Genomic DNA, 71160 nt, shown 5'->3' with positions numbered 1-71160 from the left:
AGTAGATGGAGTATATTTGAGCCACTTGAAATTTGCAGACAACATTCTTGTAAAATCAGTCTGGAAAACACCTGCAAAGAATGCAAGAAGTACTCAGAAAACATCGTCGTAGGGTTTCAGTTAAATATGAAGAAATCAACCCCACTGCGGTGGCTCAGTGGCTAAGACATTGGGCTGCTGAGCACGAGGACGCGGATTCAATTCCCGGCCACGGCGGCCGCTTTTCTGATGGCGGTGAAAAGCAAAAGCGCCCGTGTGTACGAGATTTCGGCGCACGTTAAAGATCACCAGGTGGTCAAAATTAATCCGGAGCCCTCCACTGCGGTGCACCTTATCGCCCGCGGTTGCTTCGGCGCGTTAAACCCTACAATCAATCAATCAGTGAAGAAATCGAAATCAATGTTCAAACAGACATGCAGAAAGCCTCACATTCAAGCGTACGTTTGGAGTCGTGGATCGATGAACATAACTAAACTCAAATTTTGAAGGCTTTACGCACTGAAGGCTTTACCTGGGCTATGAGGTGGATTAATTTAGACCACTTGGGGATCTTTATTGTGTGCCAGGAGAAACTACTACCTTGGGCAAGCTGTCAGTGCTGATCTTTATTCTATGTGAGATGCATGGACAGCAGGCATAGAATATTCTATGCCTGCTGTTCATGCTTTTCCCCCAGCCCATTAATATTAATGGGCTGTGGGACATTCGGCAAGCATTTCGAAAAAAAAAAGGGTACTCCCGGTGATGACTTACGGGGAAAAGCTTGGTGCTTTACAAAGCACCTCGAAAAACAACTTCAGTCAGCCCAAGGAGCCATGAAAAAATTGCAGAAACTCCCTAATGTATACCAAGCTATAGTTGGTTTGAACTGAACATACTAGTAGAAAGCAGCGCGAAGACGGGTACGTAGAAATGACAAACACGTACTCATGTTTCTCTTTTCTGCGTCCCCGTCTTCGCGCTGTTTTCTAGTATTTTCTGCAGTCTCACAAGTGGGGATTGCAAGTTAAATGCGTGAGCCACCTAAAGTCGGCTTTACCACTATACACGCCTGCACTGCTGGGAGGACATTTTGCACGGGCAATGTAATTAGTCTTCTACCAAAGTAGAAAAGACCTACCCCCCAGTAAAGTTTGGTTCGTTGAAGAAGGTGAGTGGTGTCGCCGTGGAGTCATGTGAGGACCCGATGACGAGACGAGGCAAGTAGATGCGTGAAGAAAAGTCTATTTACACACGATATTTACAGATGCATATAAGACAAAACGAAAACTGAGTGCGATAAACGCTGCCGCAGCGCACAAGGGGGGGTATCACGGCACGATCTTTGGTAGCGGTAGGGGCCTGGAGGCCAAAAAGGTGCCAAACCGCCGCACGGTTGGCTGGAAAGGTGCGTGGGGTTCTGGTGGTTCTGGCGCCCAGAAACCGCCACGGGAGCGAGTCTTCGTGCGACCGCTCGCAGTCGCAGAAGCAGCGCCCGATTAAGTCGAGGGTTACGGGCGGAAAGGAGGAAGAACTGCGGCACAGAACAGGGAGGATTTTACTGCGATGAACTGATTGAACGCACGTGCGCGGTTCATTCCGCTGCTGTTTTTTTTTTTTCCTGTGCTTGGGACGGGGAGTTGCCGAGCACTGCGATACCACATCGCACACAATCAACTGGTCTGCTGCACGCGTCCTCGCATAAGAATGGAATGCTACATCGCGCCTGTTACTGGAATCACTTCACATACAGACGACGGAACACACGCTGAATCGCAACTCCGTAAACCTGCCGCCAATCTACGCAAGTTGCCTGTGCATCGTTGGGAAACGTATATAAGGCGATTATTTTCCCTTCGAGATTTCATTGTGACCAAGGCTTCCGTGCGGGAGCCGAAACGTTAATTTCCTTTCAATTCAACCAATTTGTGGACGGCGTCCTTTCTTTCTTCATCAAAATGTATCCCGACCAGGCGGGCTTCCGTCACACCCTTGACTTCAAGATTTGGATGGATACCCTCGCATTCTAACACTGTGCCGCATAGTTTCTGTTTCTTTTCCGCAGACCACGCATACCCCATCATTTTGTGCATACTTCCCTACAAAGCTCTCAGTTCGCAAGCAAGCAACCTAGATGCTCTAGCCTCAAAAAGCAAAGCACTGCCTTTGGAATTATCGTAGAGGTTTTCCTTTCTGATGTCTAATTTCTCAGCCCTGTACATCTCTAACGAAGTTTTGGTTTCCATTTTTTCTCTCCATTTATTCGTTTCTATCTGCCTCGCCTCTTTTTTGGTTACCTTACATGGCTGTCTTGGATTCTCCACTGTTCTTGCCGTATTTAACGGTTAGCCTTCTAGTCTTCCTTACCCATGAAACGCAAGAAGGGCTATTGTAAATCTAAAAGACATCTACACAAGACGATTCGAACTGCTTAGAGACATCTTGGCGAAGAAGTTATTCATAAAAGCCGTCCTGAAGAAGTCTTGTAGCTGTGCTAACGCGACGCTTATAGCCGTCTATCTGGGTGCTTGCAAGACATCTACAGGACTTCTTGTAGGATGTCTCAGCACCTTCTTGTTGACGTCTATACAACTTCTTTTCAAGGAGTTTTAAGACCTTTTCAAGGGGTTTCAGGAATTACGTTATCCACGTTTCCTTCGTGGCACCCACTAAATTCTTTCTCTGTACACACAGGCTAGCCTGAAATATAGCTACGAGCTGTCCCCACAACCGACGCACCCAGCAGCTGCTTTTGGAACACCGACTCGACTGCCCGCTGTTCTCCGAATAAATATCTTTGCTTAAACTGGCACGCAGTTTAAAAGATACTTAATCGGAGAAGGGCTGGTCATTGCTGAGTGTTCTGGAAGCAACCACTGGGTGTGTTAATTGTTGACAGCTGGCAGCAACATCCACAACCGGCCTGTGTGAACAGAGAAAGCATCAAGCGGGCAGCACAACTGAAGCTGATGTTAGCACAACATAAATAGGGGGTATTCGCATAAACTCGCAAGAATAGAGTTGCTTGATGCCAGCTAGGTCTCATTTCACATGTTTTGTGTCCTGTGTACAACAAAATGATAAAATCAACCTGTAATCTTTTGAAAACCAAGCTTTATTTGTAGTGCAACATTAGGTATATGCGTTAAAGCAGAAAGAATTACAGGAGAAAGCTCTCACAAAAAAAGGTAACCGTCAACCCGCTATATACTTGTAAACAGGGATGATAGCTTCATGTGGCAGTCATCAGCAGTCTGGCTTGTTCCCATGAATCTGAGTGTCCTTGCTTCTTGCCTCCAGCCGTGTTGCCCGCGCCAGCAGGATGCCTGGGTAGAACACAAAGCACTGTGTCACTAACAATGTGTACCAGTAGTGAGCAGTGAAAGGTATCAGACAGACAGCTACTTATTAAATTTCACTGATGCGAAAGCAAGCCAGACAAATGGTTCGTTGGGGCGAGGACTGTGTTGCACTGACTTCTCTGGCTAACTGATGGGGAATTGGAAATTTTTCGTCGAAACGGAAATTTCGTTGAAGCGGAGTTCGTTGTAGTGGGGTTCGACTGTATTATTGATGGATATAGGTGCTAGAAAGCAAGTATAAGAATTAAGGCTGCAGTAATTTTTATCCTTTACCAAAATGAATGAATTTCCAGGAAGGCAGAAAGGAATGTGCACCAGCAGCTGTAAATTGTCACACCTAGGCATGGACACCAGTATGTCCACTTGTGTGGGGAGTGGGGGAGGGCATGACAGGCAGATAGAGAGGAGAGACAAAGGCACGAGGGGGTATTATGTTTTACGCGCCGACGCTACACAGGCGATGAGATCCTTCGGGCCTCCGTATGAAAGATTCGGCACAACCGGCGGTTGCGACTCTGCGACGGTGCTAGCGGCCCAACCAGCTGAGCCAATTCAAGGGGTGTGTAGTCGTTCCTATGTTCCTAAGGACGGCGTATGTATAGGGTCGTGTCTTGCCCCAATATTCAGTCACCTCCTACTCGCACGTTTCGACAACTTCGTCAGTTGCTTCCGTTGCTCCGCACTAACGTCATTAAGATTTTCCGCTTCGTTGACGACTTCCTAGTGCTGTAGCAGCTAAATTCAGAGGGCACTACACATCAAGTTGAAGAAGTGTTTTGAACTCTTTCGTTCCACCCTCAATGTCTTTTCGTAAACAATAGAAGCACCGGTCGGGGGATTGATGCAGTTTTTGGATATGGAGCCCAAGGTGAACTGTGACCATGTGTGTTGGATCTATTCCCCTCGATCCAAAAAGGACTGCTTCACTTCACGTCAGCTCTCGGGAATGCGCTGCAGCGCTCGTGCACACACCAAGCTGAGGCGAGTTTCTGTTCACAGGTGGAGCGACTGAAGGAAGCAGGGTTTCCTTGCGACCTTATCTTGGCAGTTGGCGAGAAGCTTCTTGTCGAGTCACGCCCCAAGAAGACGAGGTGCGAACGGGGCAAGGGTGACAAGATGGCCGTTTTATCTTACGTCCACAATGTTGGGTACAGGATCAAGAAAGCTAGGGAAAAGGTGGGGGTTCGTGTTGTTTTTTCGGCACCTAACAAGCTACACAAGTTGTGTAAGCGTGTAAACTCTGAAGAAAATAGACATGTGGGGTGCCGGAAAAGACACGAGAAGCGCTTTGTTAACTCTTCTTGAACCGCGCGGTTTTAAAACTTAGACAAGGGAAGAGCACACAAGGACGGGACTCGCACTTTTGTCCCGTCCTTGTGTGCCATTCCCTTGTCTAAGTTTTAGAACAGCGCGGTTCAAGAAGATGTATAACCAACTAGCCCCCGTTTTAGCCTTGCTTTTTTAACTGTCAAGCTGCGTCGTCTACGAAACATCCTTGTCTTGTGGGTGATCGTATCTTGTGGGTGATCGTACATTGGCCAAATGGGCCGATGCATTAATTATTTACTGAGGGTACACGCCGACAGCCTCCGCACTTTTACCAGCAGCAACCTGGCCACCAACTGTAAAGACTGCAAAGGCTGTGCACCACGCCTCAAAGCATGCGAATTGACAAAGCGTTACAGGGGTGCGTGCAGCAAGGAGATTTTTGAAGCGTACGCGATTCTGAAAATAAAGGCGAAGATTGCGTCAGTTCACCGTCAGTGTCCCTACTAAGCACCGATATCGCGTATCGTAACAGGACTCTTGGGAGTGATTTTTAGTGTCCTTGGACTACCCCGGCCCTCACCTTGTTTGTTTATGTGCGAAGCGATTGCACATGCCTAGTGTACGGTTCCTTGCCCCCCGTGTTGCGCTCAGTCTTTTGGCTGTGGTTTTGGTTATTTACCTTTGTTCTGTGCCCTAGGTTACCGCAGTTTCCTTCATGATGTGTTTTTCACTAAAACAAAAATCACTTGCTAGTCTGCACCCTATGTGTCTATTTGTCTTCTCTTGTGTCCTTGTTTTATGTGCAGTTTTCTTTTTTGTACATTTATTAACTTTGATAAAGCTTCTCCCACCTTCAATTGGCCTTTGATTTTTTTCTACTAGCGTACCAGTCAGCGGAGCGTCGCATGTGTGGAGCGAGTTAAAGCAGAATACAGTCTACAAACTAACAAACTAAAGGCAGATATTTCCAGGCACAAACGGGTCATGGCTTAGTTTCAACTGAGCAAACAAATTAAGACGACCCGCTGGCGGCCAGAAGACTATACGCTGGACCGACTGACTCTGTCGGAGGGTCGGCGAGCCACACAGTAGCGCAGCCAAACCATCTTGTTTTGATGTCACACAAAATGTCAGGAAATCAGCAAGAAGGATGCGGAGGAAGGCCGCATTTTTGAATTGATTATTTCTACCGAATAAATTCACGTAAATGCCGCGAGTGGTGAAAATATGGCCTAGAGACTCCAGACTACAATTCGCACTAGTATTCCTGCAATATTTACAAATCACTTTAGTGATGCTTAAAAAGGGGTATTAAAAAAGACGCACACACACATGCACAAGAGAAGATAACAAACAAACAAACCCTCAGTTCCTCAATGTTGTTCCAAATCAACCGGGCTGGGAGGCGAAGCGTGGGGATGACTCCTGAGGCATCCAGGTAGGAGCCCAGGACCTTGTGGACTTTGTCCCCGCTCCCTGGCACAGCCCGGCAGCAACAGCAGCTGGTCCAGCAGCCGGAGATTCCGTCGTGTGGCCAGCAGCTCGCCTCCCTGTTGTTAAATCTGGCCACTCTCCATGGCCAGCAGGCAGGGCTGTCAGCCACCTCCAGGTGGCGTTTCTCTGCTTGGAACCCACCTGGGGCACAGGACGGCTGAGAGCTGCTGGAAGGGGAGGAAAACAACTAAGAGGAGCCCCAAAAGCAGCATCCTGGGCACACAGAAATGCCTCAGGACAAGCACCAAAAGAGTTCATGTGATGTGTACATACACCACATGAGCCAACAGATCATGAAGGAACTTGACTTTCATTTAAAAAACGACTATCGGGGTAGCATTCAATTCGGTAGGCTACAGAACTTTTCATAAAACCAGAATGAACGAAACACAGTCACTTAATGTGGACAGTTTGATGTACATGAAAACAACATCCTGAAGCTAAAACGACTACATGACATTAAAACACAATATGACTAGATCCCCTGAAAACACTTTGAGCTTGTTTAAGTAAGCAGAAAATGTAACGAAACAAAACAGACACTTGTGCTAAACCCACGTTTCTCTGGTTAAATATGCATGAAAGTAGAACTATCGTGACAGGTCCAAAGTTGTTTTTTGTGCCATTTTGTCCAGTGCTGCCACCATTCTAGCTTTACCCTCAGCTAAAAGAGACTGCCCACTTTCGACATACCTGAAGCTCTTGGACTTTATGTCGAGGCTAATTAGATACTCCGTATTCGCCACCATGTTATTTTTGTGGTCTCCACTTCTTGCTGGAGCCTGCCTCGGGCATCATGACTAGGACCAGCCTTGGCTGGGTCAAGACACCACTGCTTAGCTGCCTGAGCTTTTCAGCCGCAATGCGCTCTTGGCAGTCTTTGCTCGATGTTAGTACTGCTCTCAAAACCTCTGGTGTCACATTGAAGCGACTTGCATCTCCGTCAAAGTGCTTGAAGAACGAAACAATGTGCCTGATGCCATTAACAGTTTGTATCGCACACTGAGCCCTTTCATTAAGGTGCCGGCAGTTCTTATTGAAGCCCATTTCCCCAACCGCTTTTCTATGTGGAATGCATTTTAGGTAAAAGATGCCTTCAACGCCCGTGGCATAAAGGACTCCTCCCACCAGAGCCAACACATTGCGGAAACCCGGCGAAACGAAGCTTCGGCACAAGATTGGCGCAGATTGCTTGAAATGAAGAAGGATGTAGCAGGATTTACCTTTCGGCACAGTTCGGCGCAGATATCACATCACTGGTTCGTTGCCCTTGAGCTCCCTGTGTCTGGGCTCCCACTGCGGCCGCAGCCAGGCGCCCCGATACAGCACTCCCTGCACCAGGAGTGAGCACAAGTCGCCCACCGGATGCGCAGCAGGGCCACCCGGGAGTAGCATTGCAGGGCACAGCGCTGGGGTCAGGTCCAGGCTGACACCAACCAGCTCGGCTGTGGCTGAGGATACAGCGCACTACAGCAGCGCCTGCCGGGTGACCTCCCCTAGCACGGCGCCTGCTGAGGCCGAGCCCTGTCGCTGCCGCACAGAGCCGCCCGAATAGGCCAGGGTGTGGCCCTTCAGGTCATCTCGGACGGTGGCCCAGGCCAGCTGAGCTGCCCACAGTGGGGCCATCCGTTGTTTGCTGCACTTGCCCAGGATTTCCAGTTGCACCTCGGCCACCAGAGCAGGAGACCAACCAGGGCCCTCCCATCCAGAGGCCACCACCTGGGACATTTTATGATTACTGGACCAATAGGTGCAAATAGCAGTTTGGAAGGGGAAAACACGCATTTACCTTAGGAAATAGGATATAACGGTGTGATAAACATTGCTAAGCCACAAGTGACAAAGCTCTGAGGTTTCCAAGCCTGTCGAATTGCCCTGCAGCTGGCTAAACAGCAACCACTTGATCACCCAGGTACGACGCTGAAATTGAAGCCTTTGTCATCTCCTGCCCTAACATCATTTTGACGCCACTTTAAGCCACTCTAGAGTACATATAACAACCTACGACAACCCAATGAACGTAGTTATAAATATTCCTAGGTGAAACCTGAAGACAAGAAAACTAGACACAAGGGCCACTCTATGCAAAGCGGTAACATGAAGGGCAGTGAGCACAAATTGCACAGCTTCTCTCTCATTTAGTGCACACAAATTGCATACCACATCCTGCCAAAACCTGATGCACCCAGCATAACCGGTTAATTGCACTGTAAACACATCATGGGTCTGCGAGGAAAATTCCAATTGCAGCATCACCTATACACAAAAAGTGGTTACCTTCTGTAAATGAGAAACGTCCTAATTGACCCTGTGCAAGCGCGGCTTGGCCTACTCACACATGGACAGGTTGATCAGTGACACCTCCTTGGCAGCTTTGTTGACATCCAGGGCTTGAAAAGGCGCCCTGAACGCACCGACCAGATGCCGGCAAAAATGCGAGATAATAATGTGTACACAACTAATGCACTGAGAACTAAAGCAGTTTGAAACTTAAGGTAAGCAAAACTTATCTCGAGGTAAACAAGGATGCAGAGGGGTTTTACTACTCTAACATGAAAATATCCTACTGCACAAGGACAAAAAAGAAGTCAAAAGCTCATTCACCTGCCTTTGCCTGTGAATGAGCTTATCTTATTCAAAAATCTCAAACCTGCTACAGTGAAAGGCTTGGAATGAATAAAACTCTAGGGCAGTGCCTTGAACATGCACACAATATTTTGGGAAGGTCTGGTACTATTCATAACTCAAATGTGAGTTAGCAGAAGAAAACTAAAATACGTCAGACACTAGCAATACCATTGCAAACTTTCTTCATAAACACACGTTTGCAGCCAGATAATATGCCATTCTCCTTTTGTCATACTGTTTTATGTGACAGGAGACAACTAAAATGAAACAAGCAGTAAGGCAAATGTGCAGTCTATTAGCTTCATTTTTAGCTCAGACAGAAATTTACTAAATATGCCCATCATGAATATCTCAAGACAACTGATCACATCAACAATAAATGCAGCACGGAGATATGGTAACGGTCAGTGGCAATGCAAATTGTCTTAAATTGCCCCCACTCCTTATTTTTGGTCCAGATTACAAAATCGCACGACATGCATTTCATACGGGTTTTTGGAAACAGATGGTGTATTAACTCCAACAATTTGTGTTCAGAACAACGACAATTCCTCCGTCATTTCCATTGTTTTCTTTGGAGTTATGAGTAGGATTATTGTATTGTTGAGTTTTAGTTTGCGGACGCACCATAATGCGCAACAACTGTCTAGTATTTGTAATGTCCATACGCTAAACTGTGCTCTTAAACGCATTGACCTATGTAGGATTTTATCACATCAAAGGGACCTTACAAACGATTTCTGATTCAGTCTCTGTAGTCACATGCGTTATCTACTGGCTATTTTCTAGAATCTGTGAGAAACATTGCGTACATGCGGACTTACTACAAACTTCTTGCTTTTTTTTGTTAGTGTCATCTTGGTAGCAGTCACAACAGACAATGAGTGGAGCCTGGAAGAAACTACTATTCTGTCTGGTCAACGTGTTCTGACTCAGACACTTTCTTTTACTATTATTTCTTCTCGGCCAGTGCGTCATATATAATCTGAGAATGTGACCGAAAAACAAGAAAAACGGGGTTACAGCATGAAAGGCGCCAACTATAAAAAAAAAGTACAGTTGCTCCCCCCCATTTTTCCTTTTTTATTACGTTGCACTCCATCGTTGTGCTGTGACATCACCGAAATTATGAAAGTTTTGTGCATCACTAGTCCATAAAGGCTCAGCGCGAGCTCGGCTGATAGCCTGTGCATTCGTTGTACTGCTTGTACCATTTCAACAGTTTTCTTTAACGAGAAAGGTAATGCCAAAAGTTTGCAAGCCCAAGCGTGTACTTCTTCACAAATTGTGGTGCTGGGCACCGGCGTGTGCTGCGCACAGAATTCGCCAAACTACGGTACTGTGCAGTGATAGCTCATTAACGACGACCGCAAGAAACTACTACTTATCACGCTAGTAGCTACTCACCTTTGTTCGTGCCGAGTCGTTTCCGGACGCTTGGGGAACCGTGGCAGTCTTCACGCATACAAAGGCTTGAGCAAGGTATTTTGGAGATGCATTTAAAACACCATTTACCTATTTACTCTCTCAAAAGCATTTTTTTTTTTGCGCAAACAACCTTACAAACGCAAGAGCAACTCAAAGGTCTCTTCGATTTGGCTGCACTAGCTGCACCAGTTCAAGGGGTGCAGCACCGTCGTCCTCGTTTTTCCGGTGCCGCGCGCGCCCTCTGCACTTCCGTCCTCGTTTTGCGAAGGTGCCGCTTCAGTGCAGGCCCACCTCGGCACTAGTTCTCGGTCGCCGTGCACTCGCCGAAAAGGAGGTGCAGGATAGTGCAGCATGGCGTACGTGCCGCCCAACGCGGAGCAGACGACGCTGCGCGTCGTTATTGACGGCGTGGAGGAGAACGTGTATCTCCTTCACAACCCGGACGGGTCACCCATGCAGGACGACAGCGGCTGCTACCTGTACGAGACGTCCGGTAAGTGTTGTTGCATGCCCGGCATGCCGGCGATAAACACGTGTAGCGTTCAAGAGCGGTTTTATTTTTGGTCGTAGCCATGTCGGCCTCGTCGCGTTGCTTTGGGTCGCAGTTTGGGATTTCTCAAAGGCTGTGCCGACTTTATACATGCTGGTGTGTACTTTTGCAGGCGGGCAGCACGTAACGTTGCGGTTCACGGCAGCGGGCGACGAGAATTTGCCCCCTCCGGCGCAACCACAGACTTCCGCCTGCACTGACGGCGATGATGGTGAGGCCGCACTGGCTGAAGATGAGGCGGAACTGTGGAGTGCCCGGAGGACGAAGTTCTTCATCGCCCAGTACACCGCGCTGAAGGACTTGGTGGGAAAGAGCAGAACACTCCGGTATGTTATCCTTTGTGTGCAGAATTACATGCAGGACGCCAGAATTTCTCCCCACGCTGTGTGAACGCAGTAGCTGCAAATGAACTGTACAGGGGCGCTGGCGTTGTCGCTCGAATTTCTAGTTACAAGCAATTTAAAATTATTCGCAGAATGCTAAAGATCGCACATCTTTTCCTCCTGCTTCGAGTGCTTCAAATATGCGACAGCCGAAATACAAATATTCTGACAGAACGGCACCTAATAGCAGCGCATTTTTACTAAGAAAGTTAAAAATAAAACGTTGTGCACCCCTAGCATGCGACTCGCATCAGTCAAGTGTTACTTTACTTTACCCATACATTACTTCAGCTGTGCTTTTCTTTTTTGTTTAGGACAAGAAAACAGCTCTGGAATAAAATAACTGAGCTCATGAACAAAGAGTTCCTGTGCAGTATGACGGCCACCCAAGTGGAAAATAAATGGAAGAGTTTGGACAGATCCTATAAGAAGGCAAAAAAAAATAACACTTCCACTGGCCGTGCCCCCGCAAGTTGCGCACACGAGGAGTAAGTTGGAATTATTTATTGAACTATTCAACAGTTCTGGCATCCCTCATACCCCGAGTCACCTCGGGACACCATGAACCTGTTTAACCATTGAAATGTTCACACAGGGAGCTTGCCGCAGTTCTAGAGAAGGAACACAGCATTAACCCAAGGATCCTTTTGGAGCCTGGAAAGGCAATCCTACCAGGAGGGAACCCAGGGTAAGTGAAAATTGCATAGTGTAAGCAAAGTGATGATTGTAAGTGGTGTGACGTTTGTGCACAACTTTCAACAGGGCCAGCAGTGCAGCCGAAGGACCCCCCAAAGATTTGCCAGTGCCAGTTGAAGGTGGAGGAGGTGGACCTCCTGAGGACTTGGTGCAGAACAAGGGGGGCCCTGTACCGAAGAGAGTGCGGCATAGCAGGTCGCAGCTGGGTCCCCTCTTGGAGACTCTCCAAAAGATGGGGGAGGCCAAAGTGAAGCAAGAGGAGGCCAGGGAAAAGGCCTTCAAAGCCCGCCAGCAGTGGGAGGAGGCGAAGGCAAAGCGCCACGAGGAGCGAATGCAGAGATTCGACCGTCTAATAGATCTGCTTGCGACAAAGGACAAGTAAAACGAATAAAGACGGCGTGTCAGGACTGCACACTTTTTAATTTCATGCAAATGTTTCTTGCAGAACTGCCAACTCTGTTTTCATGCAAATATTATGTACATGGTTTGCCTTTCACAGTGGGTGCAGTTCAACAACATAGCAGTTTCCGTGATGTCGGATATTTCAGCACAACAACACAATTCAATCAAATCAACACAAGGCACTTTCATGTCAACTTTGCGTTGGCAGGCCAGGGGTGACCACAGTTAGCATGCGTTGGCAGGCCAGGGGTGACCACAGTTAGCACTGCTCTTTAGCGATGAAGTCTCTCAAAGCCTGGGCGTAGCCTGGTTGGTTCCAGTCGAAGTCCCCTTCGGAGGCGTCGTTGCCCACATCATCGTCACGGTGCAATGACGTCAGCTCCTGCAGGAAGTCCCTCTCGTCGTTGCAGAAGTTGTGCAGAACGCACGCAGCCATCACAATGAAGCAGGACTGCTCAACAGTTCTGGCGTCGACAAAGTAGAGCCTCCTAAAACGCTGTTTGAGGAGGCCGAAGGCATTCTCAATGGCCACTCTCTGCTGGCTATGTCGCCTATTAAAGTTTCTTTTCCACGTGGGAAATGTGCACTCATTGTCCCTGAATGGGGTCATGAGCCACGGCATCAAGGGGTACGCGCTGTCCCCAAGAATGTAGTTTTCCCCGCATTCGACGGCTGCGCGTTCAAAGAAGGGGCTCTCTCTCAGGACGCGGGCGTCGTGCGCCGAGCCCGGGAACCCGATGAAAACGTTGCGGAACTTGTTCCTATCGTCGCAGATGCCTTGCAAGATGATAGACGGCCACTTCTTGCGGTTGAAATACGACTGGGCCGATTCACTTGGTGTTGGTATTTCTATATGCGACCCGTCGATGCAGCCAATGGCATTCCGAGGTCCCTTTCCACCGCTCTTGGCGAGAAACCCGGCCTTGATGCGTGTCACTTCCTCCACGCTACTTGGCCAGCTGATGACTTCAGCGCTAATTGCGTGGAGGAAGTGAATGACCCTTGTGACGCAGGCATGCACCGACGACTCCGTCACGTCGAACTTGTCTGCGATCGCATACATCGACACTTGCGAGCCGAGGTACACAAGCGCAATGAGGCACGTCTTCTGAGCCGAGATTTGTTGCCGGCCTTGCACTGCGCTCGGATAGTAGGCCGAAGCGCTGAACCTGGAGCTCAGGCAATCAAACGTCTCCCTCGACAGCCTGAACAGCCTTTTGAACTCTTGTTCGTTGTACCTACTGACAACGTGCTCGTAGCCAGGCACACGATTCGCATCTTCGCGTACCAACGCGCACGCCACGGAAACGCACACGGTGTCGAACTCGTCGTCAGAGTCGCTCCACGGACTGTCACTGCACTCGTCGCTGTCGGAGTCGAGCAGCTGCGCGGCAGCTTCGAAAAGTGCCCTGTCTGACAGCCGATCCATGCTTGCGATCTTGGAGGCGCAAGTTCGCGTGTCCCGGCTGCTGCAGGCCTACACTTGTGTCCTCGTTTTGGTTGTATCCGGTGCGCGCTAGTGTCGCGGCTGCACCTGCACTTCCTGAACCGGCGCTGCACGCGCGCGACACCAGTCGGCACCGCTGCGGCACTTTTCGGAACTAGTGCAGCCAGTGCAAGCCAAATCGAAGAGACCGCTCCGCGCCGCAACGCAGTTCGCGTGTGTAGCAGACGACGCGAGAGTTTTGGCCGGCCGCCGCACAGTAACGCTACCATCGCAAGAGTTCAGGGAATTATTTTTCAGATTCGGAGGAGTAATAATGAACATTTTTTATTTACTTGAATAAATATTTGCTTGGTTATATATTTGTTTACTTATTATTGATTGATTGATTGTGGGGTTTAACGCACCGACGCAACGCAGGCGATGAGGCGCGCCGTAGTGGAGGGCTCCGGATTAATTTTGACCACCTGGGGATCTTTAACGTGCGCCGAAATCTCGTACACACGGGCGTTTTTGCTTTTCGCCTCCATCAGAAAAGCGGCGGCCGCGGCCGGGAATCGAACCCGCGACCTCGTGCTCAGCAGCGCAACGCCTTAGCCACTGAGCCACCGCGGCGGGTGTTTTTACTTATTATAATTATTGGTTTGTTTGTTTGTTTGTTATTCAAGCAGAACAAGGCTCTTTACGGGAGCCGAAACGTATTTTTTGGTATTTATAAACATTCATGGTCGTTGCCAGTTTTAATTGTCAAAAAAAAAACGGTAACAAAATTGCAAAATTGAAGTTAGTTTTTGTGAGCATTTGTTTTTCCCGCCCATACATCAACCCTTGAGTTTACCCTGTTTTTGCTCAATTTTTGGCAGCTCGTTTGGATCGTTTTATTCACTAAGCGTTTTCAAAAAGGGAGATCCTGGTACGCAACTGGCAACTCTGGTAATCCATATCCGCATGTATCCGTATCCGATTCCGTAGGCAAGCTACGTCGACGCCGCTTCTACTTGTGTGTACCTTTGTGCTCAAATTGAAAACGTGTGGTGTGTAGAGTTAAACTTATACAGTTTAGTCAAAGTCTCTTTCCGATGTGACGTCCTGCAGTCATCCAATGGCCCGAAACGACGATGAGTGTGAACCCTTGTTGGCAACTGCCGACCGGCCAATATATTGTGCGTCCAACACGTGCCGCAATTTTAGCAGCGGCAACAGCATCGGTGACAGTAGTGCCCAATCTGTGCGCTTCTACAGGTTCCCAAGAGATGCCGCACGTTGTGAGCAATGGGTCGGTAACTGCGGCAACCGGGCGCTGCTTGGTACGTCTTTGGTGGACGTCTGCCTGAACAATTACTTGTGCGTCCTGCACTTCACAGCATCCCAGTTTGAATCGGGCGCCGGTTCCAGCCGCTTAACACCGGATGCAGTGCCCACTCTTTTTACGCCAGTGAATGTTCACCATATGATGGCGGATCACGACTATTTGTCTACGGTGTTGCACTGTGAGCAGCCGTCGCCAAAAGCTAAACCGCCTACTGTCGTGAGAGTTGCAAAGCCACAAGGAGTATCGCTACTGAAGCATTCAGCGCCACATTCCCAGGACACGCCTGGACTGTCAGCTGCGGCGAGCGAGAACTGTACGGTTCGCGCAGATTTGTCCGAAGAGCAGCCAAGACCTGAAGCGCTTGTGCAGGAAGGAGGAACAGTGGCGGCAACACCAACAAACGTCGCCGTTCCCGTCCCGCCACGGAAGACTGCAACAGTAAGCCCGCAGCGAAAGCCTACAGCACAAACCCGCCGTATTGCACCGGGTTCGAAAGACACGCCTCTACAAAAGTACATGCTGCTTTGCGCGGAGCTGAAGGGCCAACTCAAGTCGATACAGAAATTCAAAGGCCCTCTGGAGCATTTGTTTAGCGGCCTGCAGGAGTTGTTGGTCAGAGAAGCAGAGCTGCTAAACATGGAGGATGGTGCGCTTTTGTTGGGCTCGCTGGTTCAATTCTTGCGTGAGCGTTACTGCATAGAGCCCAAGAGTGCGGCTGAAAAGACGCTGTGCACCCTATGGCAACAGCATCGGCGACTGCTGCCACACGTGCCGAAGAGGCGACCATTTGCTCAAGTCGCTGTTTTTGTCACAGACAAATCAAAGCCAGGGCACGTGGTTCTGGGGAGACGGAAGGAATTTCTCGGCGGAGGCTTGTATCAGGTTCCCTGTGGGGAAATAGAGTTTGGGGAAACATGGGAAGAAGCAGCGAAAAGGGAAGTCTTGGAAAGTGTAGCGATGGATATTTGTGACCTGAAGGTGTGCTCGGTTGTTGACACTGTGGAGCAGACTATAGGTTACCATGCAGTGACCGTGTTTGTGCGTAGTGCAGTTGATCCAAGCCGTCAGACTGAGCCTCGGGCAATGCAGCCAGACCGCTCCGATTCGTGGCACTGGAGAGAGTGGCATGAGCTGCCTAGCCCCAGTGAGCTCTTCTGGCCTCTTAGGGATTACAAATTGGAAGGCTTACTACCATTTCCCTAGACAAGAACTGCCCTTCACTTTTAAGGTGTCCTTACTGTTGGTCATATTCTTGACCATTGTCCAGTGTTTTGATTTGTAAACGAATTTGCATTACATTTCTCTGCATTTTCATGTACACCTGTGGCAACAGGATGCATCTGCACCACAGTTTTTGATTGTTTCAGTGCACTGAACTCATTCTTTCGGTATGTTTCCTGGTGCGCCAAATGACAAGTGAGAAGTCATTAAGGTACAGTGCAGTTGCACTGTATCACAGCTACCAAACTTTATTAAATAAATCTGTTTTAACCTCTCTTCTATTAACAGTTCAGCATTCGTTGTTTTTTCTTCTATACATTTTTTTTTTGTGTGTATACTTTCCTCGACTTTGCTAGTGTGCGGCAAAACCAGTTCCACATTGTACAGTCACCCACACGCTTAGCTGGAGCAGCAGATTTGACTTTAGCATGGCATATCCCAAAAATGCTGACGAAACACTGTTCAAGTGAATGTGTAGTACCAAGTGACCCCTTGAACTTAACAGCAACGCAGCAATTATGGCTAAATTACCTTACTTCAAGGCAGGAGATGACGAAAAGTGCATAAAACTTTGCTCCATCTAAGACAGTGGATGACTGTACACGTGTTTATACATGGGGCGTTCAAGAATTGGCTGAGAAAACAAAAATTTAGGAGAGAAGGGCAAGATCTATTTTTGCAGTTGGGCTATGCTTCCATGCAGGTACCAAGTGGGAGAATAACAGCCTTAAATTTTATGACAAGATATTCGTTAATTCTTTGTGAAATTGCTCTTTGGGGAAACGTTTTTGCACTGCAAAATCAGAGGAAGTCTTATGTGGCCAAAACAAATGTCAAGTTAACCATTTTTTAAGCCAGCTTAGCTCCTAAAACTGGTTTGTAGTCAGTACAACACAATACCAAATATATTGAATGCTACAACCTTTTATGCACTTTGTTGCAATATGAGCTAGAATGTAATTATATTGAGCAGAAAACTTTGGTGACACATCTGAACATTTAAAAATTTATTTAAAGGGACAGCCAACCAATTTTTGTGGAGTATTTGTCCTCTAGCCCAAATGAAAGCCACCGTTTTGTATAGTGGGGTAACCTATAAGGAATTTCAAAATAAATTCGTTACAATGGTTTCAGTTTAGTTTGACATAAGTCTGAAAGGTGGCACCATATACGTATACCAACAGCTCTGTCAGTTTCAATGCCTTATTCGAAGACTGCATAAAGGAATAGGGAAGACTGGATTTTATTATTGTTTTAGCTGGGGACAAGTTTGTAAGTACCTCTTTTCGTCTCGTGTGCAGTTAAAAGTAAGTTTATGCACGACTCACTAACCGTACCAGTTAAAGGTGTTTTAAGTGATACCCATTTATTTGGAATAGAGAGCGTGCACTCCACAATAATCAGTTCTGTCCCTTTAAGGATTTTTAAGAATGCCTATCTCTGTACATTGTATGTGTGTGTGTTTATATACATACATATATATGCACGCACACAAATGCACCACATACATGCGTACAATCGTTGGAATCGCAGAGGCCTGCGATCCCAGGGCATGTCGCAAAGGTGATATGGGGAGGTCCCTCCTCCTACCGGTGCCTGCCACAGGTCAAGTGTGCTGTGTATTCCCTCCCACATGACTCGACCGACTGGAGATGGCTGGTCTGGCTGCATGGACAGGGGTATGCTCACTAGGAATCGTACCCACTATTGATGCCCAACACGGCCAATTGCGGGTAGGGTTTTTAAAGCAACCTAGCCCACCTTTGGACCTAGGTTGCAATGATAGCCTTGCTAGAGAACAGGTAGGAGTAGACGGAACACAGTCGCCAACACCGACGTTTATTGGACTCCCAATAAAACTTGGCTGGGCACGTCAATTCACCGAGCAAGACCAACTGGCCAGGCCAGAAAAGTTGTGTGAGGGCACAACTTTTCGCGAGGGACAGGGAAAGGCAAGTGGCAGCAAAGGCTCCTATCTTTGCTCCGGTAGTCAGCTTAAAGTCCAAGAAAGAGAGTGCACCCCTGCCCACGCCGCTGGACCAGCCATCTCCGGTCAGACCAGTCGCATTGGAGAGAACAGGCAGCGCACTTGCACTGCGGTGAGAGGAAGAGAGGGACCTTCCAGCTTTGCGGCATGCCTCAGATAAGGGGGAATATCGCAGGCTGTTACAATACTCCGCACGTACACACACAGTATGAACTCATAATAAACCAGCCAGGACCAAGCTATCTGTTCACTATGAGGGAGATTTACTGTAAAGGGGAGTCACTCAAAAGATTCATTTCAACCAACAAAGGAACAAAAGTAGAAGTGTGAAGAAGTTAGGTATAAAAATACGTTTGCAAAATAACAGCAACCTGCTGCTGCAATTCAAGCATGACAAAAGCCATTGCACTGCCCTTGCCGACCTATTCGAACCTTATTGGTGCTTTTGGAACACTTGTTGCATTCTCCATTGCATTACCTTTTGTGGTGGCCCATTGCATTGACTGTGGCATTGACACTTGGGGCTCAGTGGGCGTACAGTGTCCCATATCTCCTGCCTGGAATTGTTGTGGACACAATTCGGTCGCCTAACAGTGGGGCTCTTTGATATACTAGTCTCGGACTCGCCGCAGACTCCCCGAGAAGCAGTACGGCATTCGAAATGCATCCCTATGGCTTTGGGGAATCCCCGGACTACCCGAGTCTGGGGATTCCGAGTCCGAGACTAATTTTAAGACCCCCACCGTTCCACGTTCCACCAGGAATTCTTTCGAACCTGTGTTCACCATTCTGAAGCATTTAGAGAGCCGTTAAATGTCCTCAGCTTCCTGGGACAACAGCAAATGGGTATGCCTGTGAAAATAATTTCTTATATTGATGACAGCCACTTTAAAGTGTGCCTTGTGTCTCTGCAGTAGGTTTTCCTGGCTTGTCACCTGCACTGTATAGTACCTTTTTTGGCAGTCTGCATTGCAATCGGCACCTTCCTCAAGAATACAGTGTCAACACAAGTTTACACTTTGTTCAGTAGTGATGAGGCAATCTCTCTCTTTCCTTCTTGCATTCCTTCAAAACATGCAATGCTGCTTTTTGCACTCAACCACTAAATAAAACCAGGCTCGTTTCAGCTGTGCATCAGCAGGTGATATCCGCTTTTTTCGCAGTATGACTGGTATGACATAAAAGGAGGCAGTGACGTAGCCACAAATTCATTTTTAGCCCCCCCCCCCCCCCCCCCCCTTCCCCCAGTGTCGTACACCCCTCAAAAGAAGCGTCACTTAAATGTGAACAACGACCTCCTGCAGTCTTTGACATAATGGAAGATGGCTAGCAGAATGGGTTATAGTTCAGTTCGTGCTGGAAACAGGACAAGTTAAAATAGCTTGGTTTTTTAGCTTGCGGTACCAACTGTACCACAGTCGAGCTGACGGGTCAAGCATCAAACGGATAATTTGCTAGGGCACGGACAACAACCGTATGTTCTTTGCTTCCTTGCGTTTGTTTTGATACAAGGCATGCGTTTTTTTGTTGTTGTTGTCGCACGTGGTTATGGTTATTCTCTGGGTACGAGGCATACGAGGTTAGCATCGTGTGGCGCCGCTATGCGGTTGGCGTCAATATCTCACGTTAGAGGGCGCAGAGTTACACCGGATGAGAAGCAGCCTGCGTGCCTGCGTGCGTATTGGTAAGTGGCGAGTACAAAGGAACGTATGCATAAAATTTTAGTTGTAGTGTATATTTTCAAGGTTACATATCATTCTAGACCTCTCGCAGACGGTACTCCGTCTGGTAAATAGTGCACAAATTGCGTTCTTTGCTTGGTGCGTTCGTGGTTGTGACAGTCGTGTGTTCGATTAGTGCGTCTCGATTCGTGCGTCTGTCACGGCAGCAAGTTTCGGGAAAAAATGAGCAGCAGCTTCCAGAAATGTGCCAAACCTTCTGCTCGTAGTATTCCGGGCACGAAGTTGTCGCCCCTTTCCGCAGAGACAGTGCTGTCGTGTGGCGTTTCTGCTTTCGATCATATTCTTGGAGGCGGCTTGCCTCTCGGGGGCATTCTGCTCGTGGAGGAGGACGCCTTCGGTACGTACTGTAAGCAGTTGCTCAAGTACTACGTCGCAGAAGGAATCGAGCAAAACCACCATGTGTATTTTGCAAGCAGTGACATTGAGCCATCGAAATTTCTTCGCGAGCTGCCCAAAGCAGTCTACTCGTGTGCCGCCGACAAAGCGAGTACTACTACTGCGTCTAGCACGAGTGATGGCGACCTCAAGATAGCGTTCCGCTACGAACGCATGGCGAAGCAAGACTCCCTTTTGGACTACGAAGAACTAGACCATGTTTTTGACCTCTCTGAACGGATTGAAAGTACCAAACTTGCCGAAGCTTGTACGACTACGTTCGATCCTTGCGAAAATGTGGGGAAACTGGCCAACCGGGCTGCCGGTTTTGTCTTGGAGCCTAATTACGCCTCTGTGCTGGCCGATGTGAACGTGCTCGTTGAAAAAGGCAATGAGGACCGGAGCCCGTCGTCCAGAGCAACAAGAATAGCCTTACATGGGCTCTGCTCACCTGCCTGGGGCACGGAACAGAGCCTCCCTTCGTTCCTTCATACGTTGAAGTCTCTCATTAGAGGGGAGCCGGTCAGCGTTTTTGTTTCAATACCATCTGTTGCCGCGCGAGCTCATCCAAGCGTTCTTCGGCGCTGCCGGGCGTTAGCGGACATTGTGGTCAAGATCCAGGCCTTTGATGACCATGAGCGGGGGGCCAATCCGCTGTACAAAAATTACCATGGAATTCTGCAGATTGTGAAGCTCTGCCGTCTTGCGTCGTTCAGCGTTCGCGTCCCAGACAGTGACTTCCTGTTTCACCAAAGACCAAAAAAGTTTCTCATTGAGAGGCTACATTTACCACCAGAACAGGAAAGTGAGGACAAGGCAGACAGCAAGTTGCCTGGCCTTGCATGTGCCAGCAATCAGAAGTTCAGTTTCTAAAACCGTTCGAAGCTTTCATTAATCAAATTTCGCCGGACATGCCGCATGCATGTTTGATTTGTTCCACATCCTTTGATAAAATTGCATTTCGCGGACCTTTTTGTATGCAGCTTTGCATTGAATCAAGTGCACATCTATGACAGCATTCTTTGCCATTTTCTTTCCTCTTATGTGACATATAATACCATGGAAATGTTACTGAAAGCTGGAGCAGTATTTGCACCATTTTTCAGTAATGTTGTGGTAAATATGACCTTCTCTAGTGAATGCGTAAATGAAACCTGTGCTTAATTGTGGTCAATTGATGTATTATTACTAGTAATGAAGAAATATAGCACAATGAATTTGCTTCTAGGATTATTTGTACTTTCTCCTCTATTTACACCTTATGTCAAACATAGTTAATGCAGGGTTGAATTGAAGAACTAAGGTTGGTTGAGGTGATATTGCATGTTCTTGGTCAAGTACTCTTAAGATGAGGGACATAGAGGTGATAACCCCACTAGTGCTTGTAGTTAGGGAATTTTATCGCAAAGCCATCCAGGTTTAAATAAGAGCATGTCAACACAATATCCAACAAAGAAAACTAGCAAAAGCCATGCAAAAAGCTTTCACAGGGTTTAATAACACAGTGAAGCATCCAAGAGCATCTAGAGGGACTTATTCTTAAGGGGGTGGGATCTGCCACAGGTGTCAAGTCTTGGGCATTGTTAAATTGAGTGTGTATGAAATATGCATTTTCTTAATGCCCAAAGCTAGTTGGAGTAGGGACACCACCTTGTAAAACCTGTTTGTGTGTTAGGCAAGTGCCCCCCCTCCATTGGGTTGGCCTCCTCATTATTAAAACCTAGATGGCTTCACTATAAACTTCACTCATGTGGTCATTGACTGTCTTATGAGCCTCACTATGAATAAGGGAGGTTGTTTGAGCGCAAAAATGATTGACATACGCCAGTCTGTTCTAGAAAACTCTCTTTTGATCGCATGTATTTGAAATGTTGCTAGGATGCCCCAACAATTTCTTTGGGTGGCTGTTTGACAGTAACAAACTGGCTTGTCGAATAACTTGTTAATACTGCAAAAAAATGGCCCCAAAAGCACGTTGGAACATGTTTGGACAGCGGAGCTGCCGTATGAGGGCAAGAAACAAAACACAGTTAACTGGGACGCAGTCCAAACAAGTGCAAGAGACAAAACACAATGGCTTGTAATTTGCAAATAAGTAAACTTAAATGAGCTACAATTTTATCTTAGTTCCATTTCACGGTGTCTTTGTCTTGAGGCTGGAATGGCTTAGTACGGGCGGCTTCGTGCCTCATCTATATGGAGTCGCTTGCACAGTCCATCTTAAAGTTTGCTGTGGAGTTGTTCTGATAAAACATGTTAGAGCCGTTTTCTGTAACCATATACTCCTCCTGTAAAAAAAGCCAGTGTATAGACAGCAGACAGGAATTCCGAATTGTTTACAATTCTATGGTGAACTAATTATGACATAAAGGAACCTCTGTGTAGTGATAGCGGGGCCAATTGTGGCGCAATTTCCAAGCTATGTCACTGAATTGAGAGCTACACAGCCCTCTAGAGCAGGTTGGCTTTGCCGTGGAGTGAATTCTGCCGATGGACACGAAAAAATGTCGGGGGACCGAGTCATGTACTTCTCTGTAAAATGTATTTGCGATGCACTTGACAAAGTTTTCTGTGCATATGTTTTCACTCTTCTAAACTAAACTGCTCCATTAGTAAGGAAAGTGTTATGGTTGAATGCGATGTCTATCATAACAGATAACTGCCGGACGGTAATTTGCACACCTGCACTGGGTGTACGTTGTGTTTACCTGTGAATTCATTTGAAGCATAATATTTTTGTAGATAGCAGTTGCATAGAAACTCCAGTTCAAGATCTTGGACTTGGTATGTTTGTTTGTAAGTGCACTAATCTTGAGGTGAAAAGGTGTACGTAGCAGTAGTGGTTTGCATTGGGAGCAAGTCTAGATTTTTGTTGTACTTATTTTTTCTTCTGTGGCCAAGAATTTGACATTAGCTGCATGTCGTAGGCTGTTGTAGTGAATGATAGGTGCGCTGATGTGCAGTTTAAAAACACAATAATGTTGAAGATTGTGTATGGTGCATTAGCAGCTCAATTTAAAGGTGATGCATGGACTTCAGTGCAGATTGGTAAATCATCACAAGCACGTCTGGCCACATACGACTATCCAATCTGCCTCAAGTTTACTACATTGCCTTAGTGTTGCCTTTCAGCATCGTGTGTATTGTATCAATGGTCTGGGGACCGGATCGCTGTTAGCCTATGAAATAATGTGTTACCTGCACTTTGTCTATCAGTATTTACTTATTTCCCATTGTGATGTGCATGGTATATAACTGATTATCACTGATAGGCAGGTACAACGAAAGAAGTGTTTAAAGCTTTGAAATGCTCATGAAATGAGAATTGCTAAGCAAATTTGCAGTTGTGTGTGGAAATAATTTTTGAGAACTTCGCTTGCTTGTAAAACTTAGGCTGAAATAAAGGTTGTTATGCTATGCTTTATCATTAGTCATAACTACAAGTGCAGAACTTTCTCCAAGCATGCACTGAATCGGTGCTTGATTGCGGGGAGGGCCTACCTTGTTGAAGGAGTTAGTATCTAGGATTAGCTCGGTGCAATTGCTTGTGAGATGTTCTGTACCCCTCGCTTTGAGCCTCGAATGAAGTGACATCATCTGGGCGCACTCGTATCAAATCTGTGAAAGAAAAATGGGCCTTCTCACCCCCTGATAGTTTCTTTAGGCTGGTGTTCTTGCTGCAATAAAAAAGGGCACCTTACTGGAGGCTCCCATTGTGACCAAATCTCTTAAGCCTGACAAATAGGCATTGTTTGCTTTGTTGTCCTAAAGGTGCAATGTAAAAAAAAATTCACCTGCCACAGCTCAACTTTTAAGTCAAGTTTCGCTAAAAAAATTTTGTGGAACAAAGCTGCACCTAGCTGAAGTGCTGCAGAGGGGGGACTGATGTAGGTAGCGTGCCAACTGAAGGGAGGGCGACCACAAGATATTGTTTTTCGGGATTAACTTGCCGATCATTTTAGGCATGCAGGAATTTGAAGTACCCTTGGTGCACAGGTGCTGTCATGGCTGTGTATGAGCTCCACAGGAAGCTGCACAAGATGCTCAATAAATAGTGTCTGGGGGGGGGGGTTGCAGAAACTTTTAGGAGCCAGAAGGGCCTCTGAGAAGCTTTGGGCAGATGTCTTTTTAGCCACTGTACATTTATTACAAGCATAATGGTGGTGGTGCAAGAAAAAAGTTACCACCGCACGAACACCTTACCCACCCTGAGTCTATTTATAGAGATGAACTTTGCAGAGATTTGTGCCAGGACCAAACTATCGGGGTTGTACCATGCCAGTACTTAAATAATCCTGCTGTAACTCGCCAAATCCTACCTCATAGCTTCTCCCACAAGGAACAAGTTGTCATACATCATGCACAGGCAATGCGTACTAAAGACTGTTCCTGCGCCAAAAATTTACTCCAACGCTCCAAATCAAGAAAACTGCATTAGAGGTGATACATTGATGACGGCTGAATGCATGATTCTGAAGTGCCTCATTCATGAGAATCTTCGAAACAGTTTTCTGGTTTCCCTGGGGACACTCAAGCCTCAAACTGCAAATGATTTACCACTCGTCACTCGTAATGTGAGGTAGAAGACGTACTGTGTGTATTCGGCATCTTCATCCTCTATCCCAATCAACTAAACCACATCGTCTTGGACTACACATTTCCTTGACTAGCCCGGGGGTCAGCAACCTGGGGCTCTTGGGCCGCATGCGGTTCGTGGGGCAGTTACGTGGCCCCCGGCACGTAAGAGCCCTCCCCCTTCGACTTGCCACCTCCTATCTGAAGGCCGACGTGGCAGTTTTTGACCTCAAATTGGCTTAGACAGAAACATGCGTGCTGAAAATAATGATTTCTATTCCAATTTTGTACACTTGTCAATTTGCCGAATAATTTTCTCTTTGCCTGCAAAGCCTCTTCCCCCTCCCCCCGCAATGTGGCATTTGGCCCCCGCCGTGTCGGCTTCATGTAACTCGGCCCTCAAAAAGTTGCCGACCGACCCGATGCACTAGCCCTCCTTCCCCCTCGCGTTCTCTCTACGACACTGTTGAAAATTATGTGGAAATATCTAAGAAATCCGTCAAGTAAACAACATTTTATATCCATTTCTTTGTAAGGTTGTTTTGTCTTTGTTTTAACTGCAAGTTGTTGCCTGAACAAACTTCCCTGCAACTTATTGTGGATACATTTTAATTCAGAATAATGTGCACATATTTTCACAGTTGAATTGAGTTTGTCATCTGGTACACTATTCTCACGGTGCTAGAGTTTGGCCTAATCCTGTTGCCCTTTCACGACAGCTCCCTCTTTGCTTAATTACCAGGCGAATTTGATCGACGTGATGTTTCTTTTCTTTTTTTCTTTTTAGGTATACTTCGCTGTCGGCAAGAATTCCAGTAGTGTTAATCCAAGTAAGTTTATGAGGAAATCACCTGTTATGCAACTGTTGCATTGAACCTGTATCCCTCTTTGCAGGTCGTCGTCATCCTAGCCCTGACGGCTCATGAAGGATGTACTAAGCGGTATGTCTACTTGGTAGAGCATCATTTTTACATATTGTACATCTCTGTATTTTCTGGAATAATTCAAAACAGTTCAGTGCTGTGTTACTATTGAGTAGAACTGGCCTTGATCTTCGCACCTGCTTCTCTCCGCTGCTTTCAAATCGTGGTTAACAAGTGCAACCCGTGTTTAGATTAGACAGTCACAAAGTACTCCAGCCAACTATTAAAATTATTACAAAGATTATTTGGACCCACCGCTGTGGCTCAGTGGCTAAGGCGTTGTGCTGCTGAGCACAAGGATGCTGGTTCGATTCCCGACCGCAGCGGGCGCTTTTCTGATGGAGGTGAAAAGCAAAAATGGCCATGTGTACACGATTTCAGCGCATGTTAAAGATTAATCTGGAGCCCTCCACTACGGCGCGCCTCATTGCGTGCGTTGTGTTGGCGTGTTAAACCCTACAATCAATCAACAAAGATAATTTGGAAACTTGCTCAAGAGATTTTTTTCTTAGTCTGGGCATTGTTTGCACGCTTCAGCGTGGTCATTCGAGTGACATTGGAGCCTGTGGCCCGCTTCCTTTAGTTGTGGCGATAAATGCATTCAATAGCCATTTTGAAGAAAATACATACTTTTTATGATGCTTCCAGGCAAGATATAAAAATTGGCAGTGTTTTGGGGTTTCTTTAAGAGTAGGTAAGGCATGCTGTCATCCTGCATTTCCTCTGTCATCAAACAGCAGAGTCCAGGCGTTAATTAAGGGGGGAGGTGGGGATCGGATCAAACTTTTTTATTTTTTGACATAGAGTAATGAAATTTGGTAGGCACATTGGAAAACACTCCAAATGGTGAATTTTGAAATTTAAGAATGATACCTTCAGTAGTTTTTGTGTTACAGAGGTGTACATGTTGTCCGCTCGTGGAAAGCCTAGCAAGGTATTGACATATGGTAGGAAGTTCAGAATACTTTTAAATTGTAGTCAAAAGAACACTACAGGGTATGACATTCTTCGAATTTTTTTTACACCCTTCATTTCTTTTACACAAAACATTATTTTCACCTGTAACCAGTAGTATACAGCTGACTTGGCCGTAAATGTCACTTAAAAAAATATCTAGGCCCTAAAATGAAAATCCGAGAATGTCATACCCTGCAGAACTCTTCAAGGATTGAAATAAAACAAACAGTGTCAAAATCCGCCCAGTGGTTGCCATGCTATCCTTTCCACGAGCAACGAAGAACTCGTAAAACGCACTTTTGAGAAAACGGCTCTTGAAGTTTACGAACACTTCACGATTTTTCAAACTGCACCAGCAGCATAGTCCTTGCTGTCCTTGCTTGGGGACAACCTCAAAGACCTTTGCCCTTCGATTTGGTGCATCTGGGAGGCCTTCCTGGCCAATTGAAGGTTTTCATGTGCAGGCCTTCAGATGGCAGAAGCACCAGTTTTACACCTAGTGTACCACAAAGTTTGCTATGGGCTACTAAGGTACCTAAACTTTACTTGATGTATGCCTAATGCATAACTGTCTCCAAAATGAAGAATAAGGCATGGTTTAAGTTTATATTAGTAATATTCCAGCAGACTTTCAGCAGATTTCTGGGTTTCATAACATTGCCAAAGCTACAGCTTAGTACATGAGGCTGTTCGGTGTCAAAAAGTTATATCTGGGCATCACAAGCATAAGATGAGCTATTTGAAAGCAGAGTATAGTTTTTTTACACAATTACAACATTGATTATTATTAGCATACCATGCTCTTCACCTTCAGGAGAATCAATCATTGCAAGATAGACAACAGAATTGCAAACATTGCGAAAATAGAAAACCCAATAAAAATATCGAATTGTGAATGTTGCACCCTTACGGCGTCTTTTCTAATTTATTTAACACCGAAAATATTATTTTGTAATCCCAGACTTCGTTGTACGAACTAGTTTAGAGCCACGGCAAAAGTTTCTCAAATAAGCTAGGTGACGGTTCATTGCACCCCCCCCCCCCCCCCCCCGCCCTACAATCCCCTACGCGCGCGTTCCCCACGATCGTAATTTAGGTAACCTTGATATGGTTGATAACTTCGCTTTTCCCATTAAATTTCACTTCCCGTACATCAATTATTATTACTCGCGTGCAATAGCAACCGATCCCGCAATCGGCCGCTGCCCGAACACGTCGCGCCAATGCAGCGCGCGCCGCAACTTCTGGCGAGTCGGTCATTCCATTCCCGAAGCTCGCGAGCACGCTGTGCAACACAGCAATAACTCAGCGTTTTATAACATCGCAATGCTCACAATGCGTCCGAAAGTTCGCTTCACGAACCGCAATTGTAGGCGCACGCACCGCGCTTCCCACTCAAGGACAGACCACGGCGACGTCGCGGGCACGTTTTCGATGAGTCTTTCGAGCCGCGCACTTCCCTATCTGGCGCACGATCTCAACATTATCGCCGCGATAACAGTAATGTCACTGTTCAGTACCGCAACAGATAAAACGAGTAAACTGCTACCGAGTCGACCGGGAAACCTTGAAAACATCGGGAGCGCAGTGCGCGTAAAATGCGCAGCAGCCCGGCGGCCATGTTTTTGCTGGCATGGCGGCGCCCAATCAGGAGAGCCGTACCTAAAAACGCGGCCGGACAGCCAATCGCGTGTTACCATCTATCGGTTGCTTCGTTTCACTATCTTTCTATTTCTGCCGTTTGTGCGTTTGTGAGCGAGCGATGACAAAAGGAGCGACCGGAAAACGAAAGTTAAAGAGTCGGCCGATCTAACGCGACCAAGATGGCGGCGCCCGGTAGCGTCGTTCCGGAGATACAGCGCTGCGAAAATTGCCGTATTTTCGTCATTTTGAGGAAATATTTTGCCACCTCAGCCGATATAAATATTTTTCTTTGGCACTTCGCGATCGTTTGCGGCGGGGAAACTTTTAGAACGCATAGAATATAAAACGTGCAATGCGAAAATGTGAGTTCCGAAAAAACGATTTTTTGGTTACTTTTCGAAATCTGATCCCCGCGTCCCCCCTTAAGTTACACTTGCACTCTGAGGCGGCAAGGGTTGCATTGGCTGAACCAGTTCAGCCAGTACAGCCAAATTGAAGAGACCCATTACTTGCTTCCAGTGTAAACTTCACTTGTGGGTTGTTACTGATTGATTGATTGTGGGCTTTAATGCACCAAAAACACACCTGGGCTATGAGGCGCGCTGTAGTGGAGGGCTCTGGATTAATTTTGACCTCCTGGGTATCTTTAACCAACGCCACCTGTATAAACATTGCCTAACGCGTCGCCCGCTTTCCAATGGGAGCGGTAGGGACGCTTAGTTCAGGCACTCATCCGGTATATGGCGCGCGCCAGCATTTCTCTATTAACCCTTACGTCACTGCTCGCGAGTCGCGAACACTGCACCCACTTCTACCGCGTGTGTCCGGTGTGTTTGTCAGCTTGCCTCGAAGGCGTCTGAGCGTCGCCTAGGGAACGCGAGACAAACTGTTAACTATTTTGCATAGTTTCCAAGAAGCGGTGCTGGCTGGCGGACATGAAAGCACGTAGGAAGGCTACGGAGCGGGAAAGGGTAGGAGAGAGCAACAGGAGAGTGGCTGTTTGGCCATTTTTCGCTCTCGCGTTATGCAAGGATTATACAGGCGGCGTTGCTTTAACTTGCGCCGAACTTTCAACCCGCAGATGTTTCCACTTTTCGCCTCCATCAGAAAAGCAGCCAACGTGGCCGTGATCGAACCCCTGCCCTTGGGCTCAGCAGCATAATGCCATAGCCATTGTGGCGGGTGTGAGCCGTTACTGGTAGTGAAAGGAAACAGTGGTTGCGAATAAGCACAATACATCCCAGCTGTTTGTTTTTGCCGATGCAACTGGCAGATTTTTGGGCTAGGTGAAGCAGTCCTAAAAAAATATGTTCTCACTCTTTCGGCTGTTTATCTTGGGTAATCCGGATGTTGTCAGGCAGTTTGTACAGACTTCAAAACTGGCAGTGCAGAAATCAGTTTTTCTATGCATTAAATTCTTCACTGCATGGCCTGGCTGTTCTACAAGTTACACCAGTAAGTCTTGCTCGTAATATCGGAAAATAAGCAAAGTGAACCACCAAAATGAGCTATATGCAGTGCGAACAATCACAGGGGTGAGACAGCTACGCATATTGCGCAGTTTTGATACAAATTGGCTTTCCTGCGCCGGGCTGCTCCAAAAGCTTGAAAATTGCAAAAATTGCGCCAAACTGCTTCAAAACAGTCTAAGAGCCGAGGCTTTTAACTCTTCTTCAGTTTCAGTGGAGAAAAATGCTTACTGACGACATAATTTTCCCGAAATGGTGCTGTTTGTAAAGGTCTAATTGATTGATCATTCAACAAAAAAGTCCACATTGTCCCCGAGGTAGTTCTTTGAAAGTCACAATGTCAGTTTGCACATGTTATATTCTGTGCGTTTTCAAAGTTTCCCATCGAAAAACATTGCAAAGTCCTGTAGAAAGATATGTACTGAGGCGACAAACTACTTGTGCAAGTAGATGAAAAAAACAATTTTTGGAGCGCCGTATCTCCAGAACGACGTTAGTGGGCGCCGCCGTCTTTGTGTGGTGAAGATTCGAAAATATGGCCACCTGGCAAAGTAGTTGCTCGTGGTTCAGGCAGAGTGCTCTTTGCCGATTCCTACCGTGGTTGGGGTTATGAGGGTGGCTGGGTCTACATTCAATCGTCTGATCTGTTGCGGAAAGTTGCGTGACTCGAAAGATGGAGTTTGTCTAAAACAGAGCTTGAAATGGGGCTAGTTGGTTTTTTACTGGGAACATTGCTGGCGCTAGGTGGGACAAGGACGACGAATTCGCTTCATTTGTGCGCTTCATTTGTGTGTAATTCGTCGTCCTTTTCCCGCCTAGCGCCAACAATGTTCGTCTAAAACAACGTGGTGCCTGCGAATTCGCCGTGTTTCGGCCTTGAGTCTGAGGCACAGTGCATGCTTGAAGTGAAATTTCAGACTCATTGCGGTGTTATAAAATGCTCAGTTATTGCTTTCTTGCGAGCGGTGGGAATGGGACGATCGACAATGCAGAAGTGGCGGCGCAGGCTACATCGCCACAAATGTTCAAGCAATGTCCGATTGCGGGACGGGCTATTATTGCAAGCTAGTAATATTGCAATGGTTCATCTATGTGAAGTGAAATTTAATGCCGAAAGAGAGGTAGCTAAACATACCAACGTTACTTAAATTACGATCGTAGTGAACATGCACTGTGGGAATTGAAATGGAAGGGGGTGGGGGGGGGGGGGGGGGGGGGTGTGCCGGCTGTCACGTCGCTTTGCGCAAGTTTTGCCTTGGCTCTGCACTTGTGCTTAAAGCTGACTCTGGGATTAAAAAAGTAATAATTTCGGCATTCATGTGATAATAAAAATGCCTTACGATTGCTTAGTTTTTCAATTCGATATTTTCAGTGGAGCTCCATGCTATCTATGCATAGAGCCTAAGAATTTAAAAATGGTTTGTAAAAAGGTATTGCAGTTTGTACCTTGTGATACTCTGGTAGAAAAAACTTTATTGAAATGCTGTTCCAGTGTTATGTACATTCAAAACTGATTAAAAACTCGATTCCCCCCCCCCCCACCCCGAGTTGCCAAAAATTTGATTTTTGAGGCTTCTAAGGTGACATAAGATAAATGTCATTCTTCTGCTCCAAATCAAGGTTCTTCTGCTCCAAAATCAAGGTTTCGCTGCTCCAAAAACTGCTCCTAAATCTGATTCAGCTGTCTCACCCCTGCAATCATCTTTGCCATCGTTAGCCTGTTTACGCCCACTGCTGAGCAAAGGCCTCTCCCATAGATCTCCAATTATACCAGTCCTGTGCTAACTGCGACCAATGTATCCATCCTCGCAATCTTCTTGATCTCATCTGCCCACCTAACTTTCTGCCAACCCCTGCCACGCTTGCCTTCTCTAGGGATCCACTCTGTTACCCGTAATGACCAACGGTTATCCTGCCTTCACATTACATGCCAGGTGTTCGTTCCCTGACCCACTCTTCTCTCTTCTTGTCCCTTAACGTTACACCTATCATCTTCTATTCCATTGCTCGCTGAGTTGTCCTCAATTTAAGTTGAACCCTTTTAGTGAGCCTCAAGTTTCTGCCCCGTAGGTTAGTACTGGTAAGATGCCGCTGTTATACATTTTCCTCTTCAGGGACAATGGTAGGCTGCCATTCACTGAGAATGCGTGCTGAATGCACTCCACCCCATCCTTATCCTTCTAATTATCTCTGCCTCATGTTTGGAGTTCGGGGCACTACTCGGCCAAAGTAGATATATATTCACTTACCACTTCCACTGCCTCGCCACCTATCTTAAACCGCTGTGCTGTCCCAAGGCTGTTGAGCATTACTTCAGTTTGCTGCATATTGATTTTCAGACCCACAATCCTCCTCTTCTTGTCCAGTGCGGTAATCATGCTTTGCAATTTGTCCCCCCGAGTTACTTAGCAAGGCATATATATATGTCATCAGCAAATCAGCAAACCCTTATGCCCACCTGTTCCTAATCCTATGTTCTGAATACCTCTTGCGAACATGCTGTGACTAACATTGGAGAGATTGTGTCTCCTTGTCTGACGCCTTTCCTTATAGGTATTTTACTGCTCTCCTTATGGAGGACTATGGTAGCTGTGGACCTCTTGTAGGTATCCTCTAGTATTCTTATGTAATGCTCGTCTACACCCTGATTCCGCAATGCCTGCATGAGTGCTGAGGTTTCTACCGAGTATACTCCGCGCATTTCTCTAGCACCTGATTGATCGTGTGAATATGGTCTATTGTGTCGTGAATAGGAGGAGGCAAATTATGCATGCATTTTTTTATTCTCTGCACAGCACTGCTTTTTTGTAGACGTGTTAAAACTTGGAATATTCTCATATCTACTTTTTCAAAAAAAAAAACAAAGCACATTCTCTGTCTCAACCATTGATGTAGTTCACTTCAAGGTTAATTATTTCTAGCAAAATCGTTTAATATCAGTTTCGCATCTCTTCTAATACGAATTTGATATGTCTTTTTCTGCTTCCGAACGAATTGGGTAAAGCTGAAGTTAGTTGTTTCTTTAAGGCATCAAAGGCCTTTACTAAATCCTCTGTTCAATATATTGTGCATGTGTGCATGAACATGCTGATCTTCTGCTTGCTTGGTCATCCACTGCCTTGTGTCCTTGCTGTATTCCCTATGCTTGATTGCTTGCTTGCTTGATCACTTTGCTCGTAGTATAAATAAGGTGAGGATTGTTTCTGTGCTATGGAGCTTTGCAGTGGAGGCAGTGCTTTCGTGACGGGGTGCCATATTCAACTACACAACACTCTTCTTTTTTTTTCTTGCTTCGTGAACAATAGACAGCAGCTCTTCATTGCATTTTGGGCACTTTGTGACTTTCTCAGCTGGACTTTATTTTGGTCGTAGCAGTATGACAAGTTGACACCAAAATGACTGCCAGCACCATCTAAGACCTACTTTGACCACCGCACTCCAGATGAGTCGTTAATATATCTGTTGCTTTGTGGTAATATTGTATAATACCACAGCAAAGTTGTACTCAACAGAGTATAAGCTATACTGAAAAAGTTGTAAACACACTGTTTCACCCACCTGAGCACAAACTTCATTAACTGGACTTGCAAAGCTATGGTCCATGACAGTTTACTGAATGAAAGAAAGCAGATGCATTAGGAAGATGCCACACGAAAGCCAATTTTAGAAGAGGTGGCATGCTGACATTTCATGTCAACGGGATTTTCGTAGCTACCATATTGGTCCTTTTGAAGCGAGCCTTCTTTTTCAGTCGAAATAAATGGCTAAAGTGTTTTTTTTTTTTTTAATTTAGTTCCTCATAATTTAGTAAGCAGATCGCCCTGTGAATGCTTGCATGGTTAGTAAGTGTATGGGGATAAGACGAGTCCGTGGCCTCCCCCCTAGTGGTTGCACTGCCTCCACCAAAGTCTGATGCCAGAGTCGTGCACTCTAGTTTGGAACCGTTATTGTGCCCTCTTTTCTTAAAAATAAGTTGCAGCTGGAAAGGGGTGCCCTCATTGTGTGTGCACGATACTATAACAATAAATGAGCGTCTTTAAAAAAATGTTCCTGAGAAACAGCTGGCTTGATTACACTGAAATTCTGCACAAAGGTCGCATTTTGTGAGTTTTTTCGCAATCTAAAGAGAAACTCTTTTTCATCTATGGGGGCAGACTAAGCCTTTTTGGTTTTTTATGTGTATCGGCAAAGGAAAAAAATTATTCCAGCCATAGGAGAAAACTCTATCTTAATCAATCGCTAAAAAAATAGCACTGGTGCTGCCTGGTTTATTAGGAAAGGTAGACCATAAGTTGAGACCCTTCGCGTGAAATTTCAGTGCGAATGAAACGCTGTTTGTAAATGAAAATTGATTAAAGACACGCCTTTGGTGCTTTGAGCACCTGGTGTATATTTGTGCAAAAAAGTGGGCCTCAAAATTTTTTGGGTGGGGTTGCGTCAGGGGGAATCCATTTGTGTCCACTGTGAATGCTTTCACAGTTCTCCTATTGTGCGTGGATGTCCTGGAGTAGCGTCGTTCATTGAGCAAATTTTATTTTAGTGTGAGTGTAATTTGCGTTATTTCAATTAGTTCATGCTATCAGTACACGTATAGAGGACTTGCTGCTGGGCACAGACAACCAACTGCTTTCTAACCTGGTTAATAGCACAAGGTGTGCTCACTGAGAACTAAAAAAAAAAGGGGGGTAAAGACCTTTCTTTGTTCATCTATGTGAGGTTCAGCTAATGTCAGCTCAGGGAACATCTGGGGTGAATGAAAAATTCCTCTTCTCTCTGTGCAAACAAGCTTGTTTGGAAATTATTTGAGTGCTGGCCAGCACTGGGTAGGTATTACCATGAGGGGTACGTTTCCTGATATTGCTGCGCAAACTAATCTTTTTTCCTGTGTAGCATTTTCTGTGCACTGAATATTTGTGTTGCAGGGGTGAGACAGCTGCGCATATTGCGCAGTTTTGATACAAATTTTTTTTCCTGCACCAGGCTGCTCCAAAAGCTTGAAAATTGCCAGAATTGCGCCAAACTGCGTCAAAACAGCCAAGTATTTAAACACTTCCGTCAGCTTCAGTGGGGAAAAAGGCTTTCTGACGGCATACCTTTCCAGCATCTCCAAGGTGATGCTGTTTGTAAACGTTTGATTGATATAGTTTTTCGAAAGTCACAATCTCGGGTTGCGCATGTTCTGTGAGTTTTTCTGTGAGTTTTCTGTGAGTTTTTTTAAGTTTTCCCATCGAAAACCATTGCAAAGTCCTGTAGAAGAAATACACATGTGTACTGAGGCGACAAACTACTTGTGCAAGTTGATGAAAAAACGGCAATTTTCGGAGCGCCGTTTCTCCGTAACGACATGACGGGGCGCCGCCATCTTGGTGTGGCTAGAGTTCCTGTATATAGCTCCCCTAGGGGAGCAGAGTTGCGTGTTCATCCGCCATCTTGGGTTCCAGGTCGTGCGGGAAAGCCACCCTTCTCATATGTAGGCCGCCGCCCCAGTGGCAGTGGCGAGGAGGAGTGGCGAGGAGCGGCCGGACAAAAACTGGTGCACGATTCCCGGCTGCTTATCAGCTGAGCCACCGCCGCTGTTGCCGCTTCCACAACCGCCAATGCTGAACTTGAGCACAACTGACTGAATACAGGGTCTTGTGCGCAGCACTGAAAGCGGGCTTTCCTGTCGAACTGGAACCCACGGCATGTGGCAATCAGACGCGCAACTCTTGCGCTACACAATATACAGGAACTCTAGGTGTGGCGAAGACTGGAAAACATGGCCACTGGGTGAAGCAGTTGCTTGTGGTCAGGCAGAGTGCTCTCCGCCGATTTCTACCGCGGTTTTGGTAATGGAGAAGGCTGGGTTTGCATTTAGTCGTTTGCTCTGTTGCGGGAAGTTGCGCGACTCGAAAGACGGGAGTTCATCAAAAACAACGTGGTACTCGTTAATTCGCCGTGTTTGGGCCTTGAGTTGTGAGGCGCGGTGCGTGCTTGAAGTGAAATTTCGGATTCATTGCGGTGTTCTAAAACGCCGAGTTATTGAGTTATTGCTGCCTTTGACAGCGCGCTTGCGAGCGCGGGAATGGGACGACCAACACTGCAGAAGTGACGGCGCAGGCTGTATCGCTGCAAAATGTTCAAGCAGTGTCCGATAGAGGGACGGGCTATTATTGCATGCTAGTAATAATGGTTCATCTATCTGAACATACCAACATAACTCAAATTACGGTCGTAGTGAACGTGGACCTTGGTGATTGAAATGGGAGGGCCGGTGGGGTGCGATGACTGTCAGCTCGCTTTGCGCAACTTTTGCCGTGGCTTTACACTTGTGCGTTAAGCCGAGCCTGGGATTACAAAAATTATAATTTCGGCATTTTCATGATAATAAAAATGCCTTACGATTGCTTAGTTTTTCAATTCGATATTTTCAAGGGCACTATCTATGCACGCTATCTATGCACAAAGCCTAAGAATTTAAAAATGGTTTGTAAAAAGGTTGTGTGATACTCTGGTAGAAAAAAAACTTCATTGAAAGGCTGTTTAAGTATTATGTACATTCTAAACCAATTAAAAAGTGCACTTTTCCCCACCGGGTTGCCAAAAATGTTTTTTTTAGGCTCCTAAGGTGACATAATAAATGTAGTTATTCTGCTCCAAAATCGAGATTTCACTGCTCCAAAAGCTGAACCCAAATTTGATTCAGCTGTCTCACACCTGGTGTTGTTATATTTGCAGGTGGGCCTTTGTGGGAAAGCATTCCCGGCGCCGCTGATGACTGAGCACACTTACCACGACTGGAAAATGCTGTAAGTAGGGTACGTTTTGGCATTGCAGTACTTTGCATAAACTGCTGCCGACTAAAAGAAAGTGTACTAAAGTTAGCTTGATGAACAGAGTGCCACAAGAAACACTGAAAGCTGGCAACATAGTTGCTCTGGTTCATATTTGGTAACATGCGCAGGCAACATTTTGTGCGCTGATTGCATCGCCTCACATTGTGGTTTTGTAGGCAAGTTTCTGGACGAGGTGCATCTTGGACGTGCAACGAAGGCAAGAACTGCAATCGTTTTGCAGGTTATAGTTTTCCACCAGCATTTGTCACTTGCAAAGTAATTGGGCTGTCCAAACCATCTTTGTTGCTTATAAGCACACTTTGTCTTAAATTAAAAGAGAATGCTAACTGAAGTACGTGACTGGGTTTACCTGACCAGTTTTAAATGAGCAAGACATTACTGTTGTATTGAAAAGCAGACATGAAAGTCAGCTTGTGAAGACCACAGGTGACAATGTTGGGTTGTACTGAAACGATGACTGGTAATGCTTGTAATGTGTGATGATTGGAAAATGGTCGGAAACTGTTGCAGACTGACGTAACCCCCCTCCCTCCCCTAAAAAAAAGGGGGAGTCAGCCAGTTGGTGCTCTCGTAAGTTATCACGAGACTGAAATAAGGGGTGCGAGGTCGTTTACAGCAGTTGATGACCTTCTTTCTATCTGTGTCGTCATAGCGCTGTGGGACAATGCAGTGGTACTGTGTGCAGTGGTACTATTTGGGCAGCACAGAGCTGGGAAGCAAAGAGGCCATTCAGTGAATGTACAGTTGGAGAAAAGGGTAACACTGGAAACTTTTGCCCGTAGGATTAGTTAAAGAGCAACTGCAGTGAAAATGTAGACCTGGTGAAATTTGCGTACAGTGACTTTTTTAGGGCTGTGAATTACAAAAAGTGTGAAATTCTGGTCTAGAAATATGACTCCTGAAATGTGCGCAAGCATACTTTGAGCGTATTATTTTGAACCTTCAATTTTTAAGCTTGTGATTTCGAAACGGGAATTTATAAAAGAGGCAACTGTAAAAGGCGCAACTGTAATTATTGCCAGGGGAAAGTGGTATCGCAGCCAGCTGTGTTGGTGGCATTGCTAAGGCCGCCTGGTTAGTCACGCTGCAAATAAAGCACCTGGACTGAGGCATTCATTTGAAAAGGAATTTTTTAAAACGTGCAGCTTCAGTGGCTGCATTGCAAACAGGATTTGGTTAGGAAGCAACAACTCCTCCCTGACTAGTTTCATGCTGTGATCAGTTGTGCCCATATTTCTTGTAATCAGGAAATGTATTAAAGGGACACTGAAGTGAATTTGTCAAGCTCCTGTTTTTGCTTGCACTGCGTAGACTGGCTCAAATTAGCCCACTTTTCATCGTTTATCCGGTTGACAAATCGGTAATTATTTTACACAGCGCGAAAGAAGAAAAACTATGCGCGGTTTGCGGCGGCGGCACCAACTAAAGCTGTGACTTTGGGAGGAGGGAGCACCGTGATTGCACGATGCCCAAGGTTAGCAATCAAACAAGTTTCGGTTTCGGTTTCGGTTCCGTAAAACACAACCGATGGCGTTGTTGGATGGGCATTCTCAATATCTCAGTAATCATTGTACCTCGCTTCTGCCATGTTGTCGGCTGTAAAATGCGTCAGATAAGCCTCCCAGGACGGCTTGGAATCATAGCATTCACTAGCCGAGGCCTACGCAGTGCACGAACGCCCTCTGCGTCCCCGCAGACACTCAAATGCCATGCGCTTTTCCCCTATATTTGGAGCTTGCCTCACTCGTGCCTCTATCGTAAAAAGCGTGTTCGCACCAGGCCAAGGGTCTGTTGATTCTGGCCTGTGCCCACTGCCCGCAAACAGTCGGTGCTTATGGCAACAGCACGCCAACGAGAACTCGCTATATAGCGCGCGAGTGCCAGCCTTCGCGCGTTCTGTGAACTAGTTCGTGGAGCAATGAACGTTGCGGCCCAAAAAAAGGGGAACTCACTAGTTAACATAAAAAACATATCGGCGGATATGTTTTTTATGTTAACATATCTAGTCAACAGTTAACAGTTAAAAACTAGTTAACATATCGGCGGAAAACGAAAAAGTTAACATAAAAAAAAAAAGCACGCACCCGCGGGGATTCGAACTCGCGACTTGCAAAACACTTGCAACGACTACCCAGCGCTCTAGACCACTCGGCCACGGGGCAGGCTCTGCTGACCTTGATAATATAAGGTATATATTGTATAACCAGTTTACACTTTTATTTAGTTTTGGCATTTCAAGCAGCTTAGGTGACTATTTGTTGTTTTGCGCTCATGCAGTAAGCATCCCCCAAGTTTCCACAATATATCACGTCTAGCAATTGCATTTCTTAGACGGAAAAGCGTTCGCAGATGCGTAGTCATGCTGCTGACCGCTGTGCTTGTTCGCCCAGCGCGAAAAAGTGCTTCGCGCACCCTAGTTTTACGATGTATGGTAAAAATATCAGTTGATTTTATTTCCTTAGTACCTATATTGACTTCGCTGACTCTTCCCCCGCCTTCAAGAGGCCTTATGTTTTCTTACTGGCGTACCAGTTAGCGAAGCGTCGCATGTGCGCTTGTGCAGCGCTTGTGTGAAGCGACCTTGCACTTGGAGCTAGATACAGTGTAGAAACTAACCAAGTAAAGAAAGGCACATTCTTCCATTCACAAACGTGCCCCGGCTTCGTTTCAACTGAGCGAACGAATTGCGACCAAGCAATTTTTTTTAACCTCCTTGATTGCGACGACCCGTCGGCGGCCGGCGGACGAAACGCTGGGCCGACTGACTCTGCCTGAAGGCCGGGGAGCCGTGCAGTAGTGCAGCCAATTGCGAGCTCGGCTCCTCCCGACGTCACACGAAAACGCCACAGAAAATGGGCGAGCGTAAAGAGAGGAGGACAGCATTTTCGAATTAATTTTTCTACTAAATAAAATCGCGTAAACGCGCCCAGAGTGGTCGAAACATGGCCTGGGGACTTCGGACTACAATTTGCGCTAGTAATCCCGGAATGTTTACATATCACTTCAGTGTCCCTTTAACTGTAGCAAAATCCACGAAGGAAATATACCTGTACAGTAGTGCATTGGCTAGGTGCATAAATCTTTGACGCTGCTTCTGCTTCAGTTGGGATGTGCTGGCAGGCCCACCACAGCGTGGCTGCTTACATGCAATCATAGCATTCGTAGGAAAATATTAGAACTTAGTTCCCAACAAGACTGGCCAAATTTGGTTTCGATAATATTCAATCAGGATCAGCCCAACTTCCTTCAGTCACGTGTAACACCGAAAAACGAGAAGCAGTTTACTGCGCATGGTGGGGGTCAGGTCTGCAGTTAGGCCACACATTTTTTCTGCCCATTTTGTTGTTGATTGCTTTCAATAGCTAATGATGTGAGCTCAGGGGAAGCTTGCAGCACAAGCTTCGATCAAGAATTGCTTAGTTTCGTGGCTAAAAGTGCTGAAACCCTATGAACTTGCCGGGCTACACGGCATAAAGGGGTACGCCTAAGCTTCATATATGCGGTATTACTGAAAGCAGTCATCAAATATCCACCGGGATGGTAGGCCTAAACGCCTTCAGGCAGCTCAGCGGCTCAGCGCTAGCAGCAAGGCGGTCCAAACAATGCCTCTATCAACCTTCGCAGTGTTTTGACATCTGCACAAAATAGTGAGGTAATAACATTATTCTGCGGTACACTCCTGGGCTCGGAGCAATATGAAACTGGCGATTTGCAGGCCATTGTATGTAATTAATTATTTCGCGCACAAGTATTTAGAGGGGCCATGGAGACAAAATGCAAGTCTGGTTCATTCAAAATACATTGTTGGAATTACATGGGCACCGCTTTTCACTTCACTCGTATAAGCTATATATAATGAGGAAAACAGACAACAGGCAGGTGGCTGATAGCTGCTTTTCTGTAATAGAATTATGATGCACTCTTATGCAGTTGGCTGAGGCTGACAAGAATCAACTAAAAAAACACAGTATGAGCTTGCAGAGCAAGCTATTTGCATTTGAATTTAGTGCATATTCTTTTTATAGAAGTAAAAATGGGGGGTAAACAGTGAAGTTACGAACGAACACATATGCATAGAAGCAGTTAGTGCAGCACGTTGGGCTCATCTGACACATGTCTGATGCTTGGGCTTGTCTGTCATGTCAGACAAACCCAAAATGCCTGATGGCTGTGTTAAACAGCACTGGCCAACACACTGCCCCTCCAACTGCTGCTCTTTCTGTGTTCGTGACTTCCATTGCTTTTTGTCATAACAAGAATGGGCACTAGATTCAAACAAAAGTAGCCCGTTCTAGAAGTTTATAATCCCTTTTTAATTTGCGTTGGATTTCGACGGTCTCAGCCAATCGCAACATGTGGCCCATAATACGTCACATGTTCAGTGTGGAAAGGTAGCTGGGGTGTTGCGTGCCTATTCTCTGTTTTCCTTATTGTATAGCTCATTGGAGTGGATTTTTTGTTCAAAGTGTTGTTAGTGTTATTCTAGTGTGCCAATCTGTCGACTGAATTGAGCTTGTATTTTGTCCTCGTGGCCCCTTTAAAGGGGCCGTGCAGCACTTTCCATCGACTACTTGGAATGTATTTTGGGGTAAAGTCTATTGTCCCAGCAATCTCCTCCCGCAAGAATTATGAAAATCGGTTCATATCGCCGAAACTACACGCGATGAGAAATCGCGATTAATTGTTCCCTCTCAGCTTGACCACGGACAATGCGACGAAAGCTGAGCACTTTCTTCCGGAGAGGGGGGCGGCTCACGGCGTTCTCTTCGGCGGCCTTGGATATGTCACAGGACGGGAAGTTTTCTCCTTTTCCCCGCAACGTGGAGGGGTCTATTTCCGGTCTGGTGCCACAAAAAAGCAGGCATAGCGGCCTGCTCGCAAGGGCACGCTCGGGCTGGTAGGGCGTTTTTTGGAGCAATAAACGTTTGTCGTCGAGTGGTCTGATTGAAAGGGAAGTATTGAGCTCATCACTGAAACACAAAAGAAATGGCAAAACTGTGTGTACAGGTTCAGGCATAGAAGAGGTTGGTACACAGCGCCGACGACGGGGGATCGTCACAGGAAATGCGAGAAATAAGCGGCGAAGTTGACCAGCGACAGCCAGTGGGACAGCCATGGCCTCAATGACATCGTTTAGGCCATGCCAGGGGTGCATAATATGGAAAACTGAAGAAAGCACGGTTGGTTTTTCCGTGTCTTTCACAACAATTTGTGCACTCACCGCTTCACGTGCACTGTAGTATTTGGCTGAGGTATTCCTGGCAGTGTAAGCTAAACGTCGCGCAAGGTCACTTGCACTACTCAGAGTGTTTCAGGGTCCTTTTAAAGGCCAACTGCACTCAAATTTCCCCTCGGCCAAATTTGCTTTGAACGTACAGTACCCACCACCAAACCAACTGGGACGTGACTGGTTGCCCAGGGAAATGCATTGTTAATTAGTTTTAAAATAGCTCCGTCGCAGGCGACGCTGTACCTGCCGGTGAATTGCGCAAACAACCATGAAGCGGAAGTGATGGCCAGGCAGGAGAATCGGTCGAGCTCCGCTGGGCACGCTTTTCCTTGGGTCGCGGCGAGGGTGAAAGGTTGCGCGCAGGTTTCACCTGGCCAGCCGCGTGCCGCCGCTCACTCGCCCGCTGGGCCAGCTGGAACGTCACTTCAGCCTCGCCGTAATGGCCACTCTCTCCTCTATTCCGCTTTCAAAATCTACGATTATTGTTGGTTGTTTGTGCCGTGGATACACGTATTTCAGCTGTCATATTTTGTATCTTGCAATCTTTTAGGCAGACTATACGAAAATAACGTTTTCAGGAGGTTGAAATTTTCAGTGCAGTTGGCCTTTCACTCTCATTACCGTGCCTATTCTAAGTCGTTCAATTTGAACAATACCGTGGGAGCCACCTTTAACAGCGTTCCAGGCGTTTCTGGAACAAGTAAGGCTATGCAGTGTTAGCTCAGAAAATGCCCTTTCAAAATCAGTTTTGTTTTCGTTTTGGCAACAAAAACGTGATTTTCGACACGTTTGCATCCCCTGGATGTGGAAAAGGGGCATGGTCATCGCGCGTCACTGCTACCAGAGAAGGCGGCGTGCTGTTCATAATTACTCTGCATCAGCGTTTGGTTTTTGTTATTGGCACAAATGGTGAATCAGAAGATGATTTTCGATCACCAGATTTGCACTTTGACAGTAATAATCCCTGAAATCAGCTGAACATATCAAGCAATGCCTGTTTGCAAAGTTATGATTTTAGGCAGTTTTATTGCCTTTGTGCACATTGTTCTAAGTTGTGTTGTAGTTCTACTTACTACAGGACCATTCGCAAAGAGTTTACAACAATTTCGGTTTCATTTTTGCATCATTAAATTCATATTTGGCGCTACTATGCAGTTACTCAACTTCAAGCCTATCTGCCATGGCGCCTTCAGCATCCACTACTGATCGTCGAAAAAAGCATGCCGCTTGGGATTTCATCCCACCCTAACCTGATTTCTGCTGTAAGAACTTCCGATGCAAGTCAAAAGATAACACCCAGTCACCGGATATAAGTTCGGCAGGGAGAGCGCTTCAAACTGGCCTTGCTCACCGCCAGCTGTTTGCCGGCCACTTTAGTTTCCATACGAGGGTATCTCCAGAGGTCTGGTGTTGCTCCTTAGTAGAACTGTATTCAGATGGAGTCTCCAACAGGCTTGGTATTGTTTCTTTTCGAAAATGAAGTGGTGCTACAAAGCAAAAGGCTCGTAGTACTGAACTCGTGAGGATGTGTGGCTGCTTCCCACCTGCGTTCGTACTGAATTCCCGTAAGGGGGTGCTTGTGGAATAGGGCCCCTCGCGCTCGTAGCTTTCGCTGCCTAGGCACAGAAAGGTGCCCGCCAGTGGAGTAAACTTGAAGCTTGAGAGGCGGGCGGTGGTGGGCAAGGGGGTCAGGCGATCGGCCGGAGTGGTGGGTGGCAAAACCGCTGCCGCCCACCGTGGGGAGAACCCTGGTTGTGTGATGATGTTGCAATTGTTTGTTTGCTTCCCAGGTGGTGATTGCTGTTCCAGATAAACATCGGCGCCAATGGATGCTACAAGCGAGCCAAGCATGGCGTGCCTTGAGGTTGGTCTTTTTGTTTTCTCCTTGAGTATGTGTGCACTGGTTTAAAAGCTTGTTTTTGTATGTAACAAGTATATACGTGTAAATTTCAATTTCGGTGGTTTTTTATGGAGGTATTTCCTACTTTCTGGGCTTCGCTTTGTTGCTATAGCCGTGTAACTACTGTGGCAGGTCTTCAAATGTATGCAGGTATTCAGATATCATCCAAAGGGAAGCATTATATTCGGAAGGGAGACCATTACATGCTACAGGCACTTCATGAGTGGCATTGCAAATGCAGTGGGCGTAAATGACAAACTTCAGTAAGCACATTGTCGAGCAAGTTGGTGCATACTGGTTCTAAAAATTAGAGCATGCTAAACACGACGTAGAAGAAGCATGATGGGACAAGCGTGCTCACTCTCAATTGAGAGTGAGAACTTGTCCGATCATGCTTGCTCTGTGTTGTTGCGTTTAGCATGTTCTGATATTTAGAACAAGTAAATGACAAAGTTGTGGCAGCAACCAATACCATCCCCGGCTCGCTCATGCATCGTCTGCTTCAGTGGAGCATTTGTTGTATGCTTAAAATTAGGCTAAGGACAGACATATACTTGTGCAACAAAACAGTTGGTTGTATGTCTCTCAGTATTATTTTAAGCAGGCCTATGTTGCTTGCACCTAAGTGACAAGGGGCCAGCTTGCAGCAAGCACTGTGTTAAAAGCCTCCAGCGGACAGTGCTTGTACCTAGGGCTTATAAAATGAACGTAGCATTGGCATTGAAGCAGGGGGTGTCTTGTGGGGTTGCTAAATGAGGTATTCTTTTCCCTTTAAAGTAATGCTGTTCGATATGCAAGTCAAGCAGCTGGAAAAAAAGAGTTGTGGTGTTAATAAATGCTGTTTCAGCAGTTATAACAGCCTTGCGGATTCTTCCAGTGTCACATAAGTTTGTTACTACTCTACTCATCTACCTTAGCAGTTGTAAAAGAAGCAATGTTGTTTACTGATATGTTTTTGTTTATAACAGTAAAAGCTTGTTAATTCAAAGTCAGGTAATTCAAACTTACAATTAATTTGAACTGGCACCCGGGTCCCAGCACAACTGTGTGTATTTCAATGGGGGGAATCTCAATAATTTGAACGCATCAGTATTCACAACAGTTAATTTGAACTAGCAGCCCCTGGCTTACCCCACTTCTCGGAGATAGAAGTCGGCCCATAGTGAGTACAGTGTGTCACAAAACTAAATCAAATTCACTAGAGATGGAAAACACTGATAGAGAAGCACAAGTACGTGCGCATGAGGTGCGCAATGCACTTGACTGGCGGAGCCAGCGCATGCCAGCGCGCCGGTGCATGCCACAGGTTTGCACAGTGGGCGCCGCCGGCACAGCCAGTGTTCCAGCGCAAGCCTTTGCAAGTTTTCGTAGTACCTGGTCACTGGCCCTGCGATCAGCTGCAATCACATGATGGGTAACCAAGGTGACCAAGGAGGCAAAGCAGTGGAGGCTGAGACGTTGGAATGCGTTTGTCGTCCTGGTACTGCTGTTGCTGGTGCCGCGTCACGCGTAATTGGTTTCTCTGAGATGCACAGCACGGTGGCCGTTCATTCGAGTGCCTGCCCACTACTGTGAACTCCGCCTAATTCTAACTAATTTAGAGTCCCCTTCGAGTTCAAATTAACGAGCTTTTATTGTATAATGTGCAGCTTGCAGTTCACAAGAGAGTTATTGGTACCTCTTGAAGTCATTTAATGCAGTAATTGTGTGCCATTCCTGGTAGCTGCATCATGCGCATGAAATAAAAAATTGGCAAAAAAAAAATTTTTTTAGTTCGATAAATGTATCCAAGTGTGCAGTAGAAGCGACAGTGGGCGAGTTGGTCAAAGTTTATGATAGGAAAAAAATGATGTGAAAGGATGAAGATGGAGTGAATAGCGTCTGCCTTGTGTCTTTAAAACTCCGTCTTCGTTGTTTCGTGCTATCTTTTCCTACCATGCGTACTCCTTTTGCTGATTCAGAAACTGCTTCAAAATGACTGGGGCTGCTGTTGTCAAGAACAAATATCAGGTGCAGTTAAACAGGGTACTTCATTTCGGTGTTAGTGCAACATCTGAAAATTGCTAAAAAGCATAAACTCAAAACCCTTAAAGGCCAACTGCACTCAAATCTTACCTCGGCCAAATTTACTTTGAACTTAGAGAATGTACCTCTAAACCATCTGGGACATGACTGGTAGCCCCATAAAATGCGTTGTTACCATACTTACCCGATTTTAATGCGCCCCCAATTCTAACGCGCACCCGATTTTCCTGGCAAAAAAAACTAAAAAACTTGCACCTCCGATTGTAACGCGCACGGAACTTTGTGACCCAGAAAAACAAATGCGAGAGAAACGGGCGATTTATTTCCCGAAGTAATTTCACTCATCTTACTCCTCGTCGCCCTCCGAGAGTTCCTTGTCCCTGTCCGCTGACTACAAAATCTCGTCTTCGCTGTCGACAAGCGTGTTCGCGATGCCACACTTCTGAACGAACGTTCAACCATGGTCGATGGGATCGTGGGCCATGCCTCACACGCCCATCCCACGAGCTTCTCCAGAGGCACACGCTTCAGCCAACCGCTCGTTTTGAACGCATGAGAGCCGCTCGTAAGCCACTCGTGGAAGCGGCGCATCTTCGTTGCCGCTGCTGCCATTGCTGTTATCAAGCACGCAAATGGAACGATTTGACCATTTGTGTGAACGCCGATAGAAAAGCCTAGGCGCCTAGGCCTCCTGCATGCGAAAAATCCTTGCTAAAAACTTTGGTGCCATCTTGAGATGGCGATGGGTGGGACGAAATTTCCGCAGTTTCGGTTTCGTATCCGATTCTAATGTGCATGCGATTTTTCGGCCTATTTTTCTGGAAAAACAGTGCGCGTTAGAATATGGTAATTAGTTATAGCGTTTAAAATCACTCCGTCGTAGGTGCCGCTGCACCTGCCAGCGGATCGCGCAAAAGCCGTGAAGCAAAAGTGACATTGCGGCCGGCCCTACACTTTTTCCTACAGCCAGCCAGGAGAGCCAGTTGAGCTTCGCTGGGTGCGCTTTTCCTAGGGCTGCAGCGAGGGTGAAGCGTTGTGCACAGGTCTGCTCCGGATGGCCGGCCGCGTGCGGCCGCTCACTCGCTGGGTGGGCCGGCTGGAACGTCACTTCAGCCTGGCCGTAATGGCCGCACTCTTCTCAATTTCAGTTTAAAAATTTTGAAGTGCGAATGCACTTTATAAGCGACCCCAAACCTTCCACCGCCGGCGGCGGCGGCGTCCGCAGTCCTCCTCTCCCTAGCAACGGCGTGGAGCGGAGAGGAGCGTCGGTATCAACGGCACGGTGACGTCACTTCACCACGTGACCGCGCTCGCTCCGCCTCCTCGCCGTGGCTGCGCGGGTGCGCGCCGCTCCCCGCACCGCTCCTCGCGCCGTGACGTCATGGTATGACGTCACAGCGCGCCTCCTCTCCCCAGCAGCTGCCGCGCGCCTCTCTCTCCACCGTGACGTCACACTCTCTCCTCTCCCCCTCGCTCGGCTGCAGCTGCCTTGCGCCGCTGTCCCTCTCCCCTTGCGCTCGCCTCCTCTCTCAGCCACCTGGCTCGGCGCGCTCGGCGCGGCGTACCCCCCTATATATGCAGCGATGAACTGCCAGACCTCCGTGGGTCGGCTCGCGCGCGCTCACGGGCGAATGCCAACGGATTTTAACTTTACTCCCCCTCATAGCATCACCCCGTGCATTCGCACTTAACCATGTTCACCCTCGGGGAAATGCTTGGGAGTTTTTTTATTTTTGATGGTTGTTTGCACCACGGATATGCGTGTTTCAGCTGCCATGTCTTGTATCTTGTGGTCTTTGGCAGGCTATACAGAAATAACGTTCTCAAGAGGTTGAAATTTTTAGTGCAGTTGGCCTTTATAAAGCTTTTGAAGAGCTTTTCGAAAAAATTTTGTTGGGGGCATTACTTTATTTTCTTCATGCTGAATTTTAAAAACATGTTTGTTTCATGTGTAAATTTACCAAAGCCACCTTTTTTCATCAAAACAAATGACTCCTGCCTGAGGGTGCAAGCAGAGCCTTGGCTACCTTTCGCGATTGACCGGTGGTAGATGTCATATTTGGAAGTGCCAGCGCTGCAGTGACCGCTCGGCCTGAAGAGCTCATTTTGTTCCTGTTCAGATACAGGCCAGCAAGTCTTCTGGGGAATGGAAGGCACACACAAACTTTCCTTAGAATAGGGGAGCCTGAGAGAAACAAATGCAAAAAGTTAGCTCATGGCAAGCTTTATAAAGTGTTTTTTTCCCCCCAATGTCTCGCAGCTGACTTTGGTTTCTCGGATGCAGGGAACTTGGCATGAAGTTCCGAAAGAAAGCCCACCCAAACTACAGAGATATCAAGCGAAAAATACGGGATGGGCGAACTTTCGGGCCAGGCGCGAAAAACTACAAAAAGGTGGCCGCACCGCCATCCAAAACTGCGATCAACTAAAAAATCCGGACCGGTTATGTCTCTTTTGTTCAAAATTGAGACATCGGCGGTGTTCGCGGCCTTGGGGTGCTTTCACGGAGGAAGCATCCCGGGCTTTCGAAGGTGTTGAAGCTAGCGCTGAAGCTACCTAGTGTTGAAGCTAGCGCAGGGGGTGGGCGACCTTAAGGGTTTTTTAGTAAATTTTATATTGCACCCCTAAAGGGGGGTGGGCGATGTTTTGGGGTAGGGCATTGTCTCTGAACTTTACAGTATGCACATATTGGATTGTCGCTTATACTACTAGCGCTAATCACAATTCCCAGCACAATTTTTCAATACACCGTCATCCCCTGTCTTGCATGTGAAACTTCGTTTTTACATTCGGGCAGGGTGTAGCAAGCTGTGTGCAGCGGCCTGCCGCGATTCATCGCACAGGCAGGAGTGATGCGGCCGCCGGTCTTCATGTCACGCGGAGAGGCTGATGCCGGGTCACTTCGTGGCTGGTCAGCGTAATGCCACATACGCAGTTTTAGAATAGGGGAACCAAGCGTTAGGAGGCACCCCAAGAGTTAGGGGACCCCAAACAGAACAAGCTCGCTGACGAGTTTTAGAAGAATGTCTTCCTCAACAGTTGGCAGCCGGCTTGGGTTGAAGGAGTGTTGGGAACTTTAGGCTTAGCATTGAGGCAGATATTTGGTCGCTGCTATCATTACAATTGCGAATGACAATCCTTAACACAGTTTTTCACCACTCTATCATCCCCATTCTTGCGTGTGTATTTTTATTTTCATAGTGATTGCCATTTTTGCAATAGGTACTGTGTTGATTCTTGCACACAGGTAGTGCCATCCTTTGGCCCTTTGCCGCATCGCATGCTTGGGCAGGTGCTTATGCCTGGTCGCTCACCAGCTTCTGCGGCTGGTCGGCATAGAGAAGTGTAGGCTGAGCATCGCAGCACAAATTTGATCACCACTTTCACAATCACCTCGAATGACAATCCCTAGCACAATTTTTTTTTCCACACTATCATCCGCTCTCTTGCATGTTTACCTTTTCCGCGATTGCTTTGATTCTGGACAGCAGCGACGAGCGGTTGCTGCTGCAGCCTGTGCATTTCGAGCCACTTCGTGAGCCATACGAGCATGCGCGCAGAGCACGTCCGTGTGCATAAAATGCTTCATGCTTTCCAGCTGAATTCAGTTCATGCTAATGATGCATGAAATATGCATACATCGCTAATATATCATCATCATAGCTTACAATCTTGATGGTGAAATGCAGCAAAATGTTTGGAGAACCTAGAGCATTGTGGTCCCCTAAATTTTCTAAACCCCCTGGATCAGAAACTTGGGGCACTACCATATTGGTTTGAGACCGTCGCTTTGTGTAAAAAGCACAAAGCACCAGACAACATGGCCAGCCCGGACTAGTGCTGAAGGCAATGCAGTAGCATGTGGGTGCTCCGGTGGGAAAGCTCTAGTATCTAGGAGTCGTTTTAAGGAATCATTAAAAAAACACAGCATCATTATGGCTAAAAATTCACGTGGAGGCAATGCAAGACAATAAAGATTGATAAAGGTTAAAAAAATTACACACCTGCTTAATTCGGAACTTCTCCCAGAAAACTGGGAAAGAGGGAAGCGGCTGCGTACATTGCTGGCTATCTTCCGAATATGACATTACTTCTGGGGCGGTATTCTCGAGTTTTGTCCCTTTTGCGTCCCTTTCAAAAATGTCCCTTTTGGCGAGCCCTGATTGGCTAAAAGCAAACAAACGGAAGTGACGTAACGCAAGCGCGGCAAACCTTCTACCAACCTTCCTTCATGCTGCCAACGTCCACTTCTTAACCGGAAGTACGTCACGATGAAAGGGACGCAAAAGGGACGTTTTCAAAAGGGACAGTTACGAGAATACCGCCCCTGGTCGCTGCCTTCCGGATTCCGGTTCTTCTGGCGGTGCGGGAGTGAGCAATGGTTCAACTTTATCGACAGATGTGCTGTCCCCAAGCTAGACATGCCGAAAAAGTTTACAAGCATAAACTGACCAGTGTATTAATTGTAAAAAATAGATTTTCACCCGATTTTAAGAACATTTCAGCAACCCTTTTAAGTCAACCCGCTTGCGAGAACAAAGAAATAAAAAATGAAGAGCCTAGAAAAGTACCTGAAATGTTCAGCATGCCTTGCACAAGACTGGCCATGTGTGCGTCAGGAGCCGGGATGGCAACACGTGACAAATGATACTATGCGAGGCGGACTTGTCAGGTTTGACAGCTTAGACACGACACAAATAACCGGAATCAAGAGAAGAATCACCACAAGGCTGCAAACTGATTATGCTACTGTGCACGACTTAAACGAAAATGTTCTGCGTGGGGCATCACTGCACTGTTTTCGAGCCAATGTTCGTTCTGCTGCAAACAAGGCAGCTGATATGGAATTTTAGCGTTTCCATTTACCTGTAATGGATGTTTTTATTACCATTCAGGCTTAGTATAACCATCCTGAAGACATTTTAAGCTTTTCTATTTAGAATTTGTTCCTTCTAAATCAGCAACAAGGTGGTTGGGGCTGGTTTTTGGTCTTTTATGAAAAAAATATGCATAAGATGTAAACCTTTATCAGGATTTTGAAAGATATGTTTGAACATCAACAGCACTAAGGCAAGTGTTATATTATCGAACTCCTAGTCGGCATAGCAAAGAATTCTATTCGTCTTATGGACAATTTCTTGAGTATTGTAAATATAAATACTTACAATGTCATTATTAGTAGCAATTTTATTAAATGGTTTAGCTGAGAATGGTGTCCTAAAAGATTTCCTTTTACTTGCGTTATCTGATAATAGTTGTGCCTGTGCCGTCATTGCAGCCTTCAGAGTGGTGTGCAGCAGCCAGTCGATAATCGAAATATTTATCAAACATTTATGCATCTTAGCTGCAGCCTTTTGTAGTCACTTATGATTTGCGTGATTATTTTTAAACTGTGCAGACTCGGTTAACCTTTGCCTGAAGCCTAAATGATTTTTGAAGTTGCACCACATGAAGCTCTGATGCGGAAAATAATCAAGCGTTGATTGAACAAGTGTGGCATTAGTGAGATCAGGCCTGAGTGAAGCAGACGATGAATGTGCGAGTCGCTGAGGTGACATCCCGCAAATGCCAGCCATAGTCGCACTAAGTGCTCGTACTGCATTGAGCTGAGTGGGCAAAACCTGGTGTGTTCCATTGTTGCCCAAGGATTTTCTCAGGGTTGCTACCATAGTCGCCCAGCCCTGCCTTTCAGCGGCTTAGTGCAGTCTCTCTCTCTCTCTCTCTCTCTCTCTCTCTCTCTCTCCTCTCTCTCTCTCTCTCTCTCTCTCTCTCTCTCTCTCTCTCTCTCTCTCTCTCTCTCTCTCTCTCTCTCTCTCTCTCCTCTCTCTCTCTCTCTCTCTCTCTCTCTCTCTCTCTCTCTCTCTCTCTCTCTCTCTCTCTCTCACACACACACACACACACACACACACACACACACACACACACACACTCACACATACACACACACATTGCTTTCGCGTTTATTCTCTGATGGCAGTGTCACCCTCATCTTTTGTTCCCAGTCCCTTTCAGCGTTCCCCTTCATCTTTTGATGTCATCTTAAAGGGACCCTGCAACACTCTTTGAGCAGTGCAAGTAAACCTGCGCGACGTTTAGATTACACTGCCAGGAATACCTGAGCCAAATATTACACGTGCACATGAAGCGGTGAGTGCGCAAATCGATGTGAAAGACGCGGAAAAACCAACCGCCCTCTCTTCAGTTGTCCTCATTATGCATGGCCTAAGGGACGTCACATAGGCCATGGCTGCCCGATCGGCTGTCACTGGTCAACTTCGCGACTAGATTCTCCCATTTCCGTCGTCGTCATCGCTGTGTACGAACCTCTTCTATGCCTGAACCTGTAGGCACAGTTTTGCCGTTTCTTTTGTGTTTTGAGTGCGCGCGGAGTTTGAGTGATGAGCTCAATACTTCCTTTTCAACGGGACCACTCGACTACAAACGTTTATTGCTTCAAAAACGCCCTACCAGCCCGAGCGCGCACTTGCGAGCAGGCACCGATGCCTGCTTTTTTGTGGCACCAGACCGGAAATAGGCCCCTCCGCGTTGTGGAGAAAAGGAGAAAACTACCCGGCATGTGATATATCGAAGGCCACCGAAGAGAACGCCGCGAGCCGCCCCCCTCTCCGGGAGAGAGCGCGCAGCTTTCGTCGCGTTCCGCGCTCGAGTTGAGAGGGAACGATTATGCGCGATTTCTCATCGCGCGTAGTTTCGTTAATTGCGAACGGATTTTCATAATTCTTGCGGGAGAAGATTTCTGAGACAATGGACTTTATCCCAAAACACATTACTAGTAGTCGATGGCAAGTGTTGCAGGGTCCCTTTAAGCCACTGCATCCCTCGGTGTGCTCATGCAGGCGGAAAAGGGGAAAACCATTCTGAACACAAACATTTAGGGCTGCTAAAAAGTAAAACTGGGTACTTAGTAGCCTTCCTTGATAAGCCACTGCAGAGGCAGAGGGAGTGTAAATGGTGTGAGGCACATATCATAAAATACTCTGGTGGCAGCGCATGATTTCCCACTGATTCCCTTTTGTTGTCCCCTTCTCTTGCATTTAATTGTTGATGGCAGCCCTGCAGTCAGTTAGCTTCGTTTTACCAAAGCTCATATTACGCTCTCCAAGTCATACGGTCTCCTTGCTGAATTGGTGCAAGGAGCAGGACACTGAACCATTTTGTTATGACATTAATAAATCAAAATGTAATCATAAATTATATCGGTGGTACGTACATGCAATACTTAGTTTTGGTCTGCCGCCCTTTCCGATTAGGACTATCTTAGGCTGTGTTGTGAAAGCTTTTCATGTTAAATAGCTTAATTCGGTTGTTACAGCTAAAGCCAAACGTGAAATTTTGAACTGCACGCATATTTGTCATCTGCAGTTTATTTGACGGGATATCTTGCTCGCAGTGACAGTTTTCCTGCTTGCAGCCTTGTTGCATTGCTGTCCTGCATTTTCTTTGTCCATGTGTAATGTGACCATTTTCAACACAAATGGCTAGTAGAAAAATAATGCGGTCCCAAGTAAAAAAATAATAATAATAAAAGGACCCCAACCATGGAAGCCGGGAACAAATGTACTGTCTTTTGCTAGGGGTTGCTTGGGAAAACAAGTGCAGCTGTAGTCCTGCCAACATGGGGTGTAGGGCAAACACTATATTGGAAGGCATTATGTGGTACAGGTCAGCATAAGCAATGGTACGGTACCTGTTGCACTACCAAATCCCACAGCAGACTCGTGTGGCTGGCGCTCTTTATTGAGTGCAAGGAAATAGGGACCATGAAGAAAGTTAACGAAGTAAACATGAGCAAAAAATTTCGAGCTGATCTACTGGTGAACACAGTAGTGCGAGAGCTGTAGATGGCTACTGCTGGCTCAGCATGGTTGAGCATGGCAGTGGAAACACTGAGTGAAGCCACTTATTCGCTTCCCGCTTCAACAGTGCCAGAATCAGTAGATTCGCGTTGCTTCGGCCACTGTTTCTGCTGCCACTCAGCTCTTTTAGTGCAGCGTTCTGCCGTTGAACTGGGTGTGTCCATGGTGGCAACTGAGGTTGTAGTGCTGTGCACAAAGCTCATATGCACATGGACCTAGAGCCTTGAAATGCTGACACTGGTGTGGCTAGTCACCCGACAGTGGGGAAGCAGCGGGCAGGTGTGGCTTTCACACTTGGCACACACATCCAACAGCAGCGAGCAGGGATAGCCAAACGACGCGGAAACATGCCTGGTCATTGCCTAGCCGCAGTTTCTGGCTCACCATTCTCTCGCCCAGGAGGCTTCAGAATCGTGGCTTTTACATGAGCAGCACATCTAGTGCTCTCGCACTAAAACTGATCAGAAAATTTTAAAATTGCCAAAAGAAGAAATGGAAGTATCCAGAAGCAGATACAAATGCTCTTCGCATTTGTGAACTAGGCTTAAAGGCCACCTGCATTCAGATTTCACCTTGGCCAGGTTTTCTTCAAATGTACAGTACAGACCACCAAACCAGCCCGGACATAACTCGTAGCCCTGTGAAGTGCGTTGTTAATTTGTTGTAAGTGCTGGCGGATCGCACTAATAGCCATAAAGCAGAAGGGGCATTGCGGCTGGCCCTGCGCTTTTTCCTACGGCCAGTCAGAAGAACCGGTCGAGCTCCGCTGGGTGCGCTTCTCCTATAGGGCTGCGGCGAAGGCGAAGCGCTGCGCGCGGGTTTCCCCCGGCCGGCCGGCTGGGCCGGCTGGAACTTCACTTCAGCCTGGCTGTAATTGCTGCACTCTCCTCAATTTCAGTTTCAAAATCTCCGATTGTTGATGGTCGTTAGGGCCGTGGATACATGTATTTCAGCTGTCATGTTTTGCATCTTGCAGTCTTTAACAAGGCAGACTATACAGAAATAACATTTTCCGGAGGTTGAAATGTTTAGTGCAGTTGGCCTTTAACCACTGTGCCATAGGGCTGCAGTTGTTAGGGCTGATAGCCTCAAGGTATACTAACATACCATTGTCGAGTAATCGTGCTCCGCTAATCGGGAGACAGTGTTGGCAAAATATCCTGTCAGTGTGAAATGCTGGCAACCTGCAGAATAAACCTTTTCAAAATAGTTAGTTGTTTTTGTTTGTTTGTTTTTCTGTAAGCATTGCTGCCATGAGATTACGTATGGCAGAAATATTTGTATTCAGCTAGCCTTTTCCTCTAAATAGTGAATTCTGTCCGAGAAAATTTGATTTAAATATCCTTGATGGGAGGATGCATGCAAGTCAAATTGAACTCAAAGTATTGAGGCTTGATTCAACTGTGCTCAGGGCTTCACCGACTATGTTTTGCCAACTGAGTCATTACTGGCTAAGAGCTTCATTGACGATCCTGGCCATGTAAAGATGTTACGGTGAGTGAATGAAAAGTACTGTTGAGTTCTAGAAGCATTTTTTTGCATAAATTCGGGATAGGTTTTGTTCTGTTTCAATGCTTTTGTGTTTGTACATAAGCTAGCACACCATAATTACACATTTTTCAGGACTAGCTTTGACATTTACTGTACTGTCATTTGTTGCAGTTGTTTTAAGGCCTGTATTTCAAGTATTTCGTGTCGAACGTAAGTAAGTTGAAAGTAAGTAGCAGCAGCCATTAAGCAGCGTGTGTGGTGGAGTGATCTTTTGTGTTGACTCAATGCCGCTAAACTTTTTTTCTTTTTTTTTCGCTTACATTAGGTTCCAGAGGTCGAGCCAGCTGTTCAGGGAGAAGAAGAAGGACAAGTGATTGGCTACCTAGACTTGGAAAACTCTGGCCTGCAGTTGGTGGAAGGCGACAACGCCTTCTACCTCCCACCAGAGGCACTTGGCGAGCACGTCCTCATGGCCGAGGACGGAAAGGACGGGCAGCCCTCCATCATTGTGCTGGTCCAAGATGCCTCGGAAGACGATGTCGTCCAGGCTTTAGCTAGGAATGCCCAAGCGATGGTGGGAGATCAGACAGAGTTCACAATGAACCAGCTAGAGAATGCCATCACTGCTGGCGGACAGCAGCTGCTGATACTGTCGGAAGACGCCAGTGAAAGTGCCACAGACCAGGAGGGGACCTCCCACCAAGAGTCGGGGCTTGTGTGCCAGGAGGGCCCAGACAAAAGCCTTCCTGAGCACCCTGCTACTGCAGCTGAAAGCAGGCAAGCAGAATCACAGCCAGAGCCTCAGGAGTCGCCTGATGTGAACAGTGGCGAAAGCCCAAACGCAGTCTCTGAGGAAAAAACTGCTGGAAGCTCTGCTGCCCCTGAAGAGAACTCTGAAGGCATTCAAGCAGAATTGCAGCCAGAGCCTCGGGAGTCGCCTGATGTGAACAATGGCGAAAGCCCGAACGCAGTCTCTGAGGAAAAAACTGCTGGAAGCCCTGCTGCCCCTGAAGAGAACTCTGAAGGCATTCAAGCAGAATTGCAGCCAGAGCCTCAGAAGTCACCTGATGTGAACAATGGCGAAAGCCCGAACGCAGTCTCTGAGGAAAAAACTGCTGGAAGCCCTGCTGCCCCTGAAGAGAACTCTGAAGGCATTCAAGCAGAATTGCAGCCAGAGCCTCAGGAGTCGCCTGATGTGAACAACGGCGAAAGTCCGAATGCCATCTCTGAAGAAAAGGCTGCTGGAAGCCGTGCTGCCCCTGAAGAAAACTCTGTAGGCATTCGAGCAGAATTACAGCCAGAGCCTCAAGAGTCGCCCGATGTGAACAGTGGCGAAAGCCCAAATGCCGTCTCTGAGGAAAAAGCTCCTGGAGGCCCTGCTGTTCCTGAAGAGAACTCTGAAGGCATTGAAGAGGGTGAAAGGGAAGCTGAGCCACAAGCAACTTCGCTGGCACATTCTCAGGAGCAAAATGGAAATTCTGAGTGCAGGCTTGTGAGCAAAAGTGAGGTGGCTGTACCACTGCATGAGAACATCGAAGGGGACATGCCAAACAAATCAGAAGTGCTTACTGACACATGTAGCCAGCAGAAGAGCCCAGCTTTGCCAGTTGGAGAGCCAGCATGTGACGCTGGAGATGGGCCGAGTGGCTTGACGGGCGTGAGCAGCGGCCCTTCGAGTAATTTGCCTTCAGAGAACCCTGCCGCGGTCGTTTGTGCAGCGGAGGCAGGAAGCGAGCCCTGCCTAGTTTCCCAAAAAACTGAACATGAAGGGCCTGTTGAGAAGAGCACTTCTGCAATTACTCGGCCACCATCAGCTGTTAAAGAAGCTAGTGAAGAAAATATGGACCATTCCGGGGAGAAAAAAACTAACGAAGTCATGAAGGCTTTAGACAATATTCCTTCTTTTTCCGGTCGCAACATTCAACATGAAAAAGCCAAAGAAGGGAACTTGTGCGCAGATCAAAGCACAAGTGACCATTCCAGTGTTGATACCACACCAACTTGTCAACTTGAAAGCAATAGTAGTGAGAAGGTTGCTAAGATAACGCCCCAGCGCACTGAGGCTGCATCGGAAAAGCCTCTTAAAAAGCGCTTGAGGCCAGAAATAACAGGCAAAACAGCTGACCAAGCTGTGAGCCTCGTAAGCGAGTTCAAAGCACTCGAAGTGCCAAGTGAATCTGAAGAGGCACCATTGGAGTGTGGCTCTCCTGTAGGCAGTGAAGAAAAGCGTGCTGCTTCAGACACCTCTGCTTGTCCACTGCACAAAGAAACTGAGCACGTGGTCAGCATTCACGTGGACAAGTTGCCTGACCGAACAGCAACGCTTACTAGAGGCAAGGTGCGACAGTTAAGTCCTTCTAAGACCAAAGGGAAGGCTAGTTCAAACGGGAACCCTGTTCTAATCCCAGATACAGATACCCAGCAAGTAGGTTCACTTCAAGAAACGGGAGACACTGCTTCCCTTCATGAAGAAACAAAGTTGAGAGGGACGGAAACTATGAAGCACCTAACCGGACCTGAAAGCAGTGGCGAGCTTCCTGGCACGTTCTGCTCCTCTGAAGACCGTGCTGTAGCAGATATGGGCCCAGAAAAGCCAAGTTCTTCGGCTCATCAAGGTTCTGCGTCCATGGTTGAGGGAATGACGCTGCCTGGTATCAGCCACAGCTCGAAGATGGATGTGCAAGAGGAAGTTGGGCCTGCGGATTCAGCCACTGAACCCTCAGCTGCCCCTGATGATGAGTTGACTGAAATTAGCCATGGCACTGACGTGCAGGAGCGAGATGAACCTGCTGGTAAACCTGTGCAACCTCAGGGGGATGCAGTCTCTGAAGAATCGGAGACAAAAAGGCCTCGGCGTCTGCGCAGAAAGATCAAATTAAGCCGCCTTGACACATCACCAACTCCTGCTCGGGCTGAAACTGTCGACCAGCAGAAATCAGCGTTGTCGCTGGATGGGGAATCAAGGCAAGACACCAAAGGGAAGCTCATTGACAGTACAACAAACCCTGAACAAAGTCTCCAGAGTGGGCAGAAAGTTGAAGATCTGAGCAGCAAAGCAGAGACAGCCGATGAGCCGCCACATATGTTGACAGAAAGAGAAAGTCCATTTCGGTCATCAAGCGAAACAACAATGTCACGTGAGATGCCGAAACTGCAACAGGAGGCTGTGCCAAACCACGCAGCCGGTAGTTTGATGGAAGATGAGCTGCAGGAGCCGGTGAATGGGCTAACGTCAGAGGCATCGCAGGACGTAGCTCCGGCTGGTGACCATGAAGCCTCGCAAGACGCAAAACCTCCCACTGCCTCAAAAAATGTGTCACAGGGATCAAACCAAACTGCAGGTTCCTCACAAGACTCACCGAAGATCAGTAGCCACAAAGGAAATCTACACAAAGGATTTAGGGAGGAAAACTTGGATTTGGTTCATGAAACGTTTAACAATGGTGCCACAGAGGAACAAGAATTGAAGCACAAAGAAAAAGCACCGGAGCACCGTGGTGGTGGTGACCGCTTGCAGAAGCCCCAAAGCCAAAGCGGTGTTGATACGCTTCGAGAGGAACACGTGCTCGTTGAGAATTCACAAGCCTCAAACCGTCATGATGACAACCGAGGGGCTGCTGTGGAGTGCGACAGCTTAGCTGCACAGCCGTCTTGTTCGTGGCAGTATGAGCCACAGCCATCGTGTTCATGGGCAGCGGTCAAGCATGAACCGCAGCCGTCATGTTCGTGGGAAGGGGAAGACGTGAATGTCCCAACAGCACATGAAGGTAAAAATGCTCAAAATTCTGGCGGAAAACTGCTCGCTGCACTTGACCTAGTTCCCCGTCACGAAGGATCACCACCAAGTGTATCACAGGGGGGTGGCAAAAAGCCCCTTCCAAAAATCAGAAAAAAGAACAAACAGGCACCACAAGAACTTGTGGAAGTGAAAGAAGAAATGGCACCGACTACGAAACCTTGGAATCTCCGTGTGCCTACTAAGCGCAGGAAGCGGTTCGTAATTCCTGACAGTGATGATGAAGATTTTGATGCCTATGGAAGTGATGATGATCCTAGCGAAGCACAAAAACTCCAGTCGGAGAAGGTATTTGATGACCTTCTGGATCATTTCAAGACGGAACAGGCTCAAAAGGCAGTTACTGATGCTGCTCCAGCGAGAAAGAGAGTTGGCAGGAAACCAGGGTGTGCTCCTTCAAAGCGGAAACCGTTTACTCCACAGCCACTTGGCACAGACGGGGTCACAGCGGGAGCAGATGAAAGGAGTCCTAAGGTGCCCAAGGTGGAAGCAGAAGAGTTGGTACCAGAAGAGAGCACTGCTGAGACATCCGAGGCAAAACGCACAGAAAGAAGGAGCGCTAAGATCTTCAAGCTTAGACTGAAAGGATATATAGAAGCTCAGAGTGGTGCCAAGGCTTCAAAGGCGAAGCGTTTAGAAAAATCAGCACCAACTGGAAGTAGTGCCAAGACATTTAAAGGGAAAAGGATGCGAAAATCTGCACCAAATGAAAGTCCTTCTATGAAGACATCCAAGGTGAAAAGCACGGGCAGGTCGGCACCAGAGGAAGGCCCGCTGTCACCGGTCACAGCCACTTCTGCTGCAGCTGAAGCCCAGCAGTGGCATGTTGAGCCTGCAGGAGTGTTGGTCTTGAAGAGGAGTGAAAGTGTTGATGATATTCGAATGCCACGTACGGATTTGCTGGCCGGCGACATTCGGATTCGCTGCCAAAAGCCCAGCTATGTGTCAGCTACTAAACTGCCACCACGTTATCATTGCTCTAAATGTGACTTTGTCTCAAGTCGAATGCAGAATATTGTCTGGCATCACAAGCAGGACTGCCCATACACGAAGAGTCTCTCTAAAAAGGACCCTGAGTCCACAGAAAGCCAGGAAGAAACTCCCACATGAATCATCTGTCTTAGTGGTGTACCATCGTGACTGGACTGGTCCTTTGTTTTATAGTTCTGTTTTTTCTACCATTTCTTCATTTTTTTGGACAGTGCCGCGGTTTGTGGCGTTGTGTGTGAACAATGGAAGACGTTTGCACATATCACAGTTTGTTTGCGCTGTAGTAGTGTACATCAGCATTTCTTTTGTGGGTTTTATTTTATTATTATTGATTGCATGGTAAAGGCCCACAGTAGACTATTAGTATATCTTGTGTTCATCATAGTTATTTGGCTTCACATGTGAGAAATGTGGAACCACTTCGGGTGTTTGCTTGTCAGTGGTTGTGTTGTATGCGTGACTGATAATTTGTGTCAGAAGTGTATGTGTGTGTGCTTGGTTGTGTATGTGTGCGCTCTTCCCTAACCATCTTATTAGCAGTCTGTAGACACGAGGCAGTGTCACCAAGTATATTATGCCTCGTGCTACTGGTGTACTTCTGCTAGGGTGTTGTTTCTTGCCATCTCATTTTCGTCCTCGACTCCTTACCTTACATGTCATCTCCAAGGGTTGCCACACATTTTAGTCAAGGGAGGCTAGTTGTCTCCCAATACTGCTGCACATGTTTGTGTGTTTTCGCTCCTAAGGGCATGTGTGCAATCTTCATTGCTGCTGTGTTCTCTCCCCTCCTCTTTCCCATTTTGTTTGCTTTTTGGGGCAAAAAAACTGGGTCCACACAGTGTTCCTTTTGAGGTGTGATTGTTTTGTATTCTGTGAGGGAAATGTTCAACATCGGCTTTGGTGTTGCTTGCTTGCCCAGTAAAGGGGCCCCTGGTTTCAAGCAGGCATGTTGATTGGGAAAGCGTGCAGCAAGACCTTAATAGACTGCCAATTGTTTGCAGCGGATTCTTTGGATAATGCTCCTGGGGAGGTGTTGCAAAGATCTGCACCAACTTTTTTTTTTTTTTTTTCGTGCTAATATATTTTTGTCTTGCATTGCACAACTTCTATAATTGTCTCGTGTTTGGGCCACAAAATCCTGGGAGGGGGAGCGGAGGGTGCTCTCTTAGAAAAGGCGGTAAATTTGTTTAAAATACAGGGTGGGTGAATTTCTGGGTGCCCAAAAGAAAGTTTGAAGTATTTTTTCCAATCTGGCTGGCAGTGTGGAATCTGCCAAAAGTAGGTGGTCTGTGGTAAACCAGCCTCGAAGGCATTTCAAGTTCATTGTTAAACAACCTTCTTACATCAGTTTTAACGTAAATTTTTCTCAAATAGGCTAAATAATTAGGGGAAAAAAAGGAATGGCCATGTGACTCATTAGCTCATTTCCCGCCCTAGAACCAATGATGTAATATGCACAGCTGTGCTATTGGCTGAGGCTGGCAAGTGCAAGTTAGGCAGGGCTTTTAATAAAAGCCTTGCACCACTAGTGCAAGCTGCGCCAATGGTTTTTTAATGACATTGCTTGAGATTTTACTGCAGTGCCGTGAAATCCAAGGAACCCTGGACTGGCCGGTAGCAACCCAGACGCTCTTGGTGCTCTTTCCCCCAACTGGCTTTGCGCCAAAAAAATCTACTGCCCATCGTCATCATAGCAACCCGTAAAGGGTCTTCTCTTTGTCTCTCATTGTCTTTCCTTTTTGTGAGCTGACGCCAAGCATGACGCAGAATTTTTGTCAAAGCCCTAACTTTTTGTTTTTCTCCGTACATGGTGTGTGCGACTTACTCTTGGGACAACTCGAGAAGCATCATTGAAATGTTCTGTGCATCTACTTTTGTTGTTATTGGGAGTTTTTAATTATGGCATTAAAGATCCTAATGCCATTTAAAATGCCCCCTCTCTTTTTCCTAGCTGGCCACAGCCTTGGTGTACCAGTCTTATTTACCTTGTGCTTGTACCAGCTGCCAGTATGTTTAGCGTTTTCGAGCCCTAGCAGTGCCCTTGCTAAGGTGATGAACACAGCTATGACAGGAGCAGGTAAAATGCGCTGCAGTGCACAAACTAGCTGTGTCTTTCACCCACCTGGCAACTGCTCATTTCAAAGTCCTCCCTGTACAACTGAACTAGGTGAAAAAGTGGCTGAAAAAGTGGCTGAAGCAGAAATTGTCATCATCAGGGCTACGCCAGAGGCACTGCTATTGTTTCTCGATTGATTGATTAAAATGTTTATTGAAATACAGGAGATGGAAAAGGAGGGAGAAAAGAGAGTTAGCTGTGGATGGCCATCCTAATCTGGTAGGCCGCACTACTGTGTTTCTTCTCTGCTTTATTTTAGGTTATGTTGCAAGGTTTCGGTGCTTGTCATGTGCGTGTCACCATCACTTACGTGCCTCTGTACAGTATGTGGCAGCTCAAACAGTATGATTGGAATCTATTTTTGCAGGAATTTTGTTGCAGATTTCATAGAGAGCTCATAGTAGATTGCATACATCTTGGTGATGGACAAGGTGTGGTTTTCGACATCAGTGTCCGCATGAACAAATACGGAGCATTTGGCCAAGTTTATGGGGGGGTGCAAGGTCACATCTTTTTTCAAATAGTAGCACACACTTGTAAGAAAATTTTACTCCTAGCTTGTAAAGTAGATGGAAGGCTTTTTGCCGTGTACGCCTTGATTAAAAACAGTAATGACCTAAAGTGTGCCTAAACACCTTCTTGTGCCGTGTATGCTGTAATCTAGGTTGACCAATAAGCGTTGCATGATGTTAGATCTGATAGAACAGCAGAAAATGTAATACTTGCAGCACTTGCAGTACTTTAAGTGATGTAGCCAAGCTGTGGCCAGCAGTTGGTTTCTCGCTGCTTTGGCTTGGCATACATAAACAATGCCAATATTGGTGAAAATTGTGGCAAAGTGCAAGTCAACTTTTTTTAATAGTTTGAAATAGCGAGCCCTCTCCCTCAGTTAACACGAGTGAAATCTGCTCTAATATAACCCTTTCCTGCTCAGTTAGCCTTTTTAGTAAACTTCTGGTAATGGGCAAGCTTATATGATAACACTGTTCAGTGATTAGCGTTGCGTGCAGCATGCTTTCATGTTTGGCTGGATTTTTTTTTTTTCTCCCAATTCATGTGTACCTTTATCGTATGACGTATACTAAGACATACAAGCATTGAGTGATGGGGAATCATGCAGTCTGCTTGGGTGCACAGCATCTTCGCTGGGGGCAGCCGTGTACATCTACAGTTCATCAAAGCACGTACTGAAGCACTGGGTGAATCGGTACGGGCTTTTCGCCACTTTGTAGGTGTGTTGCCCCGTGAATGCAAGAAGACGGAACATAACTGCGAATAGCAGTTGTGCTGTGGCAATAACACCCGTCTAATAGCATTGGTCGGTGTGCATGTATTTCGAGAAATTGAAGCATTAGCCCTGCCAATCGGTGCATTTATTGCTGCAGCTATGGCAGATGGCATTGGTGAGAAGCACAGGGCGGCTGTTTTTCTTTGGGATGTTTTTGTTCACATTAGAATGTTCTGTTCACATTTAAAAAAAATCTAATTATCAGTGATATTAGCTCATTCTGAATGCAAAGAATGAAAGGAAAAACCAGAGTTTTGCAACATATTTCTGACATGCTGGATCAAGCTAGTCATCGTTCCAAGTCAGTGCAGTGTTATTTTCCACACACAGTGTTTAGAACAGTGCACAGAAGGTAATAATAAGGAGTGGAGGGGGGGGGGGGTAACTGCAGTAACGTTTATTTCTGGACATTAACCTAATCCAGTATGACCCAAGATGAATGCTCTGGTGTGGTTATCACCACTTTGTAAATAATGCTGGAATAATACAAATATTGTGTCTGAAAATTACTGGTTAATGTTGGTTCACAAGTTGCAAGGGCAGCATGTTCGTGTAATGGGTTCCATGCCCAAGGCTCGTGCCCAAGCACAGAACCCACCTTCAAGGCATGACATGGGCGTGCATTTCAGGCATCTCCATGATGCTTGGCGAAGTAAAATAGACATTGCAGCTGTTTTCTTCTCTTTTATTTTTTTCTCCGGGTTAGTGATCGGAACTAGCGAGTGCAATGTCAAACCGAACAGTAGCGGGCACGGAGTAAGATAAATAGGAGCTCTGACTGTGGCTCAGAAAAAATTGTTTGCGCGGGCTGATAATGTCCACGGGCCGCTGGGTGCCCAGCTTTCACTTTGCTCTCCCTCTATCGCATCCCTCTCGTCGTCGTGCCTTTGTAACCCGCCGCAGTGGCTCAGTGGCTAAGGCGTTGTGCTGCTGAGCACGAGGTCGCCGGTTCGATTCCAGGCCGCGGCAGCCGCTTTTCTGATAGAGCAAAAAGCAAAAACGCCCGTGTGTAGGAGATTTCGGGGGACGTTGAAGAGCCCCAGGTGGTCAAAATTAATCCGGAGCCCTCCACTACGGCGCTCCTCATTGCCTGCGTTGCGTCGGCGCGTTAAACCCTACAATCAATCAATCGTGCCTTTGTACATTGCTCTCCCCTTGTTTGTTCTCCCCAGCCATAGAGTTCTTCAATACTGCCTAGAGTGGAACTTCCTTTCCAGGGACCATAGTGGAACTGCGATCGCAGGCCGCCATGGGAATTGTGGGTACCCGGAGAATCGGATTGGCAGCAAGTGGATTGTGCAAAGCGCTATGGGTTAGACTTGTCGGCGCTGGAGCGTTTGTTCTGTTTTCGGCATGCTTTTCCGTTTTTGGCAAGCCACTTTCTGGCATTCAGTGGATATCGCAGATATGTCTAAACAACAGTGTGATTAGCACTGAATGCATCTGGTAGCATTAGCGGGGAGTTTAAGATGATGGGGTGACCACATGCAGCGGTGGCGAAAAGCGATGCGGAAAACTTAATAGGTACAGCAAATGGATAGCGTGGGTGACAGCGACAAGCGAAAAAAAATAATACACTGCCCCCAATGTCCTGCGTCGTCGTCACTCGTTGCTACAGTTGACTGCGTTGTCACTGCCGCTCGCTTGTGGGCTGCTTCTAGCCAGAAAAAAGTGAGCGAGGGACCCGGCGGCCTGTGTATGTGGCTTGCTGCTGTCGACCACACTATCCGTTCGCTGTACCCATTGAGTTAGGATTTTGTAGCGAGAGCTATAATGGCTGTATTCTTGCTGTTTCGCTGTGGCCGGTGGCTGCATCGTGAGCTGAGCGGTTGCCTAGCAACCACCGCAGCTGTCAGTGCCGCTCGCCACGGCATCTGGCATGACGTCAGAGGAGGAGCCGGCTTTGCATCGTATATATAGAAGGGGCGGCTCGATGGGATTCGTCGTAGATATGGAAAGTGGGTCGGAGACACTGAAAGAAGCCAGGGTTCGTGGTCGGAACGAAACCAAGAGGAGGCAGCGAGCCGAAGAGACGGAGGAAGAACGAGCCGCACGCCTCGAGAACAGTCGTAAGTACAAAACGGCATCTGTACAAATTCCCAGGGAAGTGGGAATTTTCTGGAAGTTTTTTCTGATTAGCTTTCAATTTTGGTCACGTGCTTCTGGTTGACAAAGCGGTTGTGTGTGTTTTTGTCATTTTGACGTTTCATGACGTTTACGGGCTAAAGTTTGGCTTATTTCTATTTACTGAAGGCACATAATTCTTGGCCGGCAATAAAAAACGACTAAATGCACCGGACATGGCAACGTAGGCCTGTCTGCTATTCAAAAACAATACTGCTTGTAATACACGTCCTCTCTGTGATTGTCTGTCTGAGAAGGCGTGACGTAATGTAAGCAGTTGGCGGGAACGGTCACGTCACACACTGGCAACTTCAGCCAGCGTAAAAGTGATGTAATGTTACGTAACAGCTTGAAAATGGCGGCTGCTTTTGCCACGAAATAGGGCAAAAAATTTCACCGACCTTCGGCGACACGAAATGTCCGCGAATTTGCAGCAGGTGCAGTTTCGCATGACGCGCAGTATAAAGCATGTTTTCTACCGAAAGAAATAATCGTTTCGACTGTTTTCAAGTCAACGATCATGGAGCATACAAATAACATGCAGTATTTTGCTTTTATGTTTGGCAATAAAATAATTATTTGTTTGGCCCACCTCCTACTCCCAAGTAACCACCGGACGTCCGTTGGCCGTCCACCGTACGTCCATTCCGGCTCTAGCGGACGTCCGTATGACGTCCGTTGCAGGGCCGGTGGACGTACCATGTACGTCGGTGCAAATCACCGAAACCCATCGGCGTTAACACACTTTCCGAACACTCTTGAGCTAGTCGGGAACTAAACACGGGCACGAGTACGCTACAAATGATTATGTATTCCGTACTTGGGGTGTAACAGTATTGTTCAAATTATATCAGTTGCTACAACCAGGTGGTAACCACTGGATGCACGGCGATCTCTATACAACCTTGAGCTCGTTAAATGTCTACACGGGTGGATGCCTACCCGCGTGAAGGTGCCGAGTGATACCTTCACGTAGGGCTCGATAAGAATTTTTAGAAATTCACCTTCGATATATGTGCCAGTAGACGTCCGTATGACGTCCGTTGCAGGGCCGGTGGACGTACCATGTACGTCGGTGAGACTTCCGGTTGTAACACTTCCGTACGTCCAGTCGGACGTCCTAAATTGCCTGTATTTTGGACGTTCAGTAAAAATTTCTACGATTACAACAAGAAACTAATGTTGCTAGTGTTCCCACAACGAATAGTACACCTGGCAAGGCTAACGCACTCCTGGCAGACGGCATAAATGAACACAGTGGACTTCACACGTGTCGTAGCGGTTCTCAATTCTTTATATCCTTCCCAAAAGATCATCGCTGGAGTTGGTTAGGTGCTTCAAAAAATTAAAAATATAGGCTTAAAGGGACAATGAAGTGAATTTTTCAAGCTCCCGTTTTTGCTTGCACTGCGTAGACTGGCTCAAATTTGCACACTTTTCATCGTTTATCCGATTGACTAATCGAATTATTTTACAAAGCGCGAAAGAAGAAAAACTACCATGCGCGGTTTGCGGCGGCCGCACCAACTAAGCTGTGACGTTAGGAGGAGGGGGCACCGTGATTGGACGATGCCCAAGGTTAGCAATCAAACAAGTTTCGGTTTCGGTTCTGTAAAACAACATGTTTGCCATCCGATGGCATCGTTGGATGGGCATTCTCAATATCACAGTAATCGTAGTACCGCGATTCTGCCATGTTGTCGACTGTAAAATGCATAAGATAAGCCTCCCAGGACGGCTTGGAATCGTAGCATTCAGTGGCTGATCCCTACGCAGTGCATGAACGCCCTCCGTGTCCCTGCAGACGCTCAAATGCATGCGCTTTTCCCCCATATTTGGAGCTTGCCTAACTCATGCCTGTATCGTAAAAAGCGTGTTCGCACCAGTCCAAGGGTCTGTTGATTCTGGCCTGGGCCCACTGCCTGCATGCAGTCGGTGCATATGGCAACAGCACGCCAACGAGAACTCGCTCCATTCCACTCACCATCCTCCCAGCGCAAAGCCCTGTCTGCATTATTTGAGTACCTCGAGGACATTGGCGTCGCTACAACACTGTAGCCATCTCCATAGCGTGTGCAGTCAAGTTTTTTTTACTCGGCGCCCTTAAACAGGACTCTATTCATTTTTAATTTTTATTCTTTTGTTATTCTTATCTTTTGTCTCCTACTCTTCTTCTTCCCCATTCTTCCTTTGTTTCCTTCTCCCCCCTTCCCCGCAGAGTAGCGCTATGTCAGCGAATTCATGCTGGCAAACCCTGTTTTCTCTGTAATGAAGAGTCTCTCTCTCTCTCTCTCTCTCTCTCTCTCTCTCTCTCTCTCTCTCTCTCTCTCTCTCTCTCTCTCTCTCTCTCTCTCTCTCTCTCTCTCTCTCTCTCTCTCTCTCTCTCTCTCTCTCTCTCTCTCTCTCTCTCTCTCTCTCTCTCTCTCTCTCTTGCTAGCGCGTCAGTGCCAGCCTGCGCGAGTTCTGTGGACTAGTTCGTGGAGCAATGAACGTTGCGGCCCCAAAAAAGGTGAACCCGGTATAGAAAACATCGGCGAAAAACGAAAAAGTGAACTTATAAAAAACAAAAAGCATGTACCCGCGGGGATTCGAACATGTGACTGGCAAAACAATACGGGTGACACACCCAGCGCTCTAGACCACTAGACTACGGGGGTGGGCGATGCTACTGATGGAAATATAAGCTGTATAATGTATAACCATTTTACAGTTTTATTTATTTTTAGTATTTCAAGCAGCTTCGGTGACTATTTGTTGTATTGCGCAAGTGCAGTAAGCGTCCCCCGCGTTTCCACAATAGCTCACGTCTAGCAATTGCATTTTCGTAGACGGAAAAGCGTTCGTAGATGCGTAGTCGTGCTTCTGACCGCTGTGCTTGTTCGCCCAGCGCAAAAAAGTGCTTCCCGCACCCTAGTTTTACGCTGTACGGTAAAAATATCAGTTATTTCCTTAGTACCTATATTGACTTCGCTGACTCTTTTCCCCCTTCAAGAGGCCTTATATTTTCCTACTGGCGTACCAGTCAGCGAAGCGTCGCATGTGCGCTTGTATGAAGCGACCTTGACTTGGAGCTAGATACAGTGTACAAACTAACGAAGTAAAGAAAGGCACATTCGTCCATTCCCAAACGTGTTGTGGCTTAGTTTCAACTGATCGAGCGAATTGCGACGACCCGTCGGCGGCCGGCGGACTAAACGCTGGGCCCAGCCGACTGACTCGGTCGCGGAAGGTCGGCGAGCCGTGCAGTAGCGCAGCCAATTGCCAGCTCCTCTCCTGCTGACGTCACACGAAAACGCCACAGAAAATGGGCGAGCGTAAAGAGAGGAGGACAGCATTTTCGAATTGATTTTTCTACTAAATAAATTCGCGTAAACGCGCTCAGAGTGGTCGAAACAGGGCCTAGGGACTCCGGACTACAATTTGCGTTCGTAATCCCGCATAGTTTACAAATCACTTCGGTGTCCCTTTAATATTAGAAATATGCAGATTAAACTTGCAAACTACAAGCCAGGGCTTTGATGTACAAAATCTTTTAAAGGAGTACTGACACGAAATTTCAAAGCTGAGATAACTATGTAAAACGCTTCCTTTTTATCAGGAGATATCTCCCAGCAAGTTTCAACAGCAACCGTTCAGCGAAACATAGTTAAAATCCATTTTAATCTTCGCCCGCACGAGAAAGCCCAGAGCGGGCCGACGTGACATCATCGCTACGTGCCCCAAACTGCCGACGTCGGGGCTCCCGTGACGAAGCCGACGCGCTGGCTGTGGTTGGCGCGCTCTGCTCGGGCGTGTGTACACGTCATGGTTTTGGGACTGACGTCATGCTGCCCGGGCCTGTGGGGACGGCGAAGACCTCGGCCGGTCTGGGCGCGCGCGTGCGCTCGCTCGCGCGCGCTTCCAGAGAGGCAGCGATACGGCAAGAATGGTGACGCCATGTGATACATGCTGTCATGGCGGCTGCTCGGCGTTTTTTTGTCGAAACCGAAACTGGCACGAATAAACGACGCCGTAAATGAATGTTTACGCTGATCTCGACCGTCTAATCTGTCATTCTATGATTAGTGGGCTGGTAGGCACGCATAGCAGCGAAAAAAACGTAACAAAAATTTCGTGTCAGTACTCCTTTAAGTGCGAATGCACTTTATAAGCGACCCTGAATTCCGGCGACCGCCGTCCGTCCACATAGCAACAGCTGCGGGTGCGCGCGCTCCTCGTCTTCCTTGGCAACGGGGGGAGATGGGCGCGTGCTGCCTGGCCGCTGACATGGCACGTACCCACGTGGGGGATTGGCCAGGAATCTCCTCGTCTTCCTTGGCAACGGGGGGAGATGGGCGCGCGCTGCCTGGCCGCTGACATGGCACATACCACATGGCACATACGCTGACATGGCACCGCTGACATGGATTGGCCAGGGATCGGGCGTGAGAAGGGCTAATGCACCCGCTTAAAGGAGTACTGACACGAAATTTCAAAGCTGAGATCCGCTCTAGCAATCAAGTTCAACGACAACACAAATAGGTGTCTGTGCATGACACATACCCACGTGGGGGATTGGCCAGGAATCGGGCGTGAGAAGGGCTAATGCACCCGCTTAAATGAGTACTGACACGAAATTTCAAAGCTGAGATCCGCTCTAGCAATCAAGTACAACGACAACACAAATAGGTGTCTGTGAATAAATGCATCTTTCTTTCTTTGTAGTTGTGTGTGTGTGTGTGTGTGATCTCTCTTTCGCGAACATTACCGAACCGCGCAAATTCAACTCGTGCATTCGCACTTTCACATTCTTCCCCTCGGGGAAATGCGGGGAAATTTTTAATTTAAATCTTTTTCGTTTTTTGCTTTTTATAGTCAATTCACGCCATTATTTTTATGCTTCGTGGCAACTTTGTACGTCCGCTGGCGGATGTGTACATCCGTTTCTGGATGTCCACTGTACGTCCAAACATGGACGTGCAGTGGCCGTCTAAACTGGGCCTTGGATGTCCGGCTGTATTTCGGACGTCCCACGGACGTCCGTGGTTGCTGGGCTCCGCCACCTGCAAGTACTGTCCCCAACCCTGCACACTCTACCATATGATTTGGGCGTGCTCCCACACACCCTCCACCGCATACCCTCCCCCAACCATGAGCAGTGGGAAGGCATGCTAGCCAGCCCGGACCCCGGCGATCAGCTTCGGCTGGTTGAAAGGGCCCACCTGGTAACGACCGCCCAGGGACTCCTGGACTGAGAAGACCCCCTCATTGCCGCTACTCCTGAACTAATATAAAAATAAAGTTTATTCTTCTTCCTCCTCCTTGTTTGGCGTAACCGCAGCATAAGACGGCAGTACAAGCCTCTCTATCACAAAGAGAACCCAATGCATGGCATTTGTCCACACACCTCCTATCATGGAGGAAGAAAAATATTAGGAGGGAGCATGACGTCAGGCGGCACAGCTTTGGCAAGCCAACCTCCTCTGACGCCGCATTCTCCTCTCCTCGGGCTCCTCCCGCGCAATGCATTATGGAAGATGCACCACTCTCAGGCCCGCGGTAGCATTTAGTGGCTCCGGCTGGCTTCCGGTGGAGGTGGAGGCGAGTGGCGTTGCCGAAGGCGCAGTACGAGATTTTTCGCCAGCGTTGCGCTCCCACCCTCGTATCG

The 71160-nt window shown here is 47.1% G+C and overlaps 3 protein-coding genes across 9 annotated transcripts; all 3 read left to right on the top strand.

The window, feature by feature from the left end:
• The first annotated feature begins 14566 nt into the window (after positions 1-14566).
• On the top strand, positions 14567-16449 carry LOC144155793 (uncharacterized). The gene has a single exon (XM_077687451.1). It carries the CDS (start codon positions 14738-14740, stop codon positions 16148-16150), a length of 1413 nt encoding a protein of 470 aa, XP_077543577.1. The 5' UTR covers positions 14567-14737; the 3' UTR covers positions 16151-16449.
• Positions 16450-19420: 2971 nt separating this feature from the next.
• On the top strand, positions 19421-60800 carry LOC144155790 (uncharacterized). Of its 7 annotated transcripts, none has more exons than XM_077687445.1 (7): positions 19777-19839; positions 25635-25677; positions 25742-25788; positions 36558-36628; positions 43697-43770; positions 55371-55409; positions 55525-60800. In XM_077687445.1, the coding sequence occupies exon 7, from the start codon at positions 55669-55671 to the stop codon at positions 60103-60105; it is 4437 nt and encodes a 1478-aa protein (XP_077543571.1). In that variant the 5' UTR covers positions 19777-19839; positions 25635-25677; positions 25742-25788; positions 36558-36628; positions 43697-43770; positions 55371-55409; positions 55525-55668; the 3' UTR covers positions 60106-60800. The 7 variants fall into 7 exon arrangements, with proteins under 7 accessions (XP_077543574.1, XP_077543568.1, XP_077543569.1 ...); XM_077687444.1 differs by having other exon boundaries at positions 55371-55424; XM_077687447.1 differs by having other exon boundaries at positions 36558-36637.
• Positions 19839-22550, top strand: Elp4 (Elongator complex protein 4). The gene has a single exon (XM_077687450.1). The coding sequence runs from the start codon at positions 20060-20062 to the stop codon at positions 21143-21145; it is 1086 nt and encodes a 361-aa protein (XP_077543576.1). The 5' UTR covers positions 19839-20059; the 3' UTR covers positions 21146-22550.
• Positions 60801-71160: the final 10360 nt, after the last annotated feature.

This window comes from Haemaphysalis longicornis, unplaced genomic scaffold (genome assembly GCF_048455015.1).
Source record: "Haemaphysalis longicornis isolate Haplotype H1 unplaced genomic scaffold, Haemaphysalis longicornis Haplotype H1 scaffold_1, whole genome shotgun sequence".
In the NCBI taxonomy this organism is placed as follows: domain Eukaryota; kingdom Metazoa; phylum Arthropoda; class Arachnida; order Ixodida; family Ixodidae; genus Haemaphysalis; species Haemaphysalis longicornis.
Note: the sequence above shows the minus strand (reverse complement) of the source record. Positions and strands in the feature narration are given on the sequence as shown.

Excerpts from the sequence above, each read along its gene's own strand:
- LOC144155793 (XM_077687451.1), top strand. The coding sequence starts at position 14,738 with ATGGCCCGAAACGACGATGAGTGTGAACCCTTGTTGGCAACTGCCGAC.
- Elp4 (XM_077687450.1), top strand. The coding sequence starts at position 20,060 with ATGAGCAGCAGCTTCCAGAAATGTGCCAAACCTTCTGCTCGTAGTATT.
- LOC144155790 (XM_077687442.1), top strand. The coding sequence starts at position 43,732 with ATGGATGCTACAAGCGAGCCAAGCATGGCGTGCCTTGAG. Across the intron at positions 43,771-55,524 it reads CAAGCATGGCGTGCCTTGAG|GTTCCAGAGGTCGAGCCAGC; the intron begins GTTGGTCTTTTT and ends CGCTTACATTAG.